This window comes from Aegilops tauschii, chromosome 7 (genome assembly GCF_002575655.3).
Source record: "Aegilops tauschii subsp. strangulata cultivar AL8/78 chromosome 7, Aet v6.0, whole genome shotgun sequence".
Lineage (NCBI taxonomy): Eukaryota > Viridiplantae > Streptophyta > Magnoliopsida > Poales > Poaceae > Aegilops > Aegilops tauschii.
The window spans coordinates 556,472,089-556,544,177 of record NC_053041.3 but is presented as its reverse complement, the minus strand read 5'-3'; the positions used below and the strand labels follow the sequence as shown (position 1 = coordinate 556,544,177).

General features: G+C 44.3%; 3 protein-coding genes across 3 annotated transcripts; 2 read left to right on the top strand and 1 right to left on the bottom strand.

Annotated features, from left to right (window-relative positions):
* Window positions 1-33,402: 33,402 nt before the first annotated feature.
* On the bottom strand, window positions 33,403-34,481 carry LOC109773109 (germin-like protein 5-1). Its single transcript, XM_020331803.4, has 2 exons — window positions 34,181-34,481; window positions 33,403-34,095 (listed from the first exon to the last, which is right to left on the bottom strand). The coding sequence occupies exons 1-2, from the start codon at window positions 34,296-34,298 to the stop codon at window positions 33,563-33,565; spliced, it is 651 nt and encodes a 216-aa protein (XP_020187392.1). The 5' UTR covers window positions 34,299-34,481; the 3' UTR covers window positions 33,403-33,562.
* Window positions 34,482-40,684: 6,203 nt separating this feature from the next.
* LOC109773102 (uncharacterized) lies at window positions 40,685-42,333 on the top strand. The gene is made up of 3 exons (XM_073504389.1): window positions 40,685-40,717; window positions 40,803-41,578; window positions 42,330-42,333. The coding sequence occupies exons 1-3, from the start codon at window positions 40,685-40,687 to the stop codon at window positions 42,331-42,333; spliced, it is 813 nt and encodes a 270-aa protein (XP_073360490.1).
* Window positions 42,334-45,568: 3,235 nt separating this feature from the next.
* On the top strand, window positions 45,569-47,012 carry LOC109773106 (copper transport protein ATX1). Its single transcript, XM_020331800.3, has 3 exons — window positions 45,569-45,873; window positions 46,170-46,245; window positions 46,437-47,012. Exons 1-3 carry the CDS (start codon window positions 45,862-45,864, stop codon window positions 46,676-46,678), a joined length of 330 nt encoding a protein of 109 aa, XP_020187389.1. The 5' UTR covers window positions 45,569-45,861; the 3' UTR covers window positions 46,679-47,012.
* Window positions 47,013-72,089: the final 25,077 nt, after the last annotated feature.

The window sequence follows — 72,089 nt, the reverse complement described above, 5'->3', positions numbered from 1 at the left end:
CAAGGTTTTTCTAGCCCACCCAAGCTAGCTGGCCCACAAAAGCTAACATATTTTAACAGTTCCAAACGCCTAACCTTGCCCGGCTATGCTATAAGCTGTTCTTGCTAAGGATCCAAACGCTCCCTAAGTAACAACGCTTGCTAGCAACGAGGCCAGGAGGGGATTGAGATGCGAAGTTAATGGACGACGCCTAAACATTTTGGGAATATCTGATTTCCGTAGGATGACTTAACACCTAGACGGAGGGAGTACTACTCCTCAGTCCAGGTTTGATGGAATATTCGTCACCTCTTCTCTTCTTGTACATACTCCATTTGTATCTCACTTCCTGTGGCTTCGCACTCGCACGATTTTCCTATTCTATGAACCTGTGTGTGCATGTGCGTGTGCGTGTGTGTGTTTAACAGCATGTGTCTGTTAGAGAGAGCGACAAATCGACCTACTCCTACAGAGAGATGGTGTGTAGTGTATGATTTTAGCCGCGAGAGTCGGTGCATCCTCTAGTTTCCGGGCGTCCGGTAGGGACAGGCGGACAGCTGCCACGCCCGCTCCTGACCAGCCTGGCCCACCCAAAGCCCCTCCATCGCCCGCGTGCGCTTCCCGCCCGAAACGGTCAGCGCCGCTCCAAAGAATCGGCGCCGCATTCATGCCCGGGCAGAGCGGACGCGACCTCTCACTGGCGCCTGCGTTGAAGGGAGAAGCGGATTCTGTTGGAAATATGCCCTAGAGGCAATAATAAAAAGGTTATTATTATATTTCCTTGTTCATGATAATTGTCTATTGTTCATGCTATAATTGTGTTATCCGGAAATCGTAATACATGTGTGAACACATAGACCATAACATGTCCCTAGTGAGCCTCTAGTTGACTGGCTCGTTGATCAATAGATGGTTACGGTTTCCTGACCATGGACATTGGATGTCATTGATAACGGGATCACATTATTAGGAGAATGATGTGATGGACAAGACCCAATCCTAAACATAGCACTAGATCGTGTAGTTCGTTTGCTAAAGCTTTTCTAATGTCAAGTATCATTTCCTTAGACCATGAGATCGTGCAACTCCCGGACACCGTAGGAATGCTTTGGGTGTACCAAACGTCACAACATAACTGGGCGGCTATGAAGGTGCACTACAGGTATCTCCGAAAGTGTCTGTTGGGTTGGCACGGATCGAGACTGGAATTTGTCACTCCGTATGACGGAGAGGTATCTCTAGGCCCACTCGGTATTGCATCATCATAATGAGCTCAATGTGACTAAGTAGTTAGTCACGGGATCATGCATTACGGAACGAGTAAAGTTACTTGCCGATAACAAGATTGAACGAGGTATTGGGATACCGACGATCGAATCTCGGGCAAGTATCGTACCGATAGACAAAGGGAATTGTATACGGGATTGATTGAATCCTCGACATCGTGGTTCATCCGATGAGATTATCGTGGAGCATGTGGGAGCCAACATGGGTATCCAGATCCCGCTATTGGTTATTGACCGGAGAGTTGTCTCGGTCATGTCTACGTGTCTCCCGAACCCGTAGGGTCTACACACTTAAGGTTCGGTGACGCTAGAGTTGTAGAGATATTAGTATGCGGTTAACCGAAAGTTGTTCGGAGTCCCGGATGAGATCCCGGACGTCACGAGGAGTTCCAGAATGGTCCGGAGGTTAAGATTTATATATAGGAAGTCTAGTTTCGGCCACCGGGAGAGTTTCGGGGGTCGCCGGTATTGTACCGGGACCACCAGAAGGGTCCCGGGGGTCCACCGGGTGGGGCCACCTATCCTGGAGGGCCCCATGGGCTGAAGTGGCGTGGGAACCAGCCCCTGGTGGGCTGGTGCGCCCCACCCAAGGGCCCAAGGCGCCTAGGGTTGGAAACCCTAGGGGGTCGTTGCCCCCCGAGGGGGCATGCGCCCCCTGGTTGGAAACCCTAAGGGGGCCGTTGCCCCCCGAGGGGCCGCCGCCCCCCCTCTAGATGGGATCTCCAAGGGGGGCATGCGCCCCCCTAGCCCCTATATATAGTGGAGGGGAGGGAGGGCAGCCGACCCCTAAGCCCTGGCGCCTCCCTCTCCCTCCCGTGACACCTCTTCCTCCTGCAGTAGCGCTTGGCGAAGCTGGAATCCCGCTGCTTCCACCACCACGCCGTCGTGCTGCTGGATCTGCATCAACTTCTCCTTCCCCCTTGCTGGATCAAGAAGGAGGAGACGTCTCCGCTCCGTACGTGTGTTGAACGAGGAGGTGCCGTCCGTTCGGTGCTAGGATCACCGGTGATTTGGATCATGATGAGTACGACTCCATCAACCCAGTTCTCTTGAACGCTTCCACTCGCGATCTTGAACGGTATGAAGATGCACTCTCCTCTCTCTCGTTGCTGGTTACTCCATAGATTGATCTTGGTGATGCGTAGAAAATTTTAATTTATGCTACGATCCCCAACAATGGTATCAGAGCTAGGTCTATGCGTAGTTTCTATGCACGAGTAGAACACAAGTTGTTGTGGGCGTCGATTTTGTCAATTTACTTGCCGTTAATAGTCTTATCTTGATTCGGCGGCATCGTGGGATGTAGCGGCCCGGACCGACCTTACACGTACGCTTACGTGAGACAGGTTCCACCGGCTGACATGCACTAGTTGCATAAGGTGGCTAGCGGGTGTCTGTCTCTCCCACTTTAGTCGGATCGGATTCGATGAAAAGGGTCCTTATGAAGGGTAAATAGAAATTGGCATATCACGTTGTGGTTTTGGCGTAGGTAAGAAACGTTCTTGCTAGAAACCTATAGCAGCCACGTAAAAAATTTGCAACAACAATTAGAGGACGTCTAACTTGTTTTTGCAGCATGTGTCATGTGATGTGATATGGCCAGAAGAATGTGATGAATGATATATGTGATGTATGAGATTGATCATGTTCTTGTAATAGGAATCACGACTTGCATGTCAATGAGTATGACAACCGGCAGGAGCCATAGGAGTTGTCTTAATTTATTTATGACCTGCGTGTCAACTGAAACGTCATGTAATTACTTTACTTTATTGCTAACCGTTAGCCATAGTAGTAGAAGTAATAGTTGGCAAGACAACTTCATGAAGACACGATGATGGAGATCATGGTGTCATGCCGGTGACGATGATGATCATGGCGCCCCGAAGATGGAGATCAAAAGGAGCAAAATGATATTGGCCATATCATGTCACTATTTGATTGCATGTGATGTTTATCATGTTTTACATCTTATTTGCTTAGAATGATGGTAGCATAAATAAGATGATCCCTCACTAAAATTTCAAGAAAGTGTTCCCCCTAACTGTGCACCGTTGCGAAGGTTCGTTGTTCCGAAGCACCACGTGATGATCGGGTGTGATAGGTTCTAACGTTCGCATACAACGGGTGTAAGCCAGATTTACACATGCAATACACTTAGGTTGACTTGACGAGCCTAGCATGTACAGACATGGCCTCGGAGCACAAGAGACCGAAAGGTCGAACATGAGTCGTATAGCAGATACGATCAACATGAAGATGTTCACCGATGATGACTAGTCCATCTCACGTGATGATCGGACACGGCCTAGTTGACTCGGATCATGTATCACTTAGATGACTAGAGGGATGTCTGTCTGAGTGGGAGTTCATTAATAATTTGATTAGATGAACTTAATTATCATGAACTTAGTCTAAAAATCTTTACAATATGTCTTATAGATCAAATGGCCCACGCTAATGTCAACCTAACTTCAACGCGTTCCTAGAGAAAACCAAGCTGAAAGATGATGGTAGAAACTATACGGACTGGGTCTGGAACTTGAGGATCATCCTCATAGCTGCCAAGAAAGCATATGTCCTTGAAGCACCGCTAGGTGAAGCACCCGTCCCAGCAAACCAAGACGTTATGAACACCTGGCAAACACGTGTTAATGATTACTCCCTGGTTCAGTGCGGCATGCTTTACAGCTTAGAACCGGGGCTCCAAAAGCGTTTCGAGCAGCATGGAGCATATGAGATGTTCCAAGAGCTGAAAATGGTTTTCCAAGCTCATGCCCGGGTCGAGAGATATGAAGTCTCCGACAAGTTCTACAGTTGTAAGATGGAGGAGAATAGTTCTGTCAGCGAGCACATACTCAAAATGTCTGGGTTGCACAACCGCTTATCTCAGCTGGGAGTTAATCTCCTGGATGATGCGGTCGTTGACAGAATCCTTCAGTCGCTCCCACCTAGCTACAAGAGCTTTGTGATGAACTTCAATATGCAGGGGATGGAAAAGACCATTCCTGAGGTATATTCAATGCTGAAATCAGCGGAGGTGGAGATCAAAAAGGAACATCAAGTGTTGATGGTGAATAAAACCAGTAAGTTCAAGAAAGGCAAGGGTAAGAAGAACTTCAAGAAAGACGGCAAGGGAGTTGCCGCACCGGGTAAGCAAGCTGCCGGGAAGAAGACAAAGAATGGACCCAAGCCTGAGACTGAGTGCCTTTATTGCAAGGGAAACGGTCACTAGAAGCGGAACTGCCCCAAGTACTTAGCGGATAAGAAGGCCGGCAATACCAAAGGTATATGTGATATACATGTTATTGATATGTACCTAACCAGCGCTCGTAGTAGCTCCTGGGTATTTGATACCGGTGCGGTTGCTCATATTTGTAACTCAAAGCAGGAGCTGCGGAATAAGCGGAGACTGGCGAAGGACGAGGTGACGATGCGCGTCGGGAATGGTTCCAAGGTCGATGTGATCGCCGTCGGCACGCTACCTCTACATTTACCTACGGGATTAGTTTTAAACCTCAATAATTGTTATTTAGTGCCAGCTTTGAGCATGAACATTGTATCTTGATCTTATTTGATGCGAGATGGCTACTCATTTAAATCCGAGAATAATGGTTGTTCTATTTATATGAGAGATGTGTTTTATGGTCATGCCCCGCTGGTCAATGGTTTATTCTTAATGAATCTCGAATGTGATGTTACACATATTCATAGTGTGAATGCCAAGAAATGTAAGGTTGATAATGATAGTCCCACATACTTGTGGCACTGCCGCCTTGGTCACATTGGTGTCAAACGCATGAAGAAACTCCATGCAGATGGACTTTTGGAGTCTCTTGATTATGAATCATTTGACACGTGCGAACCATGCCTCATGGGCAAAATGACCAAGACTCCGTTCTCCGGAACAATGGAGCGAGCAACCAACTTATTGGAAATCATACATACTAATGTGTGCGGTCCAATGAGCGTTGAGTCTCGCGGTGGCTATCGTTATGTTCTCACCCTCACTGATGACTTGAGTAGATATGGGTATGTCTACTTAATGAAACACAAGTCTGAGACCTTTGAAAAGTTCAAGGAATTTCAGAGTGAGGTTGAGAATCAACGTGACAGGAAAATAAAGTTCTTACGATCAGATCATGGAGGGGAATATTTGAGTCATGAATGTGGCACACACTTAAGGAAATGTGGAATTGTTTCACAACTCACGCCGCCTGGAACACCTCAGCGTAATGGTGTGTCCGAACGTCCTAATCGCACTCTATTGGATATGGTGCGATCTATGATGTCTCTTACCGATCTACCGCTATCATTTTGGGGTTATGCTTTAGAGACTGCCGCATTCACTTTAAATAGGGCTCCGTTGAAATCCGTTGAGACGACACCGTATGAATTATGGTTTGGAAAGAAACCTAAGCTGTCGTTTCTTAAAGTTTGGGGATGCGATGCTTATGTCAAGAAACTTCAACCTGAAAAGCTCGAACCCAAGTCGGAAAAATGCGTCTTCATAGGATACCCTAAGGAAACCTTTGGGTATACCTTCTACCTCAGATCCGAAGGCAAGATCTTCGTTGCCAAGAATGGGTCATTTCTAGAGAAAGAGTTTCTCTCGAAAGAAGTAAGTGGGAGGAAAGTGGAACTTGATGAGATGACCCCTCTCGAACCAGAAAGTAGCGCAGCACAAGAAAATGTTTCTGTGGTGCCTGCACCGACTAGAGAGGAAGTTAATGATGACGATCATGATCAAGTTACCACTGAACTTCGTAGGTCCACAAGGACACGTTCCACACCAGAGTGGTACGGCAACCCTGTCCTGGAAATCATGTTGTTGGACAACGGTGAACCTTCAAACTATGAAGAAGCAATGGCGGGCCCAGATCCCAACAAATGGCTTGAAGCCATGCAATCCGAGATAGGATCCATGTATGAAAACAAAGTATGGACTTTGACAGACTTGCCCGATGATCGGCAAGCGATAAAAAATAAATGGATCTTTAAGAAGAAGACGGGCGCGGATGGAAATGCTACCATCTATAAAGCCCGACTTGTCGCTAAGGGTTATCGACAAGTTCAAGGAGTTGACTACGATGAGACATTCTCACCCGTAGCGAAGCTGAAGTCCGTCCGAATCATGTTAGCAATTGCCGCATTCTACGATTATGAGATATGGCAAATGGACGTCAAAACGGCATTCCTTAACGGCTTCCTTAAGGAAGAATTGTATATGATGCAACCAGAAGGTTTTGTCGATCCTAAGAATGCTGACAAGGTATGCATGCTCCAGCGCTCAATCTATGGGCTGGTGCAGGCATCTCGGAGTTGGAACATTCGCTTTGATGAGATGATCAAAGCGTTTGGGTTTACACAGACTTATGGAGAAGCCTGTGTTTACAAGAAAGTGAGTGGGAGCTCCGTAGCATTTCTCATATTATATGTGGATGACATACTATTGATGGGAAATGATATAGAATTCTTGGAAAGCATTAAGGCCTACTTGAATAAGTGTTTTTCAATGAAGGGCCTTGGAGAAGCTGCTTACATATTAGGCATCAAGATCTATAGAGATAGATCGAGACACCTCATAGGTCTTTCACAAAGCACATGCCTTGACAAGATATTGAAGAAGTTCAATATGGATCAGTCCAAGAAGGGGTTCTTGCCTGTATTGCAAGGTGTGAGATTGAGCACAGCTCAATGCCCGACCACGGCAGAAGATAGAGAAAAGATGAGTGTCATCCCCTATGCCTCGGCCAAAGGGTCTATTATGTATGCCATGCTGTGTACCAGACCTGATGTAAACCTTGCCGTAAGTTTGGTAGGAAGGTACCAAAGTAATCACTGCATGGAACACTGGACAGCGGTCAAGAATATCCTGAAGCACCTTAAAAGGACTAAGGATATGTTTCTCGTTTATGGAGGTGACGAAGAGCTCGTCGTAAAGGGTTACGTTGATGCTAGCTTCGACACAGATCTGGATGACTCCAAGTCACAAACCGGATACGTGTATATTTTGAATGTGGGGTAGTCAGCTGGTGCAGTTGCAAGCAAAGCATCGTGGCGGGATCTACATGTGAAGCGGAGTACATGGCAGCCTCGGAGGCAGCACATGAAGCAATCTGGATGAAGGAGTTCATTACCGACCTAGGAGTTATTCCCAATGCGTCGGGCCCGATGACTCTCTTCTGTGACAACACTGGAGCTATTGCCCTTGCCAAGGAGCCCAGGTTTCACAAGAAGACCAGGCATATCAAGCGTCGCTTCAACTCCATTCGTGAAAATATTCAAGATGGAGACATAGAGATTTGTAAAGTGCATACAGACCTGAATGTCGCAGATCCGTTGACTAAACCTCTTCCACGTGCAAAGCATGATCAACACCAGAACTCTATGGGTGTTCGATTCATCACAATGTAACTAGGTTATTGACTCTAGTGCAAGTGGGAGACTGTTGGAAATATGCCCTAGAGGCAATAATAAAAAGGTTATTATTATATTTCCTTGTTCATGATAATTGTCTATTGTTTATGCTATAATTGTGTTATCCGGGAATCGTAATACATGTGTGAACACATAGACCATAACATGTCCCTAGTGAGCCTCTAGTTGACTGGCTCGTTGATAATAGATGGTTACGGTTTCCTGACCATGGACATTGGATGTCATTGATAACGAGATCACATCATTAGGAGAATGATGTGATGGACAAGACCCAATCCTAAGCATAGCACTAGATCGTGTAGTTCGTTTGCTAAAGCTTTTCTAATGTCAAGTATCATTTCCTTAGACCATGAGATCGTGCAACTCCCGGACACTGTAGGAATGCTTTGGGTGTACCAAACGTCACAACGTAACTGGGTGGCTATGAAGGTGCACTACAGGTATCTCCGAAAGTGTCTGTTGGGTTGGCACGGATCGAGACTGGGATTTGTCACTCCGTATAACGGAGAGGTATCTCTGGGCCCACCCAGTATTGCATCATCATAATGAGCTCAATGTGACTAAGTAGTTAGTCACAGGATCATGCATTACGGAATGAGTAAAGTGACTTGCCGGTAACAAGATTGAACGAGGTATTGGGATACCGACGATCGAATCTCTGGCAAGTATCGTACCGATAGACAAAGGGAGTTGTATACGGGATTGATTGAATCCTTGACATCGTGGTTCATCCGATGAGATTATCGTGGAGCATGTGGGAGCCAACATGGGTATCCAGATCCCGCTGTTGGTTATTGACCGGAGAGTTGTCTCGGTCATGTCTACGTGTCTCCCGAACCCGTAGGGTCTACACACTTAAGGTTCGGTGACGCTAGAGTTGTAGAGATATTAGTATGCGGTTAACCGAAAGTTGTTCGGAGTCCCGGATGAGATCCCGGACGTCACGAGGAGTTCCAGAATGGTCCGGAGGTTAAGATTTATATATAGGAAGTCTAGTTTCGGCCACCGGGAGAGTTTCGGGGGTCGCCGGTATTGTACCGGGACCACCAGAAGGGTCCCGGGGGTCCACCGGGTGGGGCCACCTATCCTGGAGGGCCCCATGGGCTGAAGTGGCGTGGGAACCAGCCCCTGGTGGGCTGGTGCGCCCCACCCAAGGGCCCAAGGCGCCTAGGGTTGGAAACCCTAGGGGGTCGTTGCCCCCCGAGGGGGCATGCGCCTCCTGGTTGGAAACCCTAAGGGGGCCGTTGCCCCCCGAGGGGCCGCCGCCCCCCCTCTAGATGGGATCTCCAAGGGGGGAATGCGCCCCCTAGCCCCTATATATAGTGGAGGGGAGGGAGGGCAGCCGACCCCTAAGCCCTGGCGCCTCCCTCTCCCTCCCGTGACACCTCTTCCTCCTCCAGTAGCGCTTGGGGAAGCTGGAATCCCGCTGCTTCCACCACCACGCCGTCGTGCTGCTGGATCTCCATCAACTTCTCCTTCCCCCTTGCTGGATCAATAAGGAGGAGACGTCTCCGCTCCGTACGTGTGTTGAACGCGGAGGTGCCGTCCGTTTGGCGCTAGGATCATCGGTGATTTGGATCACGACGAGTACGACTCCATCAACCCCGTTCTCTTGAACGCTTCTGCTCGCGATCTTCAACGGTATGAAGATGCACTCTCCTCTCTCTCGTTGCTGGTTACTCCATAGATTGATCTTGGTGATGCGTAGAAAATTTTAATTTATGCTACGATCCCCAACAGGTTCAAGAGTGATGGTTGCTTCGTCCGTCCAACTTACTGCTGGGTCTATGTGATTTGACGGCTCGTTGGTCCTTATTACTGAGGTGGTAGGACTGCTGGATGTCCCACGCTTTCGGCGAAAGGAGGTACTACTAGATTACAATTTTCTCCATTCTTACGGCGGAGGAGTGCAAGAGCAGTGAAAACACGCAGGCTCACTGATTACATGGCCCACCTCACACTATCACCATATTTTCTGGACACCGTGCGACACCTAACTCTTTACATAGTACTCCCTCCGTTCCTAAATATAAGTCTTTGTAGAGATTCCACTAGGTGGACTACATACAGAACAAAATGAATGAATCTACACTTAAAATGCATCTATATACATCCGTATGTGGTTCATGGTGAAATCTCTACAAAGACTTATATTTAGGAACGGAGGAAGTACTTGTATAGTACGCACTGTAATTTATCAGCGAGATAGTACAATGCTATGAAGCTTCCAGCTTCTGTTACATGTATCTTGCGTCCAAGGTTGCCCGTTGCAACATTTCATCAAATACAAAGGAGACTAACATGCATGCTATTGCATCTCAATGATTGACAGATCATAGCAAATATGTACTCCCTCCGTTCCAAAATAAGTGTCTCAACTTTATGCTACATACAGAGCAAAATGAGTGAATCTACACTCTAAAATACATCTATATACATCAGTGTTTGCAGTATGTACTAGTAGTTCATATTGAAATCTACTAAAGGACATATATATTCCAAACAATATGATAATCTCTCTAACCAAGGTAGTAGGGACGAGGAGTAAATGGAGGGAGTAGTAAAATTTTCTCCTCGTCCTGTGAGCCACCGCGCGCGTGGGCGAGGGAGCGGGCGTAAGGCGTACAGTACTACTACTACTCATGCAGTCCCTAGCCATTGAAACAGAGATAGCTAAAGAAAAAACGATCCATGCATGCCCTAGCCCTTGAACCGTAAACCCTAACCAGGCTTTAATTTGCTGGCAACGTTGGCGCTTCCTAAGAAATGAAGTTTGCAACCCTTTGACCATCGGATCATTTTGTGCAGTTTCACCAAAATCGAGATGAGCATCCCTGTGGCAAAGAAATTGAAGAAGCGTGATTAAGATTACTAGGACTAGTTGATGAGACACAAACTCATCACAAATACAGTACGTAGAAGCCAGTAGAGGTATGTGCGGGGCAAAGAAGTAGAGAAATATCCACATGGAGTGATGTGGGCAGCTGGAGCAGTGGTGCAAGCCGGCTGTAAAGGGAGTTGTACCTGAGGGATGTGGGGACGTAGCTCAACCTAGAGGAGGGCGGTGGGAGGAGGCAACTACCCACGTCGCGGCAGTGAGCAATGGACGAAGGCAACCTCACCGGCTTTGTGAGAGAGAATGGCGGGGACCCCTGATCGGGACATGCCGACAGTGGGTTTTCGCCGTTGGCGACGGCGACCGCATGTACACTAAGCATCCACCCCTTCCCCAGGCGGAAGTGATCCGCCGGAATGTTAGAGATGTGGCCACAGTGGTTTTGTGCGAGAGAGTGTGAAAACTGAAGAGAGCAACCCCAGCAAGCAACTGTGTAGGCTCGTCCTGCCTATGTATATAGTGGAGCGGTTTCCTTTTCTCTCCATATGAACCTATTTATATTGCGTACATGCCACTGAAGAAAAAAACTTTATTTATAAATTACGCGGCACCTACTACTCGTTCTCCTATAAGAGCAAGTACAATAGAGCTGAGTCAGCGGGCTATAAGGAATAAACTAGTATATTTCTGCCTAGTTGGACAAAAGAGAAGTGGAGAGAGAAGGTAAGCGGGCTCTTCGTGAAGAGCCAGCTCTAGCACGTGCTCCTAGGCACTTTGTGAGAATGAAAGGTGGGCCACATAATAATAAAATAGTACACTCTTTTGATCTACTATTGTACATGTTGGCTATAAGATGGGCTGTAGATGACATGGCACTGGCTTATAGCCAGCAGCTGGCTATACTATTAACCATGCTCTAAACCTTGCGCTTGGCATCTCCAAACTATTAACCTTGCGATTGGCTCTTTGCCTCTTCGGGAAGTCGAGCAATAATGGTACTACAGTATATATCGTTCTGGCTATATGAGACCGAATGAATTGATGCACGTCCACCACGTGGCGAGGGTCGAGGGGCGAGGGAGTGCGTACTATTACGTCCGTTTCAATATGGACTACATGCGGAGCAAAATGAGTGAATCTACACTCTAAAATACGTCTATATACATCAGTGTTTGGAGTATGTACTAGTAGTTCATATTTGAAATCTACTAAAGGACATATATTCCAAGCGATATGATAATCCTCTAACCAAGGTAGGGATGAGGAGTAAACGGAGGGAGTACTAGTAAAATTGTCTCCTCGTCCTACAAGCCACCGCGCGCGTGGGCTAGGGAGCGGGCATAAGGCGTAGTAAGCAAGCTTCACCTCTCCTGCGAGCCACCGCGCCCGTGGGCGGGGGAGACGGCATACTAAGCAAGCTTGTCCTCGTTCTGCGAGTTGACGGGACACATCAAAAGTACTTCAGTGTATAGAGCCTTGCCTCTAAGGTAGGCCCCACATGGTTTGCCTCTTTTGTAACATAACGCGTCAAGTCGCAATTTGTTTGTTCACCCGTGGTAGACGATCCTCCCTCCATCTAGTGGACAACTAGTACACGTGTCAAATTACCACGTGGGCTGCCTTTTCATACAGAAATGAGCTCCACCGTGTACCCGCGCGGGTGTGGTTGGGAAAGAGACGGGAGTACATGCGCCGTGCGTGCACCTCTTCTCTTCGTGCACGTCCCCCACCTACGTGGGTGTGTGTGAGAGATACAAACCTAGACAAATGGCTTGTGCGTTCGTGAGTGTTTTTTGTTTTGGGGGGAGGGGGAGGTTGATTTCGTGAATGTATTTGTGGAAATATGTGTTGATGACATCTCAAAAAAAATGCATGCAATGTGTGTGAAATGGAGGCCTATCCATATCATATATAGAGGGTCGGGCGATCCACGAGAAGAGAGGGAGGGGTCATAGATATCGATAGAGTCGAAGAGAGGATCAAGTGGGTGGGTGCGAGATCGATGAAGAGAGCCATCGAAAAAGTGTGTGTGTGCAAGTCAAAGATATAGGGCGACTGACCTAGCTACCGGAACGTTAGAGGGCACATGTCAAGTTTGTGTGTGGCAGGGAGACATGACTAGAGCGCTCGGTGTGTGTGTGTGTGCGAGGGGGTGGGGTAGGCAGAGGCCTAACTATAGAGGTAGAACGGCCCGTATATGTGTTGAGAAGCAGAGACCCAGCTATGTCTTGAGGGAGATCGGTCGACATCCATACATAACTGAAGGACGGGAAATAGGATGGGATAGAGAGAGAGAGGAGAGAGAGAGGGAGGGAGAGGGGTAGAGTGCTGGATGGGTGATGGAGTTGCTTCTCGAAGATGGTGGGAGAGGCCTACTAGACAAACTGAGGGTGGAACTGCAATATTATCAGTAAGAGTGGGGATGTGTTTCTGTGTGTGCCTGTGCATGATAGATCTGTCGGGACACATCCATGGATGATGAAGGGGAACCATGTGTTTGGTAGGCAAACCTAACTTGATCGGTAGATCAATTGTTGTTTGTCGGAGGAAGGGAGAGACATAACTAATGAGGTAGATCGATCGACGCGTGGGGAAAACGAGTTATAAGGACCTAGCTAGCTATATGTATAGCGGGAGATCGGTCGGTGTACGTCCATTTGTTAGAGGCAAATAAGGCCCGGCGAGACGGATAGACAGAGAGAATGGATCTAGGAGGTGGTGCGAGAGGCCCAGCTACTAGCTAGATAGGGGGAGGAGTGTGCGGTTGTGAGATCGATGAAAAGAGGGGCGAGAGTTTACACGTGTGTGGGACCGTATGAGAGACACGAGGCAAGGACACATAAACGAGGAGATTGAAGGTGCGTGTGTATGTTGTAGGCAGACATCGCTGGAGAGGTTTATCGATCGGTGTGTGTCGGAAAGTAGTTGTGGAGACTGTGGGAGAACGACCTAAAGAAAAAAATGAATGTGCGCGACGGATAGAATGCTGAGGGAGGGGGAGGGCGAGGAGGGCGTGTGCAAGCACGAGAGAAAGTTAGTGGTAGCTACAAAGGTTAGAGGATTGTGTGGGTGTAAGAGACTAACAAAGATCATAATTTGATAAGAAAGTGGATTCATATATTTGAATAGGAGATCATAGTGTTTTAAACATATGCATGCATGAATATAGCGGTGATACGCGTGTTGTGGTTTTGCACATGTTATACCATAATGTGATAATGCATGGCGTTTGCAACTCACAGCTAAATGTCGAACAATCTAAACCATACTATACATTGAACAATCTCACATTTTATTTGAATTTGTGATAATGTGTGGCGTTTGCAGCTTACAACTAAATATCGAACAATCTAAACAATACTATATATCGAACATTCTCACATTTTATTTGAATTTGTGGTAATGTCTGGTGTTTGCAACTCACATCTAAATACTTGTAGGCGTAGGGGGCGGGGCACCATACATAATGTGATAAATACATTATACATATGAGACATGGTTTAGTTTGTGAAGATCTAGCTAGAGCTTGAAATGTACTATGATTTGAAATCAACATAAAGTGGATTCAAAAAATCGAGTTCGAGTTCATATAGTACACATAGTTCATATGTAACTTCAGACTAATCATGTGGTGTGCTGTGAAGATAATACACAAACGATGGTTTAACTTGACAATAATGACGATTGTAGATCTGATTAAAACAGAGAAACGGATTCAAACGCTGTGACTTCACAACAATCATTATTGTAGATCTTATTCAAATAGAGAAACGAATTCAAATTTAGTTCATATTGAAGTGCTAGTATATACGTTTGGAATGCACTAAAACGTTCATTTGAGTACTAGGTTGCATGCATTATACACGTAGCAAAATATTTTAATTGAACATAACATGAATTCAAAGTTTTGAATGACATTTGTAGTGCGAATTGATTTGGTACAGTACACATTAGGCTTGTCCAGAAATTTCAACCCGCGCCTTGTTAGCCCGAAATATTTAAGATATATCTTTGTCTCGTTGTGCTCCGACAACTCCCTCCATCTCAACCCGTGCCTTGCTATTCCAAAATTACAACGCGCGCGAAAACTCCCACCTCCTGTGAAATCCCGACACGCGAAATGCCCGTGAAACCCCTGAACCGAAAGAACCGCCTCAAATCGGTGGGGGTACTTTCGTAACTTACCCCACATTTCGGACAAGCGCGTCCCTAAGCCATGGTTCCCCGCTCCCATCCCATCCGCCCACCCATTCGTACACCGAGGCCGGCAAAACCCGCGAAGCCCCACACCCTCCTCCGTACGCCCCCCAGCCGGAGCCTCTTCCCCGACGACGTCGTCCACAGCAACACCTTGACATCCCTCATCCACTGTACCGGATGAAGATCTGTCATCGATCTGGTCGTCCCGCCGGTTCAGCCACCCCGTCCTCCACCTCCAAGGAGCTGCCCCGACGTTCCCCTCGTCTTTCTCGCCACCTCCATTCCCACACCGCCGTCTTCACCTGCACCACCGGAAGAGCATCATCATCACCGTTTCCTCAGATGAAGCTGCGGCCTAATCGGCGCCACCAAAGAGGTTGTACACTAATCGCCGTATTTTCTTCTTGATTCGATCTCACGGTGCTGCCGGCGCTCGGTCCCTAGCCGACACGGCGCGGCTCCATCCACGGCGGCGTCACCGGCCACTTCCTCCATGGCGTTGCTCCCTCGGCGGCGACGTCCACATCAGTAGGAGCTGCTGCTGCTTTAGCTCTCGCTCGCGCTGCTGCTCTGCTCTTGCTCTCGGTCCCCTGCCTGGTCTGCTCTTGGTCTAGCTCTTGCTCGCGCTGCTGCTCTCGCTCTTGCTCTTGCTTGCGATGCTGCTCCGATTTAGCTACACTTCAGTCGACTGAATCGACTTTTGGGTCAGTCGATTTTCAGGGGGTGGGGGGGGGGGCTCGCCGGAGTTAAGGAAGAACCAACCACAGCGGGGAGGGGGCTCGCTGGAGAGGTACCCCACTATCTATCTTAGGGTTCAGGGTGGGGGCGATGGTCGCCGGCGGTGGTGGGGCGGTGGCGTGGGGATCGCCGGAGAAAAATCTCGGCACGGGGGGGCTAGAAGGATGGCCGGGGCGGCGGCGGACCGGCGGTGGGGAGTGTTTTCGGGGCGGGCAGGGCAGCGCACCGCCGGCCGCGGGCGGCGGGGGGCGGCTGTTTGGCCGGTGGTGGCTGGCGGCTCAGGGGGGTGGAGGTTGAAGATGAACTGCGGGCCCATGATTTCGTATCCAACGGCTGCAAAATCGACTGACCAGAGATGAAAAAGGCAGTCGACTAACGTGTAGCCTCACCTCTAGTGCGTTCAGTTTCGACAGTAAAATTCAGTCTCGACAGCAAAATTCAGTTTCGACAGTTAAGTTCAGTTTCGATAGTTAAATTCAGTTTCGACAGTTAAGTTCAGAGATGAGCGGTTGATGTATACATCTAGCACTTTGTGGTTATGTATTTTACGTCATCTATTGGAGATGCTATTAGAATTCCACTCAGGTTAACGTTGTCTCTCTTGTCCTGCTTCAGCCTCGGCGTCGTACAACTCACCGGAGCTGCTCCAACGACGAAACCCTCCATCACAGCGGAGCAGTACCTCGGGCTCCATCTCTAGATGCCTAAGATATTCTTCCCCTCCTCCGACAGCCAAGTCAGCCGGAGCATCCTCACCAGCCAACCCAATCACGCTGAGAGCGACATGGCTTCGCGAAAGAGGTTGTACACTTCTTGTGGTTTGACTTAATCTCACCATGCTTCTTTGCATCCTGTGATCTTCCAATTATTGTGAACCAAACACCCAGATTGGCAGAAATCCTGTGTTTTTAAATTCTCTGTTTTGCACGTGCATTCCTATCCTATTCCTGTCTATTTCCTATCCCTGCATTGTTAGAATCCTCAAATTCAAACAAGCCCTTACACAATTACTTATGTTACAGATATGTGTCAAAGAAAACCTTGTGTGGTTTGTCCTGCTCCTGCGGTGATGTGTTCCACCCCAGCTCAGCTGCTCCAACGACGGAAGGGTTCACCACAGCAGGGATCTGCTCTCCAGACTGTCTTTCGCCGCCTTAGATCTTCTTCCCCGCCGCCGGCAGCCACGACAACTGCATTACCATCATCAACTGAGCAGATGACCTTGAGGACTACACGGGTCCGCAAGAGAGGTTGCACTCTTCCGTGTCTGCTTACGTTATGCATCGCTTAATATGATGACATGCTACTTTATCGTCGTGTTCACCTATTAGACTCCGACTCAGGTCCAAACTTATGCTGAAACATGAGTTTTTAAATGGTTGTGGGGTACATATTGGGGCAGCAATCAGTACTATCTGTCTACTATCTGGTTAATCTCGGGTGTCTACTATGAGTTTCATGTTGGGTGCAAACAAACATTAAAGGAGCCATTATCTGTATTTTTTTAACTAAAGCTATTATCTGCCTGCTATCATTGGTTTTGGGTCTATGCACAGTTTACTACCTTCACTCTGGCTTTGTGCATGCACCCCTTACATAATCTCACTATGTTTTATTCCTATGCATGTCAGTTATTGTACACAATGGAACTGAACATGTAGAGCAAAAGTGACGAGCCTTGCGTGGCAATAAAATTTCATGCAGACGTCGCTCCATGGTGGGCGCAAAGGCAGCCCCCCTCCACCCATTTCGAATCGTAATCAAGAGGAAGATAACTGTTCTGAGGGGGATTCGGAAGTAGAAGACCACTCCTATTTACCCCATGAGGTCTTCGCTCTAACTTGGCATGCTGATGTTGGTAATATCATGCATATGGTGCCTTGCATTGCTTACTATATACATCAAAAATGTCATCTGCTTAGTTTAGACATGATTTGTGTCAATGCCATCTGTTTAGTTTCTTTATTGTATATGTGAATCATGCAATGCCATCTTGTTTAGCCAGGCATCATATATGTGAATTTTGCAATGCCACCCTGGTTAGCCAATCATCTTATATGTGAATTATATCATGACATCATTTTTTTATTACGTGTTAAATTTTTCAACAATTTTAGTACATTCAATTACTCTTCCTGTGCATCAGCCATTCGGCACGGTCATGGAAAAATCTGGAGTGGAAACAAGGTCTTCAGAGCACACAATGCTATCTGACAAAGCGCATGTCTTGCTGGTTACAAATAGCTCCTCAGAGGAGGATTGAGAGACAGATGACCAGTCGTATCCCCCCCGAGGTGCATGCTCTAACTTGGCAGGGTTATGTTGCTCATATCATGCGTATGGTATCTTGCATTGCTATGTCATTTGCTTAGTTTAGACATGATTTGTGTGAATGCCACCTGTTTAGTGTCTAATTACCATATATGTGAATTATGCAATGCCATCTTTTTGCAAGACATTGTATATGTGAATTATGCAATGCTATCTTGTTGCAAGGCATTATATATGTGAATTACGCAATGCCATATGCTGTTTAGCCAAGCGTCATATATGTGAATTATATCATGTCGTCCTTTTTTTTGTATTTCTCATTGCTTTTGTCGACAATGTTTGTATATTCAACTGCTCTTCCTGTGCATCAGCCATTTGAATTGGTGATGGAGAAATCTGGAGTGAAACCAAGGTCTTCAGAGCAGACAATGCTACCTGGTGAAGCAGATATGTTGCTGGTTATAGATACCTCTTCAGAGGAGGATTCAGAGGCAGATGACCAGTCCTATTATCCCCCTGAGGTGTATGCTCAAACTTGGCAGGGTTATATTACTCATATCATGCATATGTTGTATTGCAATGCTTAGTTTTTACATCATATACACGATATTGAATGCCATCTCCTTAGTTGACACATCATATATGTGATTGCCCTCTGCTCACTTCCTTAGTATATAAACCATATATTTGAATTATATCATGCCATGATGTTTACATAGACAACATGTATCTGAATTATGGCATGCCAACCCATTTTCTAAGACATAATATAGTTATATCATGTCATCCTATTCACATAGTCATCATATTTTGAATTATGTCATTCTATCCGTGAATTATATCATGCCATCATGTTTCCATCGATGACATGTTTGTGATTTATGGCATGCCAACCACTTTAATAGACACATCGTATAGTTATATCATGTTATCTTGTTTACATAGTCATCATATTTTGAAGTATGTCATTCTATCCTGTTTAGTTAGCCATCATACATGTGAAATTGTGTCATGCTATCCTATTTAATTAGCCATCATATATTTGAAATTATGTCCTGCTATTCTGTTTGGTTAGACAACATAAATGTGAATTATTTCATGCCCTGTTTTCTTCCCTACTATCCATTGCACCTGTCTATCTTACAATGTCTGTACATTCAATTACTTTTCTTGTTTATCAGCCATTTCAATTGGAGGGGGTGGTGGCAGTATCTGTGGGAGTAAAAACACGGTCTTCAGAAAAGATCGTGCTACCTGTCGATGGAGATAGAACCACGGTTGTACTTGCCCAAGAACCAGCCCCACCACACATAACCCAGACTCACGCAGATTGTACCCCTACCCAGTTGGACAGAGAACCAGCTACACCCCTTCTAACCCCAACCCCAACAATAGTAACCCAGTTCCTATTGACACAGCACTGTCTCCACCACAGAGCACCCAAACACGAGCAGTTAGTAAGCAGAAGAAGAATTGTTCTCAGGTCAGGTTCCGTAGCTATAGTTCATACTACTTTGCTCTTGCATCACTGTATTTACTCATACCAACTAATTTCAAATTTGAAGGATGCAATTGAAACTCCAATGGCGCACCAGGTATGTTTTAAACCTGTTTCTTTAACGTGTTTTCTGTTGTAACTTGCTCTATGTTGATTTCAGTTTCAATTGAATAAACAGTTATGTTCTCATGCCATGCACATTACAAGTGTTGTTATTGCTGTGTAGTTTCCCACACTTATATTCTGTCTATGCTGCTTTGTCTTAAATAGATATGATTCGAACTGTATCTATCTTGATTTGGCAACATAAACTAGAATGATATAGACCATACAATGACCATACTACATAGATATATGTTTGTTTCATGTTGTTACCATTTCCACCTTACTACTGAACTGGTTTACCAAAATGAGTTTCATATACTACATTGTAAACCTGTGATGTGTTTGTTTGTTTCTCCTTTAGAACGCGGATAAAATATTGGAGAAGAGTACCCCATTATGCAATGGTAAAGGAAGTAATGCAGATCAGGTTCAAGATAGTGAGACATCCCTGTTGTTCTCCAAGAAAGCTGATAAAAACTATATTGAAGACACTGAGACAACCCCAAAGTCCTGTCTTGATGTAGTGTTCGAGTTACTGGCTACTACTGCTGGCACCAGCTCTTCGTATTCGCTGCCTGAATCAGTTTGGCTTCTTGAGTCTCAACTTCAAGTTGAAAGACATCGATCAGATGTTATGCGACAGGAAGCCGAAGGACTGAGGAAGTCCCTGCAGAATTCAGATGCATACTTTCTGGTGCAACAGCAAGTGCTGAAGGATTTAAGCGCCAAACAAGAGAAAGTTAATAAGCTTGCTAAGCATCTTGCCAGCATTATGGGTACCCAGGATATTGTTTCTTGACCTCTTCTGAAGTGGTTTCAGTTCTGGACTTGTTTTGCTGCGGTGTTTATATGCTGCTTTGTTCCCTATATTTGCACTTGTGGCGAACTTTGATGCCCAGTGGATGTAATATGTGTAATAGCCGTGATAGCCTAGCGTAAGTTGCTTGCTTATTTATTTCCGTTGTCTTGTTTATTTGTTTTCTTGTAGTCAGCGCAGTTCCTTTTCCGCGGTTTGCTAGTGGCCGGAATAACCTATTTTTTAAAACTAGGCCACATTAACAACGGGCTACATATTTACTGTAGTTAACATGGGCCTCCTACGGGCCGTAGAAACAATGGGCCTTCTAAGGGCCATAGAAACAATGGGCCTTCTATGGGGCGTAGACACAATGGGCCTTCTACGGGCCGTATCATCAATGGGCCTTCTACGGACCGTATGATCGGTTGGCCAAACATGGGCCAATAACAGACCACATTATGGCCGTAAACGGGCTAGAGTTGAAATCGTCTGTTCATGGGCCGACCATAACGGGCCGTCGTTAATAGGTCGCATTTGATGACGCTATGAAAACGACCCAACGTATTAATGGGCCACAAAAGGGCCGACTGTAACCACGGGCTGTATTTGGCCCACAAGCAGAAAATGACAGTAACGGGCCGAAAGTAAACGAATGCTGGAAATAAGCCCAAGAATAAATGGGCCCTGAGAAGGCCGAAAGATAACATGGGCTAGAAACGGCCCAACGGAATAATGGGCCGTTAATGGGTATAAAGTGATACACTGTTCATTACGGGCCAGTTTTACCACGGGCCGTTAATGGGCCGAGGGTTACTAAAGGCCTCATATGGGCCAAAAGACGTTATGGGCCATACATGGGCCGGAAGTTAAAATGGGCTGGAATTATATTGGATGGCCCAGATGACGCTACTGGGCCTAATTCGGATAGGCCGTAAACGGGCCCTGGGTTAGCGGGCTGTAAATGGGCTATATGCGAACAAGCCGTTAACAGGCTTGCCGTGGGCCGGCCCGCCACCTTTTGACCAAGTCAAATGGGCCTCTGTTGGGCCGTGCCATGTGTCGACGTATCATAGGCGATTTGGGTCCAATGAGTGGATGACATATGTCCCAACGGTGAGCCGACACGTGTTTCCTCCAGCCAATGATGATTTTACACGTGGAAAATCCCCATTGGTCGGGGCTGTTAATGGGTTATCGGATCCAAAACCGGACCCGATAGCTTAACGGTGTTCCGTTACGGTGGATGCCACGTGTCGGTCACCCTTGACGAAAGCACTTCTGTGACGCGCGATTTATCGTCATGGAAGTGGACACTTCCGTGATGATAATTTTGGTAATGTCATGGAACACTTCTACGACAGCACACGTATGACTATCTTGATTCTTTCATAAATTTGTCATGGATGTACATGCATGACAGAAAACGTGACCTACTGTGACAAACACGTATCATCACGGAAGTGTATTTTTTTTAGTGGTAACAGTGGAGACAATAGCTTTCATCAAAAATAAACAATGAATGCTCGTTGCTCGTCCTCTATATCGGAAAAGAATACTTTCCATTCGCCAACATGTGGGACGTCGACCATCCTGGTCCACCTGCCATGCACAAAATTATCCTGGTCCACCCCGGTCGTAGCGCAGGCCCAACCTTTCCCGCTGTAAGTTGGTCGGACGAAGGAACCATCATGACTTCATTGAATTCCGCTTCTTCAAGAAAACTTACTGTACTCGCAATACTGCTACCACACGCGAAGACTGGACGGCGCTGTACCACGTCATATCACTGAAACCCACTAGGCCAAACTAGCCCGCCTAGGATTTGTACTCCCTCCGTTTCAAAGTTAGTAGTACAAAGTTGAGTCATCTATTTTGGAACGGAGGGAGTACGTCTCTGTACTGCTATGATTTTGTGTTGTACATCTCTGTACTTTTGCTACGATTTTCCTACCCTATGAACCAAATGAGGCCTGAATGTATCTGTGTCGACTATTGTCTGATCGATCGCTAAGTGTACAATTTTAGGAGCTTCGGCTATTGGCCGATCGACGACGGATAAGTATAAGCGTACCACGAGCTCATCAGCCCCAACGTTTCTCTTCGGTGAGTGTTTTGCAAGTACTATAACTGGCACAGTAGCTAGCCTACTAACACCAAGAATCATCAAACAAGCCCTGCTGATATGATAAACAGTTCGAACTTACATCTAAGCATGCGATATATTACATCAAAAGCTGGTGAGGATACATCTGTTTGTATAACTCGGAGAGGGTTCGCATGATTCACTATCAAACAAAAGTAGCAAGTACCGCTCACACAAGACAGTGCACTAGCCCTAAGATGGTTTGATAACACTCATCGTTCTGGTAATTAAACATAGGGCAATGCAAACTACCCTGAAGGATTAGCGCGACCAACTATTTCTTGTCATCGATCTCTCAGGCAATGACCATAGCACGGACAGCGGCATGGGAATCGATCTCTGGGGCGATGTCCACAGGACTGACCGCGACATCGGAATCGATCTCTGGGGCGATGTCCACATGATGGACAGCGGCATCGGAATCGATCTTCGGGGCGATGTCAACAGGACGGACCGCGACATCAAAAACGATCTCTGGGGCATTTTCCACGGGACAGGCCGCGACATCGGAATCATCAAGGACGTCCACCGGCACCTGCACAACCCTAACATATTAGCAAGCACATTGCAAATAGTCAAAAACCACAACTATGGTAAGCCATTATTTTTTACCTTGTGCAGCTCACCGGGCGATCCCATCCCTCCGGGGGTCATCTCCTCGTCCTCGATGGGGGCCATCACCTTGCCAGGGGAATACTGCTTCTCAACGGTGACTATCTCCTCAAACTTGGCCTAGAGCCTCGCATAGGTGGCCATTAGAGTTTCTGGGGTAGGAATTGTGGGGCCCTTGCTGTTCTTCCAACTTTCTTTGAGGAGTTCATCCGCCAACATCATCAATTCTTTGGCCAGTGCTTGTTTCTTGGAGTTCTTCGTCTCCATGGGTTGGCCTGCCAACATGGTCAACTCGTTGGTCGGTGCTCGCTTCCTAGAGATCGCTATCTCCAGTGGGTTGTCCGCCGGCAAATCTTTGGCTAGTGCTCCAGGATCCATCAATGAACTGACAAACAAAAAACAATCGAAAGGAAACCACAATCGCAATGAAAACGGGAAAAGAATAGGTTGTGAGAATCGGTCGGTGCTTCATGAAAAGAAGATTCTTGGAATGAAAATATAGCAGCATCACTGATTCGCCCACCTTTCCTTCATCGGTACAGAAGAAAAATGGTAGAAGTGAGTAGCCTGGAGTGAGGTTTTCTTCAAGAAAGGGGAGAAAGGGCTTCAACGAGCGTTCCAGTGAAATGATGGTTGCTTCGTCCAGTCCAACTTCGAGGCCACTTTACCACTGCTGGTAAAGGTGGGTTTTGTGATATGACGGGTCATGACGGCCACACCGGGGTGACCGGTGAGTCTCAACTGTAGCACCTCGCTGTGATTTGGTGGATGGCACGCGGGTCTGGATGCTTTGATGTCCCGCATGTAGATAGAGCGGCTAGTCATATAGGAGTGCTCAATATTGTGAACCACGACCAAGGCGGAGAGGAAAACGAGAGATCTACGTAATTAATGCATGAGTTTAATTAGGGTAGTTTTGTAAAGTACGAGATACATTCCTCCAATCACAAAATGCCTTGGTTGATGAGATTTGAGATTTGAGCCAGTACTGCACGCGGTGTAGTCTAGTCACTTGTTGAAATCTCTAGAAAGGCAAATACTCCTTTCCGGTTTACAGGGCTATACTAGCAAGCACGTACAAAATAGTGGGCTCAAATAGCAATTTTGTCTCATGCAAGAGCCTGGCTATATGCGTGCTCCAAGGCTCCGCACCATGCCCCACCCCTACACAAAGAAAGCCACGCGACCGTTCGCAACTGCCATGTTCGGGTTGCGCTTGGCTCTTCGCCTCTTCGAGAAGACGAACAATGATGTTACTACTACTTCTACAGTATCGAATCCACTGCTGCATGTTCGTCCACCGCGTGCGGTAGGGATAGCCACCGCGCGCATGGGCGGGGGAGAAGGCGTGTAGTAGTAAAATCAAGCTTCTCGTTGTACGAGTTAACGCGACACATCATAGCACTGGCCCGACATGGTTGCCTCTAAACTTGGCTGAAAGACCCGCAGTGTACAATAATCCATTTGCTGCAACCTCTAACATTTACCCCACCACAAATTAAAATATATATTCCTGTCTTGACCAGATGAGCGTGCAAACTAGAATCACCAGGATGACAGGTAGGGCCAGAAGATTATTTTAATAAAAAATAAAGCATGGAGCCGACCCCAACGATTTTAAGCTTGCAGGCACGGTACACGCTATCCTAGACTACTCTACACATGAAACTGCCACACGAGCGTCCAGGCTGCGCTTGGCTCTTCGCCTCTTCGGGAAGTCGAAAAATGATGGAGTACTACTGCAGTGGAGGAGTAGTATAGTATGCTTCTAGCCATCTGACACCGATTGAACTGCTGCATGTCCACCGTGTGCGGGAGGGAGAGCGTGTAGCGAACGAAAGCTTCTCCTAGTCCTACCAGCCACCACGCTCATGGGCGAGGGAGGGACGCAGCTTCATTGACTTACTGCTCCTGCCTTTGCATCTATGACAGGTAGGCCCAACAGGTGGGTGGCCCACCTGTCATGCAGCCAAAGGCAGGTGCGGTTAAGGCGAGAGGGCGTTGTAGTAATCAAACTTCTCGGTCTTGTACGAGTTGACGCGACACATCAAAGCACTGCACTCGATATATTTCAATAATTTGCGTTTACCGATGCATTAGTTACTCCCTCCGTTCCTAAATATAAGTATTTTTAGACATTTCAAATGGACTACAACATACGGATGTATGTAGACATATTTTAGAGTGTAGATTCACTCATTTTGCTTCGTATGTAGTCACTTGTTGCAATCTCTAAAAAGACTTATATTTGGAAACGGAGGGAGTACAACACATGCATGCCGTGACTTTCCTTTTGATACTTGCATGTGTTGATTTGATGCACCTTGCCAAATTTTGACTATAAATTTAACTAACCAAATGTTCATGCATGTCACAAAAAATTACGGGGCTGTTTGGATTGTGACTATGTTTGTCTTATGTTGCCACATTATTTTTGCCACACTTGCCTAACTTGAGTTGCTCAAATTGTTAGACCCACTTTGGCTTGCCTAAGGGAATCTTGCCATACTTTTTGTGTCTATGACATGTGGGGTTCACTGCTAATAAAAAAATTCTTGTCTTAGGTGTGGCTAGAACCAAACACCCACCTAACTTGGTCAAATTTGCCTAAGGTGAGGTGTGGCAAAGTGTGGCAATATGTGGTTGGAAACCAAACAGCCCCTACATCATTGAAAACTATGTTCAAATACGAATCAAATGATATAATTTTTGTTGACATGCACTAACATTTTGTCCGTTAAATCTTTGGTCAAAATTTAGCACCAGTTACAAAGGGGCCCAATAAATATTGTACTCTCACATTTTTTTGAGGATACTCCCACATACTCCATCCGTTCCCAAATATAAGTCTTTTTAGATATTCTAACAAGTGACTACATACGGAGCAAAATGAATGAATCCATACTTTAAAATATGTCTACATACATCCGTATGTTGTAGTCCATTTGAAATGTCTAAAAAGACTTATATTTAGGAATAGAGGGAGTAGAAAATATAAATAATAACGCATGTTGGGGCAGCCCACGTTTTCGATAATTTTAGCCGTGGGCTTGTTCACAATTTTACGAGGGGGTGGTTGTTCATTTAATGGAGGGTCTTGTACCAGACTTGAACGATACAAAGTGCGACCTGGCACACCGTAACACCACTTGGAATAAGCGGGTAGCTATCTCAAAAAACAATCAACAACTAAAAAAACGACGACCTGGCACGTACACAATTTTAAACGATTGTTTTGATGGAGTGAAAAAGGAAAACTACCCCACTACGTATATATAGGCCGGAGCCTCCGCGCTTGCTTGCTAGGGTAGTTCTATTCACACACTCTCATCCTCTCCAGATCTAAACAAGATAGCGGTGGTAACACTGTCTTTCTACCTTCAAAAATCACCGTCTTTCTATCCTCACCGCTGGTTACAGATCCGGATGTAGCCCCCTCCGCTGGTGAAGGGGAGGAGGGGCAGCGTTTAGGTCGTCATCGATAGCGAGGGAGGAGACCCACTGCCGGCCGCACCGTTATCTCTGGTCGAGCGCCGGCGCAGGAGGTCCTCTGATCCCTTCGTCGTTGCCCTAGTGTGGGCGGATCCGGCCTCCTGCCGCCCACCTATCCACATCCCGACGACCTTCAGGTATATCTTCCTTCAAAACCGCCTTAGCTCTACTTCCTCAGCTCGCTACGTCACTACATGTGCATCATTTTCTGCCTCTCAGCCCCTCTCGATCGGATGGTCCAACGTCACCTTTTTTTCTATTGTTGGAGGTAAAGCTACTTCATGGAGTCGAATCTTGTACTTGGTTCAAACAAGAAATAAAGTGGGGGTGGGGGAATTTTGTATGTACATCGGACTTGGTACAAACAGGAAGGAAAGGGGGTGAAAGTAGTACAAACTGGTCATCCAATCAGTCTCTTGGTCGAAAAGGGAAATATCGGGGTAACGCTATACATAGTGGTATGACCAGGACTAGATTTGCTATCCACACATAGGAGTAGGTGGCTAGAGTGAACAAAAATGGGACCAACCCAGATATGTTTCTTGGATGTTTGTTTCTCGGGGCAACAAACTCTGAATCACCACTTTATGCCCCTGTTTAGGTACATGGTGCTGGACTGCTAGTGCACCCACTGTCCCATGCCCTTATACCAAATATTTAGCTGTTCTTAATCTAATGCCCCTGGTAAAATGAAGCCATGCCACTGTTATAAGCCATGACAAGTTTAGCCAAATGTTTTTGCCTGTAATTGTTTGAGACTCTGACTGTTTCCATTGTAGCTTTTTGTGCAAACAGGGATATCCATTTCACCAGGTTGCTGTTGTGAACTTTTGGTGCACTACACAAAACACTTCTTAAAATAAGTGACTTTTGTGTTGTTTAACTGGAATGTCAGAATGGAGCAGTGGATTCATTTCGGTGGAACTGCACAAAGGGAGATATGTGTTCCAATCCTCATCATCCATATTGGCGCCATAACCTTCCTTTAGGTAAGAATGATACTTAATGCATGTGTTCATCTCTATTTTGCGACTCCCATGAGAAAATAATGTTATTGTTTACTAGTACACTTGTACTCCCTCACTGACAAAACCAATTCAGAAATAGAAGGTCAATCGTGTACTTGGTTTATATATATCGGGAATAATAATGTTGTCTCCAATTTATGTTTTCCCTTCTAACCACATTATATATATTTATATTATTACTATTATCGTATATTTTATAGAGACTTATATATACATTATAAAACCATCCCACGTGTTATTAACTTATAAAATTAAATGTTTAACAGAAGTTGGGAAGGAAAATCCTGGTTGTTTTTGACTCACGGGCAAGGAAAATCCTTGCATACAAAAGCTTGCGAAGATTTTAAGGACCAATGTAATAATAACGCGCTCATTTTTATTTTGAGCAATAACTCACTAATTTGTTAATTATATATATATAATGTGTCGCTCCGGTTTATTTTTTGATATTAGTTGCTCCTTCTAACCTAACATTATATATAGAACGAGCCCAGCTAATTCGTGTATTTCAAGAAAGTGCAAATGGGCTGGGATTTCTTAAAAAATATAAATGGGCCGCATTGACGCGAAATTATTTATTCACCCAGCCTAGCAAATGGACAAAACATGGGTTAAATATATGCCACATTTTTGCAGGCTGACATGTGGGCCAATAGGTCGAAGCCTACGCAGGGCGTTGTCAACTTGGTCAACAAATGGTTATCACATCCACCGCCATTGGATTTATATCCAACGGCCGGCATGAACCTTCAATATCTCGTCTTCTTCCTCCAGCGTCGCTGGGACCGCCTGGTCCGGCCTCCGGCGGCTAGCGGCTCTGCTTAGCATGCATCGCTGCGAAGCGCTACCCCACCGCCGGCTAGGCTATCCCTCCACCCTGCCACACCTCATGTTATTCTCCACCGACTGCAGCCCCACGCCGCACCAGAACCAGTTATAACCCTTCTCCTCATCTCAATCTGCGACTCCACTGCCGCGTGTTCCCATCTCCGGGTCGTTCCCGTCCGGGGCCTCGCCGTCGTCCACCGCCTCGCTGCGCTCGGTGCGGCGTGGTCAACAAACGAGAGTCATCGGAAGAGGACTGTACGTGGAGAGCCTGACGGCTGGAACCCACGAGGTCCATGGTCGCACGCAAGGAAAGTTCCTCCTTATTAAGCTGAAAAATGTTCCCCCCTGACAGCTGGGACCCACCGGCTATATCTTCGCACGGAAGGAAGTGCCTCCTTGTTATGCGAAAAAAATTATTCCTCCCGTTGACAGCCGGGGCCCGTCAGATTTGGTGGCTAACTTATGGGCCTACTAAGTGGACGTGTACGCAGGGCTTTGTCAACTTAATCAACAAATGATTCTAGCAGCTGGACCATTGGATGTTAATCCAACAGCCGTGCTCCTTCTTCAACCTCTGTTCTTGCTCCTGTCTCCCATGGGCGGCACCGCGACAGTGCTGCCGTGCACCCGAACCAGTCAAGTTTCCCACTCCTCTCCATCTGCGACTCCACTGCCGTGTCTTCCCCATCTCCGAGTCGTTCCAGTCTGGGGCCTCACCGTCGTCCACCGGCCTTGGTGCGCTCGGCACGGTGTGGTCAACGTGGTCAACAACCGAGAGTCATCGGAAGATGACTGTAGGTTAGAGGCTGACAGTGGGGACGCACCACGCCCATGGACGCATGCATGCAACTGCATCCTTTTTACCCCGAAAAATAATGTTTTCTCCCCCTGACTGCTGGGACCCACCAGCTACATCTTCGCTCGCAAGGAAGTGCGTCCATATTACGGGCAAAAAAATGATTCGCCCCTGACTGTTGGGACCCACCAGCTACATCTTCGCACGCAAGGAAGTGCCTGACAGTCGGGACCCACTGGGTCGAAGCGTATGTAGCGTTGTCATTCTGGTCGCGAATGTGTACGTACATACTGGTCGATCGGTCTGTCTGCAGGCTGCAGTGATGAACCGTGGCCGTGCAAGGAAGGGCACGTGTCGTAATAGAGGCGCGCACATGTCGTAGTAGAGGCGCGCACGTAGCATGTACACGTACGTACAGCAGCCAGGGTGCAAGAAAGAAAATACGTCCACGTACGTACATACGGGCGGGATCTCGAACGCCTACTCGTGCATACGTACGGCCAGGGCTCATGTACATGGCTGTGGCTGGGTCGGAACAGAGAAACTGCATAGTCGTCGTGTTCATGGGGAGGCAACGGAATGCGTCGTGTTCATCGGGAGGCAACAGAACGAGTGCTGTTCATCGGGAGCCAACCAGCTTGGACGGAACAAGCGATGGAAACGAGGCCTGGCGTACCGCAGAACAGAGAAAACGGCCTTGTGTTCGACCGGCCACGGTGGAAACGTGATCCTGTTCATCGGGAGGGGTCTGGCGTACCGCAAAACGGAGGAAACGGACCTCCTACGATCGAAACGGGGTCCTGTTGATCGGGAGGGGTGTGGCGTACCGCAAAACGGAGGAAACGGACTTGTGTTGGAGCGCTACGGTCGAAACGGGGGTCCTGTTCACCGGGAGGGGTGTGGCGTACCGCAAAACGGGACTCCGCGGGATACTGTTCATCTCCATCGTCGACCTCCTCCAGCCTCCACGGGCTACTGTTCATCCACCGTCGACCTCCTCCAGCCTCCATCTGCAACTGTTCATCCACGGGCTCATGTTCATCCAGCCTCCACCGCGCGCTCCTCCACCGGCTACTGTTCAACCAGCCCTCTCCACGGGGGTCCTGTTCAACCGCCCCTCCACCGGCTACTGTTCAACCAGCCCTCCACCGGCTACTGTTCAACCAGCCCTCCACGGGGTCCTGTTCATCCAGCCCTCCACGGGGTCCTGTTCATCCACCGGCTCGATCGATCAGGGTACTGTTCATCCAGCGGCAACGGCCTCTACTACCACGGGTTCCTGTTCATCCAACCCCCACCGGAAACTTTTCATCCAAACCCCCCAACAACGCTCACTGTTCATCCAGAGGCAGCATCGATCGGGTTCAGTTAGCAGTAGTAGCGAAGGAATCACTCGGCTTCATTTAACAGCAAGGGATCGATAGATCGCTCGGGTTTAGTGTAACGCGTAGCCTGCAGTGCAATCCGCTCGGGTTCAGTTAGAGCCCAACGCCTCGCACCCACGCGCGTACGTGTATGAGAGAAACGCGCATCGCTCGGCCCCCGACCACCCACCGTAACCGGGAACTCCCCGATATTTCCGCGCCCTCGCTTCTACCATGGCTTTTTCCGTCATGGACGACCCAAAGAATGTCATGCAGCTGCGTCTCCGGCCCGTCCAGGACGAAAAGCCCATTTTCTATCATGATTTTTTGTCACACAAGTAGGACCCCACCACATCTATGATGATACCGGGTTTTGTCACAATTATCGTCATAGAAGTGTCATAAGTATGACAGATTTTTTTTCGTTCGGCCCAAAATATCACGGATGTGTCTTTTTTTTTGTAGTGGAGGGTAGAAGCATTGTGTATTTGCTGCTTTAATTAGGGTAGTGTATAGAGCTGCCTGTAGTTAATGCTACATTGTTCTTGTACTATACTATACTTGTTTTCCAACCACTGTATTATGGCAATATGGGCTGTAGTAAATATCTAAAGCTTGTTAGGTTGGCAGAAGTGCTATCATAGCGAAGCTAGCAAGAGGTACAATGTGTAGATGATCTTTAAAAACTTGTAAACACAAGGAGGTTATTATTAGGACATGACCATGGTTTCCTATTTGCTGCTTGCTTTAAGTTGTGTCTAGGGTTGCTGTAGCCTACATTGTTGTTGTGCTCTTATATATACTCATTCCAGCCACCTGACCCTGTTGTGTTTTGCTGCAGTGATGAGCAACATGGCGAAGCAGCAGGCCAACTCCAAGGTGAGATGTGCCCCATGATAGTGAAGATGATGGCAAAGGTGAATGGATCCGGATGAACATCCCATGATTGACACTGCTTTTGGGAACACGGTGTCATCTGGCACAAGTTTGTTCGGCGAAGCAGCTCTGCCAGCTTCAGCGATGACTCTGACGCTTCCCGCCCCTCCGGTGGCTGCTTCCTCTTTGGTTCAGGCATAGGTAAGCCGATGGTTCCTTTCCTTTGCTCTTCCTCATGCTCTGGTCGAACAAATACCATGTCGCCATCGAGCATCACTGGTAACCTCTGTATCCTATTTACCTCCCGTTCTTCTAAATGCTATAGCGTGCTATAGAGTGTTATTTAAAATGTTTGCTCATATGCTTTGACCAAAGACCCTTAGTGCAGGACCTCTTCCAAACGCTATAGCAGAGCTATATTGCGCTATTTAAAATCATGGTTGTTCCCCGCATATCATGAACAGGGACAGGTTGGGCCGGAATATGGAAGGGGCATAGGCCCAATTAACCACAGGCTTCGGATTTTTCTTCCGGAGAAGCAACCCTTTACGATATGTGGCCCAGTTCGCGAGATGAAATCGATCAGACGGCCGAAAAAGTTCGAACATCAAGATCTAACGACTGAAATCGCTAATTACATGAGAGGCCTGAATGTGGTTCAGTTTTACTGTCTTAAAAAATGAATGTCACAATCATCATCAAGAAAGGCAGTGGAACGGACGTTTGCCTAGATGACAACACACAACAATAGCTCAGGCGGCATGACAAAGGGCGCACCCCTAGTATTTTTTATGCTTGACTTTTTTTACGAGAAAACTTTTGATCTATTCATCAACTGTTAAGGTAGTACAAAGAACACCAGAAATAAGAAATACATCTAGGTCCATAGACCACCTATCAGCGACAATAGACACAGGAGCGAGCCGAAGGCGTGCCGCTATCTTCGCCCCCCTCCTTATCGGAGCCTAGCAAACAAGTTGTAGTAGATAGTTAGGAAGTCGTCGTGCTAAGGCCCCATAGGACCAGTGACGCACACCATAACAGTAACCGCCGATGAAGATAAGCGTAGATCGAAAGGATCCAACAAGTAGACACACGGACACAAAAAAGATTCACATGTATCCGCCGAAGACAAACACCACTGAATCCCGCGAGATCCGCTGGAGACAAAACTCCACACGCCCTCCGACGATGCTAGAAACATCATCGGGACTGGGACTAGGTAGGGAGAACCTTATTCCATCTTTAAAGAGCCATCGCCGCCTCGTCTCTCTGAGCAGGACACAAACCCTAACCAAACTCAAAAAAATATGAAATAACGAAGCCCTCCCGACGGTAAGGGCAGACATCTATCACGTTTCCATGGCCCTAAAACCACATGAGACGAGGTCCCTAGTCAAAGGGTCCCCTTTCTTCCATGGGAAGAAAGAAAACGACTCGTGGAATCGACCAGCGTTTGTTTACTTGATTGACTACGATGATGTATCCATCATGTTGGCTCAGTCGACAGAGCAATGCAATCTTTTAAATCAGTCAAACCATTATATGACTATATGCATAATAATTAATTCTAGCACAACATAATAATCTTTCTCCGTTTAAAATCTTGATGATAACTTTGCTGCATGAATTAGTAACAGTATGTTCAACGAGATTAGTTATATGGAACTTGAACATGAGAATATTTAGTGAACATACATATGCTTTATTATGTAGTTATAAAATATAATTAGTATAATAGAATGATAATGGATTTCCCCGCAGAAAAAGAGAGAGTGAATATGGATTTCACCAGGAAAAAAGAATGAAAATAGATTTTACCGCGAAAAAGGAATGAAAATGGATTGTAACATGTTGAGATATATATATTTTCTATACATGGTTTGCATGTTTAAAGAAATACAAGATAAGTACTCCTTAATTGGTTTTAATAATCTTTTAGAAATATACACAAAGTTTTTCTTACATCAGTATGTAATTCTACAGATTTTCACATCAAGCATACGGATACTTCTTTTTCAGTGATAATATAATTACTTTCCTTTTTAGAATCAAAATGAACGTGAAATTTGTTCAAATCAAATCGTAACGGTGTTCCAAAAATAAATCAAATCATAACGCCTTGTCTACGCGATCGAGCACGATCGAATTGATATTGCTCCAAGTATTTCATGTTTATTGCAAAGAAACGGTTGCCGTGCAAATTACTGTGCCCGCCCCCATAAAATACAAAGAATACAGATCTGGAACAAGCATGGCGTGGCCATGCATCAAGACCGCCGGAAGTTTGCCTTGATGGTCTGCACAGTGTGCGCGTCCGTGAGGAGTGTCTTGGCGACGAGATCGTCGGGGAGCGCCCCGGCGAAGAGCGAGTTGCCGAGGAGCACCAGCCCCGGGTTCTGGCTGCTGAGGGAGGCGTAGAGCGTGGCCGGCGCGGTGCCGTTGTTGTAGAGGAAGTGCACGAGCCCCTGCGGCACGGCGAAGACGTCGCCCTTGCGGAGCACCTTGGCGTAGAGCTTGTTGTCCGGGTAGGAGGAGACGAAGCCGAAGTAGACGGAGCCCTCCAGCACCAGCGCCGTCTCCGCCGCCCTCGGGTGGTAGTGCACCGGGAAGACGCCCCCCGGCACGACGTCGAGGTGGACGTGGGACTCGCCCAGCGTGTTCAGGCCCGGGATCTGCACCTGGTTCGCCGTGAACCCGAAGCGCTTGCTCGTCTTGCCGCCAGGCTTGTCCAGGCCGCCGAAGAGGAAGTCCTCCGCCACCACCGCCGCCGGGTCCTTGCACGCCACCCCGTTCTCGTGCACTGCGGGTACGTACGCGCATATCACCATGGATGATCACATGGAAACTGAAGAGCTGCCACAAGCACGGCGTTTATTTTTCCGTACCTTTGGACGTGGGGTCGGCGACGCAGAAGTCCTGGAGAGGGTTAGGGTCGAAAGCCTCGACATGGCCGGAGCCGAGAGCGACGACGGCGAGCGCCAAGAGCAATGTCGCAGCAGCCATGGCGAGCCTTCTGGATCAGCGAAATGTGCAAGGAGCGACGAGTGCAGGGTCTAGACTGTAGACTAGAGAGGCCTCCACTTATATACTAGTAGTATGATGCAGGGACGTTAATGGGCTTCCATGCATGCGCAGGCAATATTTTGTTAGTATCTTATATCATACCAATGCGATATTCGCACACTTATGGCCTTCAATTTATAGGAGGGAAAATTATATGAAGAAGGATTTAAATCCCTAATTTTTTGGAGAATATTTAACTCCTTAATTAGCTTTTACGGTTGCAAGTCGAATTTTAGGTTCTCAGGGACGTTTTGCGCAATAGTCCGCTAGGACGACGTTTCACCAACTTTATGGGCCCAACGTGTGCTTACAAGAATAAACCAAGTGGGGCATGGGCTTGTGTGGTGTGATATCATTTGTTTTTCGGTTGCTGTTGAGGAAAGTGGAGGCGCAGTTCCTTGTAGCACGGTTGTTCTATTCCAAAGGGTATCAAATATGTTGTGTAATCTTAAAAAATGAAGTATGGCATTATACTCCACTCAGTGTGTTTATTTTTCGCTTCTACTCCAATGCTTACTTCACTTATGAATTAATCCAGGCAATGTGCCGTGTAGAGATAGGGATGGACAAGGTGACTTTTTGCATATGAACTTTTCATTTACGAAATGAGTCAGCAAAGTTTGCATCAGTCCTGTTAATTAAAGTGAAAGAGTAGATCATGATAGAAGTAATCGAGAAAACAAAATCAAGATCATAATACACAAACAACCATAGTAAAACAATCAATCGGAGGAATAAGAAGACTAGTGCAATTTTCATTGTAATCTTAATTTTTACTAGTCATTCCACGTTCAGTTATCTTTTCATTAAACTGGTCATTTTCCTAGACAATCGTCTGGTCCACGATGCCCTCCGGGTGTGTTCCTTAAGAAAAAAGGCCCATTGGTTATTATCCATCAGCGGTGAGTACGCCACTATTGGTGAAAAAGTATATACTGTAGAAAAGGGAAAAAGTCATGTATGCCAATATATATCTTCATATATGTCAAACAAAATACAATGTTCATCTTCTGTTTAAAAACATGATCATGTAAAAAAATCTTATATTCATATATAAAATGTTCATACATTTGTATAAAAAATGTTCACAAACTGAAAGAAAAAAAATCCTTCACACCTGATTTTATGTTCATATAACTAAATAATGTTTACGTGCAAAAAGAGAAGTGAAACACAAACACATAAATTGAAACAGTATAAAAGTAAAAAAAGAAAATTTTAAAAACAAAGGAAAAGTAAAAAGTAAAAAAAGACAGAAGAGAAAATTAAAATAAAACGAACACAAAACAAAAGGAAAGAAAGAAAGACATAGAAAAGAAAAACAAAAATGGGCTGGGCCAAGAGCAATTGAGGGTGCGCGTATGCCATAAAACCAAGCGTAGTAGGACAACAAAGTACGTACTCCCTCCGTTTCTTTTTAGTCTGCATATAAGGTTTGGTCAAAGTCATGCTTTGTAAAGTTTGACTTACTTTATATTAAAAAATATAAACATTGACGATATGAAATCAGCATTATCAGATGCACCACGAAATGTATTTTCATACCATAGTTTTAATATTGTAGATGTTCATATTTTTATATAAATTAGGTCAAACTTTGTGTAGCTTGACTTTGACCAAATCTTATATGCGGAGTAAAAACAAACGGAGGGAGTACATTGAGTAATCAAGTAGGGGGTGCTCCCACCCAACACCTATTTAGCGCTCTAGGCGACGTTTAAAGTCCATTTGTTACAACGCGCAGACACAGACATCCATAAGGAGCTTCTTTTTGCGAGAGTTATGTCCTGCACTAAGGGCATGAAGATCTCATCTGGCTTCTCAAAAGTCCACATATCCAGCTTCTCCTCCTCGCTTTTTTTTTTGAGACAGTCCTCCTCGCTTCTAACTTCACGTAGCGATCGCAGGAATGTGGGGGCAACTAGTTAACGAGCGCTCCTTCGGGAGCCTCGCAACGATCAGCGCCACTTGGCGTGCTCTCAGCCATTCGCCACCTATCGCGCTCTGGACGCTCCCTTCGGATTTTTTTATTTTTTTGCACGCGTTTTCGGCTTTTTAAACGGTTTTTTTGACGTTTTGGTTTTCCCCCGGTCTTTCTTAGATTTTCGATCAAAAAAAAATTTCACGAAAAAACGCATTTTCTTTTTTTTTGCTTTCGCGAAAGTCACGGTTTTTCTTCCGCAAGAGGCACGGTTGTGCTTTAGCGAGAGCCACGGCCGTGCCTTTCGGAAACGAAAAAAAAAGTGTTTTCTATTTTTTTTTCTTTCACGAGAGTCACGGTTCCGCTTCCGCGAGAGGCACGGTTGTGCTTTCGCGAGAGTCACGGCCGTGCCTCTCGGAAAGGGAAAAACAAAACGCGTTTTTTGTTTTTCTTTTCTTTCGTGAGAGTCACGGTTTTGCTTCCGCGAGAGGCACGGTTGTGCTTACGCGAAAGTCACGGCCGTGCCTTTCGGAAAAGAAAAAACGCGTTTTCTATTTTTTTTTTCTTTCGCGAGAGTCACGGTTATGCTTTTGCGGAAGTCACGGCCGTGCCTCTCGGAAACAGAAAAAATGCGTTTTCTGTTTTTTTTTTCTTCCACGAGAGTCACGGTTTTGCTTACACTAGAGGCACGGTTGTCATTTCGCGAGAGGCACGGGCGTGCCTCTTCCGGAAAGGGAAAAAAACCGTGCTCCCGGTTCGGTTTTTTCACCCGGTTTTTTTCATCCATTTTTTTCGTGAAAAAAAAAGTTCGTCAAAACCTATCAACATGGGATCTAGTTTTGAAGATCTCGACGTGAGGAATGTTTAAGAGATAAAACGTTTTGAATAAACGGATCTACGAAAAAAGGGAAAACTCCCAGGTTGCGACAAGTGGCGCGCTGCATGTGCGCCACTTGTCGCGACCTGGAAAAGTGGAGTGTTCTTTGCAACGAGTACTCCTTAATTAGTGATTTCGCAGGAAAGTTTGGCTGCATCGGGCAGCTTCTCGTAGAGCTGCAGCCCATCTGGGAGGGCTCTGGCCCGTTTGGCACTTTATTGGGCCGGCTGATGCAGCCTTGTTCGGGCCCTGTGCATCGATACTTGGGAGGGAGAGGGGTATCGATTGGTTGGGGATCGCTGGATTCTTTCTATCGAGCGGGAGGCAGTGAACCGTTATCTTTGGCGGTGGCAACTCCCTGTAAATTGGGCAAACTTCTGATTCTTCGAACGGTGGACCTGGGCCGATCGAGCTTCACGTTTTTGCACTGCGAGTTGGGTCAGCTTTCAGAAGTTAGCTTCTTGGAGCCCAAACGTTCGGGACAAAATTATTTGTGAATCTGGTGAATTTAGAAGCTGGAGGAGATCATAACAGGCCCTAAGCGAGAAGGAAGCTGCTCTCGCTGAAGGGAATCGCTCCTCGCGCAAGAAAATAGGCCGGCCCATCAGCTCACTTTTAAAGAAAAAGGAGGAGAAAACGGATCATGCGCAGGGGATCGATCCCAATACCTCCGAGGAGAAGCCCGGCGCTGCTAGTGACTCCGCCCGCTTGGCGTTCATGTCTAGTAGGGAGGGGGGGGGTGTTCTTCTTGAGGCAATTCAAGCCGGTCTTCTTAGTTTTTTTCTACCTTTTTTTGTTTCTTCTGTTTGTTTTCTTTTTCATTCTTTGGTTTTTTATTCCTTTTCCATTCTCTTTTGCGTTTGTCTCTTCGAATGTGTTTTTCCTTTCCTTTTATCTTTGGTTCATTTTGTTTCTTTTTGATTTCATTTTTGTGGTTTTCTTTGTTTCTTTTGGTTTTCATTCTACATTTTTTTTGTATCAGTCAAAAAATTGTTCTAATACATGTTTAAAATTTTTACAATACAAATTTAACAATTTTTTGGTATATAGACAACAATTTTTCTATAAACATTTTTATATTCTTGATTAACACTTTTCATATACAAGATTATCAATTTTTTAATACATGGTCAACATTTTATCTATACATGTTTTCTAAATGCTTAATTAACAGTTTTCAAATAAAAAGATTAACATTTTTTGAATACATGGTCAACATATTTCCATACATATTTAACATTTTTTAAATGCTTGATTAACATTATTCGAACACTTGTTCAACATTTTTTCAAATGCTTGATTAACATTTTGATAAATGTGATTAACTTTTTTCATCATTTCCAAAATACATGGTTAACATTTTTATACACATTTAACATTTCTCAAATGCTGTATTAATATTTTTCAAATACATGTTCAATATTTTTCAAATGCTTGATTATATAAATGATGAAAAAAATTCATCATTTTTTAATACATGATCAATATTTTTTTATACATGTTCAACATTTTTCCCAACGCTTGATTAATATTTTTAATAAACTTGTTTAACCTTTCTTAATACATGACCTATAATTTTTCTATACACGTTTAATGTTTTCTGAATGTTTGATTAAAAAATTACAAATAATTATTCAACATTTTTCAAATAATTGCTCTACATTTTTTCAAATATATTTTATAGAGTTGTTTTATAATTATATATATTTAGAATGTTTTAAATTATAAGAAAAGCACAATAATAAAGCAAAAAAGGAAACAAAAAAATTAAAAATCCTAGAAAAAGAGGTTGTGGCCTCCCGCGCGCGTGGGCTGGCTTATATTTGTCACACCTTCAGCGAGTCCGAAGCTGGACTCGCTGAAGGCAAGATATATGGACGCCCGCTTCCTATTTCCGGATTTGAGAAGCTTCCAGAACTTCCTGGCCTAGTTTTGGGAAACTTCTGGAAGCATCCATTCATTTTTTTGCCTTTTTGTTTTTGGAATTTCTTTGTTCGTTTTTATTCTGTTTAACTTTTTTGTATTTTCCCAAATGCATTTCAAATTCATGAACTTTCTAAAAAATTGTGAACATTTTCTAACTCATGACCTTTTAAAAAATTGGAAAACTTTTTTTAAATTCATGACCTTTTTTCATAATCGATGAACACTTTTTCAAATTCCCGAACTTTTTTGAACTCGTGAGATTTTTGAATCCATGAACTTTCTATGGCCAGTGTTTTTTTTTCAAATTCATGACCTTTTTCAAATTTTGCGAAGATTCTCTTCTAGTTCCATTTTTTGAATTTTCCACATTTCTCAAAAAGTCAACGGTGGAACGGTCAACCATGATTGGTCAACTGTCGAATGACTGACTAAGGAATTGGGAGAAGTGGCGCGTGTTGCGGTGCTGGGGATGAGGTGTCGTGCTCCTAACCGTCGCTTCAGGCGCCGACTCAAGTGCCAAGCGCTCACGCCCGGCTTAGCACTCTTCGTTCCTCGCAGGAGCTGCTAGGTCTCCCTCACTCAAGGCGCTTGGTTGAACTTTTGAAAAAACTAAAATGATTTGATTTTTTCATGAATTTGAACAAAACACGAATATCAAAGCGACACAAATTTGGCAAAAAACGATATATTTTTTAGATCATGGATTTGAAAAAAATTTGTGGAATTGAAAAGGAGTTCGGGAATTTGAAAATTTTCGCAATTTTACATTTGAGAAAATTTCTTAAATTTGAAAAAATATGTCATAAATTTTAAAAATATTCACGAAATTAAACATCTTTGTGAATTTGAAATTTTTCATGTTTTAAAAAACATCACAATTTAAGAAAAGTCCATGAAAATTAAAATGGAAAGGGAAAAAAATCAAACTAACCCAACTGGACAAAAATCTTTGAAACCAAAAAGCAGAAGAACCCAGCCAAAAAACCCCAAGGAGACCTTGTAGAAAGTTCGCAAAACCAGTGCTCTGAGTTACATGTTTTGGGGCAGCCCAGTTCGCTAGTGAAGGATCGAGTGCGCGCGCCAGTTACAGATAAGGATGGAAGTGATGGGTAAAGTAGAAGTCCTAATCTAAACTCGAGCTCAAATGCTCTCGGCATGAACAACAAAATTGAAAATAATAATTCAGAAAGCATTCAAAATATTCCGATTTTTTGTGTGGCAAACATTAAGAAATGTTTTGAGTGCTTGGAAATTTTCATCAGCATATCACATTTGTGGAAGTCGTGACAAAAAGATAAAATCAGCGCTCTTAAATACTTTCAAAATTAGCATCAATTTCTTTTGCCACGACTTCCACGAATGTGATTCCAAGATAAAAGTTTGCAAACTCAAAACATTTCTTAATGTTTTCCACACCAACAAAAACACAGATTTTGTTTTTCATATTTTCCTGATTTTACTGTTCATCCGTGCTGCCTGAGATAAGAAACTCCATGTGTTCTTAAGCTTAAAAATAGGAATGGGCATCGGTAGGATCGTCGGTCGTAATCTCATCTGTGGAAAAGCAAGAAGTTTGCTGCAATCGGAAATGCAATTCCCAGGATGTCTGATGGGGACTCCCGGTGTCGCATTGCAGTTACTTCGTCAATCAAAAAGATTACCCAGCTTTGCCATCGCAAACTCACCACACTCGTCTGTTTTTTCCGTATAAACAATCAAGGAATCATCACCTGACCTCGTTCACCTCGTAGGTATAGCCATATCGTCAAATATCTCTCCCCTACACAGAGTAGTCGACGCCCGCCGGTGGGACGCGGAGCCCCTCCTTGGCCGTCTGGTAATCGTGGTCCACGCCGCCTTCCTCGAGGCGGGCTTCATCGTGCGCCGCCGCGGGGACCCGTTGCCTTGCCGGCTTCCGACGGAGGCAGGCGCGATGGCCTCGACCCTGTCCTTGGAGTACACGGCGCCGCAACTGCTGCCCCGGCACGACATGGACGGTGCCGCGTTGAGGATATGCACTGACGGGCAGTGTTTCCTCTTCTACGTGCAAGTAAGCTCTGTCCGGAGGACCGGCGGCACGTACTGGGCGTGCCTAGACGCGCTCTCCACCGCGCCGCTCCTATCTGGCGGTCTGGACGACACGGGGCGCCAGCTGCTCGGGACGGCCTCCACGCTCTGGAGGACGGTCATCAACGGGCTCTGCCGGCGCCTCCTCTTAGACCTATGCCGCGAGCACGGCGTGGTGCCGGGGCGAGCCCCCACCCTCATGGCCCTCCCGAGCGACGCCATGCTGGCGATCCTGGCGAGGCTCCCCGACGGGAAGGACCTCCTCAGGGTGGAGAGCACCTGCACCGAGCTGAGGCGCCTCGTGGGCGGCCGAGAGCGAGACCGCGAGCTCTGGCTGCCCAGGTACAAGGCGCTGCCGGGGAACACGCTGTGGTGGTCGCTCCGCGGCGGCTCCGACGACGACTTGCTGGGGACGAGTTGGAAGGAGATGTATGTGTGGGTCACGCGACAGAGGGAACATAGGTTTCAGATCCCCCGGTGGCTCCCGTCGGTTCAACGTATCTTCCCATCCTCATGGCTTTCTATCCATCATCTTCCACGGGATCTTCCTTCGGAGCGGCCGGATGATGTCGTTACCTGCTTGACTCGCTTTGGAAAGATCACAAGGGAGGGCGACAGGGTGCTTGCCGTCCACCTCCACCATGTCTGTCGACTGTGCGTGGTGCACACACCTTGTCGGAGAGGAGGATGGGCGATCTGGTCGGCGGCCCGACGCCCGTCGACAGTGACGGGCAACACTACCCCTCCCTCACCACCGTTTGATGGGAGCTCGTGGCGTACGATGGTGGTCTTTTTCTGCAACATCCTCCCTGTTGCAAGAAAGATTTCTGCAACATTTGTGATGTTGCAAAACTTCTTCAGTAGATAGTACCATATAAGGAGATTTTTTGCAACGTTAGCTCTGTTCCAGGAAAATTCCTGCAGCAGTACCTCTGTTGCAAAAGTTCCGCAACATGAACTTTGTTACAAATGTTCGAGCGCAACATCATCCTTGCTGCACAAATCGTAGCTGAATTTAACGGCTCCCCGCGTAGCATTGCCCATACAATTTTGACATTTTTTAATACATGGTCAACATTTTTCTATATATAATTTTAAATTTTTTGAATAAAAGATTAACATTTTTTGATGCATGGTCAACATTTTTTGATACACATTCTAAACCATTTTCAAATTCTAGATAGACATTTTTTCAAATAAAAGATTAACATTGCTTTAATACATGCTCAAATGTTTTTCTATACTCATTTAACATTTTTCAAATTCTTGATTAACATTTCTTCAAATGCAAGATTAACATATTTTAATAGACGGCCTACATTTTTTCTACATACATTTAACTTTTTCAAATAGAAGATTACAATTTTTTAAATACATGGTAAAAAAATTCTATACACAATTAGTATTTTTTCTAAATGGTTGATTAACATTTTTTCATGCAAGATTAACATTTTTCGAATGCATGGTCAACATTTTCTCTGTATACACTGTCAACATTTTTTCTATGTACATTTAACATTTTTCAAATGCTTTATTAACATTTTTAAAATACAAGATTAACATTTTTAATACATGGTCAATATTTTTTATACACATTTATCATTTTTAAGTGCTTGATGAACAGTTTTTGAATGCATGGTCAATATTTTCTCTATATAAATTTAACATTTGTCAAATGCTTTATCAACTTTTTCAACCACAAGTTTAACATTTTTTGAATACAATACAAGATTAAATATAATTTAATACAAGGTCAACATTTATTCTATGGAATTTTAACATTTTTGAATGCTTGATTAACATTTTTCAAATGCTTGATTAATATTTATGAAATACATGTTAAACTTTTTTAATACATGATCAACATTTTTTATATACACATTTAACAATTTTCAAATACTTGCTTAACCATTTTTTCAAGTGCCTAATTAACATTTTTAAAATAAGTGATCAACTTTTTTCACACACATCAAATATTTTTATATATTTTTTGTATACATGAGAAAAATTTTCTCTACACACATTTAACATTTTCAAATGCTTGGTTAACATTTTTTAATATGCTTTATGTAAAGTGTTTTGTGTACTATATTTAGAATATTTGAAAGAATAAACAAAAGAAAGACATGAAAAAGAGGATGTGGCTCCCGCGCGCCTGGGCCGGCCCAACTCGCGACTCCCTTCTTCAGGAGAGGGTTCCCTCTGTCTCGCGTGAAGCGAGACATAGGGCCGCCCGTCTCATGCGGGCGAGACGAAGAGAGCATTGCCCCTCTGATGGTGGTGGGCCGAGGGTATGGTGGGCTGGAGGCACGGGTGGAACTTGAAACTCACTCATCACTCTTGGCCCTTGGAAAAAAACTTAAATTTGAAAAACTTCACGCATCCTAGAAAAGAAAAAAGAAAATCCGTACAGAAAAGCCAAACAAAGAAAAACCAGCTAAAACCTTCCAAAACTTAACAAAACTAGCCCAGGAAGCTTTTGGAAACTTCCCAAACCCAAGAGCGTCCCACTCGTACCTAAGATGGTGAAACGATCCATTCTAACCGTATCGAACAAAGGGGGAGGGGGGGGTGCGTCTTTTACCAAAAGCGTTGTAACCAGTGCAGCTAGCGCCAAATAAGAATTGGGGTTTTGTCTCTGGCTGAGGGCGAGACAAAGCCGACGCCGAAATCACTAGTTCAGGGGTACCCCTTGCAAAGGTTACTCCCACCTTCTCAACTTTGACAAGTGGCGTACTGCATGTTCGCCACTTGCCGTAATCTGAGAGTTTTCTCATTTTTCTTCATAGATTTGTTTTTTTCAAAACGTTTTATCGTTCGCACCATGTGTCCAAATTTTGAATCGTTTTCACCATTGGACTTCTCGCGTCGAGATCTACGAAAATAGATCCCATTTTAATGCCAGTTTCAACTTCTTTTCCTTTTCAAGAAACAAAGATTTGTGCCTCCGTGAGATGCAAGTATGTGCTTCTAGTGGAAGCACAAAAAAGTACGGAAAAAAATCACAATTTTTTCTTTCCGAAGAATCATAGTTGTGCAGAAAAAAGTTCACGCAAACAAATCATGATTTTTTTCCTTTTCTCGCAGAAGCAAATATGTGCTTTGAGAAAGCCAGAAAAAAATATGCAAAAAATATAATTTTTCCCTTCCCTAGAAGCACAACTATGTGCTTCTCACGGGAGCAAATCTATGTCTTCATAAAAACAAATATGTTCTTCTCGTGGAAGCAAAAACATCGCGCAAAAGAATAATTATGTGATTTTTTCTTTTGCTTTTCGAGAAACACAGCTATGCTTCTCGCATAAGTAAATTTGTGCCCCCACGAAAAGCAAATTTGTGCTTATCCCGGAAACACACAAAAAAAAAATCTTTGCACCAAAAAGAACATTCACAATTTTTTACTCCAAAACCTAGGAAAACCTAAATAAAAAAACTGAAAAAGAACATCTAAAACTCGGAAACATGTAAAAAGAATAAAAAACAAAATTCAGAGGGAGCGCCTAGCACACGACACGTGGCAACGGCCGAACGAACCACTTGACGTGCTCTTAGCCCATACAAAGTGACCCTTGCGGCCCTTCCTCTAGGGATACTCCTTTATCTTTTTTGATAAACTTCTTCTCCTTTATTCATTCATAAGTAAAGTAGCATCGTTTATAAGTAAAGGGATAACCTCATCAGGGGCGTTATCCATCCAAACACTCGGAGAAAAAAACCTAGCTAACCTTGCTAGTTCATGAGCTACTCGATTACGTTCCCTATTACAATGATCATAAGTGACATGGGAAAAACCCAATGACATGAAATAACAGTCATCTATAATGGATGAAGCGACTGAAGAAGAGTAGCCTTGGCTCAACGCATTCACCACCTCTATGCTATCCGAATTCACTTCAATCTTACTGCATCCAACGGTATTAGCAAGATTCAAACCAAACCTCACTGCAATTGCTTCTGCTGTGAACGAGTCGAAGCAAAGGTCCATCTTTTCATTAGCAGCCGCTATAAATTCCCCCCTATGGTCCCGGTTAACTGCTCCAAATGTTGCTGCGAGTGTGTCATTATCAAATCTCGCGCCAACGTTTAATTTCACGTAACCATACTTTGATTTCAGCCAATCATCTGATCGGACGTGAGCCTCAGTTGCTCTCAGACACCCCAAAACAAAGTTGCTCTCAAACAAAGCGCGCTTCCCTTCTCATAGTTGTGGGCCTAGAGTATGGTGGGCTGTGGGCTGGTGGCGCGGTGGAACTTGAGACTCACTCTTCGCTGCTGGCCTTGGAAACAAGAATCTATGTACAGCGACCCCTCGAAAAGAAAAGGCAAATGTACAGCATGTGTACTGCACAAGGGAAGGGTGTACTACTTCCGGCACTTGTACTACCCCTCCCAAGCCAACGCAGGCCGGCTGGCTGGCCGGCATGAACAATGCCCATCCCTACCGATCGATCGGTCGAGGGGGATGCTTTGCTAGCTTTATGCGTGTTTGGTGCACGTCCACCCACCGCTCACCGCCCCTTCCTTGTGCTTCCCTTCCGTGCTACGCATCTTCTTCTTCTTCTTCCTCCTCCTGGCAGGCGTCTATTTAAGTCGCCCCACAGCCCCAATCATTGAAGCCAGAACAGGTGCAGGCATCATCAAACTCTCCCTCCGACGACATCGATCCCCGTCTCCCGATCTTCTCCTCCTGACTCCTGCTGTAGCTGCCAGCCATGGCCTCCGAGGTACCATCTCCTTCCCTGCCTTCTTATTTACCCAACATCTCTTTTTATGATTTTCCATAGCATGGTTCCTCTCTTCTCAGTTATTGGTTGATGAACAGATCAAGAAAACCAATAGGAAGTAGCTTAGCCTAGCTAGGAGAGACTTCTAGTTTGTCGTCTATTATTATATACCCCGTGTTGGATTAGTTGATCATTCGTCAAAAAGTAAGATTGCTTCGTCGAAATAAGCTAAGATAATGTTTGATCTGTTAGAATCTAACAGAAACAAAATGTTCTCATCTTATTATGGTCGGCAGACTGTTGTCCTCAAGGTGGCAATGTCCTGCGGAGGTTGCTCGGGGGCGGTTAAAAGGGTGCTCACCAAAATGGAAGGTTATTTCCTCTCTGCGTCTACCTGCTTCCTTTCAAAGCTACCAACGCATTTATATCTACCTGCTTGTGAAAATCAGTTTCAACCGCAAAAGGAATGACTAAAACAAACTTCACAGCGAATACATTGGAACTGAACTAGAATTCTATGGTGGTCTCACCTGCTAATGCTTTGCTTCTTCTCCCGGAGGCAGGCGTCGAGAGCTTCGACATAGACATGGAGCAGCAGAAGGTGACCGTGAAGGGCAACGTCAAGCCAGAAGACGTTTTCCAGACGGTCTCCAAGACCGGGAAGAAGACCGCCTTCTGGGAGGCCGAAGCCACTCCTGTACCGGAGGCTACCCCGGCAGCCGACGCCGTGCCTGCACCTGAGGCAACCCCGGCAGCAGACGCCGCGCCTGCACCGGAGGTGACCCCGGCCAACACCGTCGCTTGATGACCACGCACAGATGATGCCGCCGTGACCTTTGAAAACTCCAAGATATTGTTGTTGAGAGAGTCATGGCGGTTTGCACGATGTTACTTACGAGTTGACTACAACGTAATGGAATAAACAAAGTGTGTATGATCTAGACAAATGAACACGTCGACCACATGATTTACAATAGATTTCAGTTCTATTAATGTTCTACAGCTCTTCCGTTGACGAAAGTGTTCAGTACAGCCGTCCATGTTAAATTTACACAAAAATGAAATTTGTAGCACAAAGATACAATGTTGTATTAAGGCCTGCTTACTGCAAAAAATTGTGGGACATGTTATGTTTGGCACTTGCTTGAGACTGCTCGGGTTTGGAGAAATCGCACAAAGTCGTCAACAACTATCCCTGCTACCGTGTATCTGCCGCCTTCTTCTATGGGGTATGTATACGCAGCTCTATCGCACATGACAATTTACAATTTGTACCGATTGAGTTATTTATACTCAATATTCTGTCTTTTTTGTGGAACAAATAGCTTGTATTTGCAGTCGAACTTCGACGCTAGCGTGGAGCCCGTGGAGTTGTGTCCGGAGAAACGGGGGGCACTACCAAGTACAAGGTGGTGGTGTGTGCTGTGCGGGGAGCACCACTACTCACAGTCATGGACTGTCAGCAGGATCAAGGCAAAATATCAACTCGGCAAAAAGGTATAGTGCAAATGTCTCCTTCCATAGTACTCCCTCCGTCTCATAATATAAGAGCGTTTTTGACACTACACTAATGTAATGTCAAAAACGCTCTTATATTATGAGAGGGAGGGAGTACTACATAATTTGCATCAGCATAATCAATAGCTTGATGCACACCACTATTAAAAATATATAAAATTAGCAGCTTAAGTTGTTGAATTTTGTTCATGTTCATGCACACCATGATGTTCACTATGGAGAATCTGGTTATCATGTTTTGTTGGCAAAAATCCGATTATCATGGTGAACTACAAATGTGTATAAAAAAATATCTATGAAAATAGCAATGCTGCATCTAGAAACTAAAAAATACAAATGTAAAAAAAGTAACTGAAAAATAATGGAGAATACAAGACAAGGTCTATACGGTTGTACTATGCAAGTCTTATTATGATAATATACTAAAAACAACCCAATTCCTTTCTTGAATCTCAAGGGTCATGCTCATACTAAAACATAATAAATGTTAAAAAATTCAAAATGGATAGAACCAAAAAAGCTTAGCATTTGTAGAAACTCCCCTAACTTTGCATAAGAATATTTTTTAATAACCGATATTAACTAGCACCCACTGTCACTCGGCAAAAAAAGTTCATGATCACTGAGAGCTATGAATTTCAAAGAGCATCCAAGTGTGTACATAGTTATTAGTAAGCTCAGAACATGTTTGAACCCCGAATAAATACATGTTTGTTATAGTCAATGTTTCACATTATTATCTAACTTAACATGTACTCACTCCGTCCGGAATTAAAGAGTGATGCTTGGCGTACGATAGAAAGTGTTTGATCTCTGTACGACACAAAATAAGGACCGTTAATTGCAACTTGACATAGAACTTCACAGTCCATTATACTAGTATTGTACAAGTATTAGATGGGTTTCCATCGTATGTATAATCAGGAATTAAAAAGCCGGTGGACACTTCTCTCGGACCAAGGAATGGTGGGACTTGTGCCAGAGTTGATGGCTAGCTACACTATAGTCCACTCATTATCCCACATGCAGCAGGAAGACATATATACTCAAGGCATATAGCTCATACCCAGAATGGGCGCTCTCTCCCTTTACATACAGCCAACGAAATAGCAGTATTAATGCTTGCATGCAAAGATAAGACTGACAGTCTTTTTTAAAAAAGGACGATTCATCGTGGCCAACCGCCCTTTAAACCCGAATGGAGGCAGAGACATTTCAATTAGTAATTCAGTCTCGAACATGCATAGACATACCACAAACTATTAAAGATTAGTAATAAAAGACATCCAAACAATATGAAATTAAAGGTTCAGGTTTGTACTCCATGTCCGTAAGGCCGGAAATATAGATGAACCTAATGATATATCATAGCTCCAAAAGTTGATGCACTTTATTAAGACATACCAGAAGATATTAATATAAACTTACTAGTAAGTTATTGGATGTATGCGATCGAGATGTGTATTGAAATGATATAAATATTTTTTTATTCCAAACATTTTTGTAATGTTAGTGCAAGATAAAATCAATCATTTTTTCCTATTTATACTGAACGATTTTACTTCACCATAGCCCATCTGTCCATTAATGTATATCGCTGGTGCGAAGAACCAAGCATGTGACCCAACATGGCTACATTGTTTCTGAATATATAAATAGACATTGTAATTACGGCACGTTATTATTTCTAAGTTTTGTAGTGGTAATCTCGTGTGGACCACGACATTTGTGATCAACGGTATGCATAGTAACTACTTGCAGTATATATATGCGATGAACGACCAACCATGACTAAATACAATTGATCCCGCATAGCTTCATCTCCGAAACCCTGCAACCAAAGCAAACCCTAAAACAACCACCACAAATTCCTGAAACCAACCACAGGAACGATCATGATGAGGAGTGCCATGCCACCTCTAATGTGCCTTGCGGCAGCCACACTGCCGAGGTCATATGTGCTGGCCGGCGGGGGTGGGCTCCTGCATGTCCCTTCTGCTACAGCACTGGCCCACTAACCCTCGAGCTGCGGCAGAGTAAGCATCATCTAACCCTTCGGGGTAGGACGTGGTTGTGTTCGGGAAGGCTTTGAGCTCACATGCAGTGTAGCATGCCAGTCTTATGCCAACCGTTAAAACTCCGACGTTAACGTGGACCGAGCCACGTTACCGTCCGTTCCCTTTTTGTGCTGCCACATGTTTTCTGAAAGGAATACAGCTTAGTAAGTTGCAAACCTCTTTCCTTGTACACACCAAACAGAGGGGCCGGGATGAGGGTTCCATGGCCCTGGATTAAAGCCAGTCATCCGGTCAGGGGGCATGGGTGTTTCCGGTTGGGACCGAGAGGGGGGCACCCCTTAGAGCGCGCGATATAAATTTGATCCCATGCTACGCGAGGTTGTAGCCTCCCCGTCTCAAGGTTTTTCTTGAACGTTGCCTAGGGTGATTCCTGGCAACGGAATGTGGAATGGGTGTGTACTGGTTAGATGTGTTTCTCCTAAAATACCGTAAACGAAACTAGTCCTTTTGTGGCTACCGAAATCCGTTGGCTGTGGTTAAAAGTACAAACTCTGCAGAGTCAAAACCTTCCGAGAAATTGTGTCCATGGTCAAGGACCTTGGTCAACATATCCATATCCATATCTACATCAGTCCCTGTGTCACTCTCAGTGAGAATGCCCGGTGAACAAGCTTGAGTGGTAACCCAGATTGAATGTTATTCCTGTGGATGGACTAACCATTTTATTATTTCGTACCTGAGTATTTCCTTGAGATGATTTAAATTCATGAGCTATTGGAATATCGAGGTATGAAATATAAGTCCTTTATGTGATGTCGCTCAGACGTCCGACTGTGGCACTCTTGTTATTTATTTTTGATATAAGTCCTTTATGTGATGTCGCTCAGACGTCCGACTGTGGCACTCTTGTTATTTATTTTTGATATAAGCCCTTTATGTGATGTCGCTCAGACGTCCGACTGTGGCACTCGTGTTATTTACTTTTGATATAAGCCCTTTATGTGATGTCGCTCAGACGTCCGACTGTGGCACTCTCGTTATTTGCTTTTGATATAAGCCCTTTATGTGATGTCGCTCAGACGTCCGACTGTGGCACTCTCGTTATTTACTTTTGATATAAGCCCTTTATGTGATGTCGCTCAGACGTCCGACTGTGGCACGCACTGTCATTTATATTCCATTATAAGCCCTTTATGTGGTGTCGCCCTGACGCCCGACTGCGGCATTGTTAATTATTTGCACCCTTTCGAGGCGTCATTTCAGACACTCGATTGGCCTTCAGTATTACATTGGGATTGCGGGAGGACTACCGCCCGACTTCCTTTTTATTTCCCATGCAGTGCAAAGTTTATTATCAGAGTGCGCATTATTAATCTGCTCATGTGCATCATGTTTGCATTTGTTATATCTTATGTCCAAACTGTCTTGCGAGTACTTTCATAGCACTCACCTGGCTTGTTGATTTGGCCAGATGTTGACGAAGGCGATCTTATGGATGAAGAGTTCGATAGCGAGTCCGACGCCTAGAGGAGTCCCAGTCAGTCCCGTGCGATCCTGGATTTGGTCTCTTGTATTATATACGCTTCCGCCACCCAAAATAAAAGTCCTCGAGCCTCACTCCGACGCTCGATGAGCTGTAAGATTTAGGAGTCCTGTCACCCACTTCACTGTGACATATCCACCACCACTTTTATTACGAGTCAATAGTTATGCCACCATACCCCTTGTGTCATATCCGCCTTTATGTATAATATCGGCGTGCTTGTAATAAATTGTTGAGCAGCCTCCGCTCAACCTTGTATTATATTTAGTACTCCTGGATATTTCTGTAATCAAGAATTTGTCTACCAGTAAGAAGGATTCTTTTCTACTGGTCCGTTAAAGGGATCGGTTTCTCAATAAATGTTTTATTGGAAAACCGGTCGTGACATGCAGCAACACCACTCACCATACTACTCACAACACCATCCATCTTACTCACAAGCTCTTCTTCAGAGACCTACTTATTCGAATATAACACCACGAATCTCGTTGGTTTGTACTCAAGTATGTGTGTGCATAATCAGAATGCAAAACAAAAAATCAACATGGAAGGGGGCATATGCCCCCCCCTCCTCGGCAGACTTCACCATGCTATACTTATTCAACAATTACTTATATTTGCATACATTATAATCATTATTAGCATCATATAATAACATATAGATGATTGTATTGAGACTTTATTTGCCAACTAAAATCATGTTTTTATGTTAATGCCTTTATATTTTTTTACGATATACGATATATATTGTTGAAAGTATATATGTTAATACGTTAATGTTCATTATGTCTCAATCGCACTAGGGCCTCCATAATGATAAGGCCGGCCCTGTCCCTTCCTCACTATGTACTCCTTGCTTTAATGTAATTCATCAAAGAAGCTGAATCTGTGTAAATTATGAGAATTTGTTACATGGCCATAACACCCATCCACGCCGTCACCTTTTCAAAAATAACTTAGAAAGAGATTATCTTAGGTAACTTGATTAAAAATAGTAATAGCATGACATACATCAATTAGGTTTCGTTTTCAATTATATGACTGTTAACATGGAACTGGGGGTTGGGAGGGGGGAGGGGGCTTTTGCCCTAATAGTCTAAAATAAATACATCAATTAGGTGCAACGGGGTATATCATATAGTATAAATATTTCTTTGTGGAATAACGCTATGTTTTCTTTCTTATGCAAGCAAAATACATTTAGAACATTTGATTACAGATTCGATTGCCGCAATATGTTTTCAGACTTTTCTCCCACTTCAAGAATATTAAATTCAACATAGCAACAACTTTAAGATCTCCCCTGCGAAAAACAACAACTTTAATATCTACACTTTCTGCAATAAAACACACGTGATAACTGATAGATAACTCTGACACATTGCTTGATCCATCACTTGATCATTTAGATAACGACAGAATGAAAGGCCTTGTCTGAGCTGAAAAAGAAAATAGGAAACTCATTCATCATTAATTCACTACATATGGTGTCATGTATGTATGCCCGCGTAATCATGATCACCACATCGGGATGATAAACACAAGTGACCCGTCAACTGAAGCACTGGACATCTGAAAATTATCTTCAGATGTAAGGCATGAAGAATCAAACAAATGTGAAATATAGTTCTTTCCTTATATTCATTAAAACAAGTAGGACTACCAGGAGCATTAAACGTTCATACCCACTATTCCCAATTTGACCAAATACACCCATTAGTATGAACCAGTCAGATAACAGTTGGAATCATCATCCCGCAGTTCCAACATTGTACTCCAAAAATGATCATTGAAGGTAATTGTGGCACACAGTTCTAGCAACACAATATATTATAGAAATTCTGAAATGACATAAAAATTTCTTATTTCCCACAAAAAATACATTTAGAATATTTTATTTTAGAATTAGCTAGCACTATTTATTTGGAGATTTCTCTCCTGTTGATTTACAAATTAATGTCACAAATGTTTTTTAGCTTGTCGTTCTGGACATTAACACTTTTCAACACAAATGTTTCTGGCCCTTTTTTATATGTTAGCACTGTTTACTATATAAAATCTAATGTTGTAAAGACTTGGAGAGTCTTCAGATACAACTTAATAAACTATAGTAAAAAACCTGAATCCTTAATAAACAAGACACTTGAAACAAGATGATTTTTGAAACAGATCTATGCTCTAGATTAAAACTTACATCTCACTTTTAATTATAATTAAAACAAATAAACACCAGTCACATGTCTATTTCGCCGCCCTCCCCGTCGGCACCATACCAGAAATCCGGCGGCTTTGTGTGCAGTAATAATTATAATTAGCTTTTCAAACTATCTTATCGATGCTTCCGGGCATCATGATGCATCTCTCTGTAAATTAATATCAAGGTAATAAGCTCAAGTAATTTATCCAAAAAAGATCAGTCAATATGAGGACAACTTTAAAGGTCACATGGATTTAGGAATACGTCCTTCTGATTTTAATTTTCCAAATAATTCAATTGAACATGTTCCTTCTAATTGTACATTTTTTCGGTCTCTTTTGGTGTGATTTGTCAAAAAAAATACTTGATTTAATTATGATTTGCTTATTTCTAGGAAGTTACTCAATGCGTCTCAACCTTTATGTCTTTTGGATTGTGAACTCTCTGAACAGAATGTACTGATTTTTCGCCCTTGTGTTTCTTCCCTTCATTGAATAACTGCATGCTGATGATGTTGGACGAGTGATGCAGCTGTGATGGGCACTTTTCCTTGAATTGCTGTGGCGAGAGTTGTCTTTGGACTTCGTCACATGGTCGTAACCATAAATCATTCATATTACGTTTAAAAGCTGATATGATTGAACATACTTTTTGCTGAGCAACTGAATTCATCTATGTTGCTTCATATTTTTGACTCTTCCTGGGCACCTTGGTCCCCGAAACTCCCTCGCGGGCTCGCTACCAAAATGGCTTCATGGTCATGTAAGTCGAGGGGCTCTGATTCTTCGGGTTTCTGATTGTGGTTTTCAACTGAAGGAAATATGCCCTAGAGGCAATAATAAAGTTGTTATTTATATTTCCTTATTCATGTAAATGTTTATTATTCATGTTAGAATTGTATTAACCGGAAACTTGGTACATGTGTGAATACATAGACAAAACAGAGTGTCCCTAGTATGCCTCTACTAGACTAGCTCGTTGATCAAAGATGGTTATGTTTCCTGACCATAGACATGTGTTGTCATTTGATGAACGAGATCACATCATTAGAGAATTATGTGATGGACAAGACCCATCCGTTAGCTTAGCATAATGATCGTTTAGTTTTATTTCTATTGCTTTCTTCATGACTTATACATTTCCTCTGAATATGAGATTATGCAACTCCCGAATACTGGAGGAACACCTTGTGTGCTATCAAACGTCACAACGTAACTGGGTGATTATAAAGATGCTCTACAGGTGTCTCCGAAGGTGTTTGTTGGGTTGGCATAGATCAAGATTAGGATTTGTCACTCCATGTATCGGAGAGGTATCTCTGGGCCCTCTCGGTAATGCACATTACTATAAGCCTTGCAAGCAATGTGACTAATGAGTTAGTTGCAGGATGATGCATTACGAAACGAGTAAAGAGACTTGCCGGTAACGAGATTGAACTAGGTATGATGATACCGACGATCGAATCTCGCGTAAGTAACATACCGATGACAAAGGTAATAACGTATGTTGTTATGTGATTTGACCGATAAAGATCTTCGTAGAGTATGTAGGAGCCAATATGAGCATCCAGGTTCCGCTATTGGTTATTGACCGGAGATGTGTCTTGGTCATGTCTACATAGTTCTCGAACCCGTAGGGTCCACACGCTTAACGTTCGATGACGATTTGTATTATGAGTTATGTGTTTTGGTGACCGAAGTTTGTTCGGAGTCCCGGATGAGATCACGAACATGACGAGGAGTCTCGAAATGGCCGAGAAGTAAAGATTGATATATTGGAAGATTATATACGGACACCGGAATGGTTCCTATATGGTTCGGGGATTTTTTGGAGTACCGGGAGGCTACCGGAACCCCCCGGGAAAGTTAATGGGCCTAATGGGCCATAGTGGAGGAGAGGAGGCAGGCCACGGGAGGTGGCGCGCGCCCCCCCTTGCCCAATCCGAATTGGACAAGGGGAAGGGGCGCGGCCCCCCTCTTTCCTTCTCCCTCTCCCTCCTTTCCCCTTTTCCCCTCTCCGTTGGAAGGAAAGGGGGACGAATCCTACTAGGAAGGGAGTCCTAGTAGGAATCCCCCCTCTTGGTGCGCCCCCCTTGGGCCGGCCTCCTCCTCCCCCTCCTTTATATACGTGGGCAGGGGGGCGCCCCAAAGACGCAACAGTTGTTTCTTAGCCGTGTGCGGTGCCCCCCCTCCATAGTTTACTCCTCCGATCATAGCATCGTAGTGCTTAGGAGAAGCCCTGCACGGATCACATCACCAACACCGTCGCCACACCATTATGCTGATGGAACTCTCCTTTGACCCTCTACTGGATCAAGAGTTCGAGGGACGTCATCGAGCTGAACGTGTGCTGAACACGGAGGTGTCATACGTTCGGTACTTGGATCGGTTGGATCGTGAAGACGTTCGACTACATCAACCGCGTTAACATAACGGTTCCGCTTTCGGTCTACGAGGGTACGTGGACACACTCTCCCCCTCTCGTTGCTATGCATCTCCTAGATAGATCTTGCGTGATCGTAGGAATTTTTTTGAAATTGCATGCTACGTTCCCCTACAGTGGCATCCGAGCCAGGTCTATGCATAGATGATATGCACGAGTAAAACACAAAGAGTTGTGGGCAACAATAGTCATACTGCTTACCACCAACCTCTTATTTTGATTCGACGGTATTGTTGGAAGAAGCCTCCTGGACCGACATTACATGACCATGTTCATGAGACTGGTTCTACCGACGTCCTTTGCACACAGGTGGCTGGCGGGTGTCTGTTTCTCCAACTTTAGTTGAATCGAGTTTGACTACGGCCGGTCCTCGTTGAAGGTTAAAACAACACATTTGACAAAAAATCGTTGTGGTTTTGATGCGTAGGTAAGAATGGTTCTTGCTAGAAGCCCGTAGCAGCCACTTAAAACTTGCAACAACAAAGTAGAGGACGTCTAACTTGTTTTTGCAGGGCATGTTGTGATGTGATATGGTCAAGACATGATGTGATATAAGTTTTTGTATGAGATAATCATGTTTTGTAAAAGTTATCGGCAACTGGCAGGAGCCTTATGATTGTCGCTTTATTGTATGAAATGCAATCGCCATGTAATTGCTTTACTTTATTACTAAGCGGTAGCGATAGTCGTAGAAGCAATAGTTGGCGAGACGACAACGATGCTACGATGGAGATCAAGGTGTCAAGCTGGTGACAATGGAGATCATGACGGTGCTTTCGAGATGGAGATCAAAGGCACAAGATGATGATGACCATATCATGTCACATATTTTGATTGCATGTGATGTTTATCTTTTATGCATCTTATTTTGCTTAGTACGGCGGTAGCATTATAAGATGACCCCTCACTAAATTTCACGGTATAAGTGTTCTCCCTGAGTATGCACCATTGCTACAGTTTGTCGTGCCGAGACACCACGTGATGATCGGGTGTGATAAGCTCTACGTTCACATACAACGGGTGCAAGCCAGTTTTGCACGCGCAAAATACTCGGGTTAAACTTGACGAGCCTAGCATATGCAGATATGGCCTCGGAACACTGAGACCGAAAGGTCGAATGTGAATCCTATAGTAGATATGATCAACATAGAGATGTTCACCATTGAAAACTACTCCATCTCACGTGATGATCGGACATGGTTTAGTTGATATGGATCACATGATCATTTAGATGACTAGAGGGATGTCTATCTAAGTGGGAGTTCTTTAGTAATATGATTAATTGAACTTTAATTTATCATGAACTTAGTACCTGATAGTTTTTTGCATATCTATGTTGTTGTAGATCAATGGCCCGTGCTACCGTTCCCTTGAATTTTAATGTGTTCCTACAGAAAGCTAAGTTGAAAGATGATGGTAGCAATTACATGGACTGGGTCCGTAACTTGAAGATTATCCTCATTGCTGCACAGAAGAATTATGTCATGGAAGCACCGTTAGGTGCAAGACCCGCTGCAGGAGCAACTCCGAACGTTATGAACGTCTGGCAGAGCAAACCTGATGACTACTCGATAGTTTAGTGTGCCATGATTTACGTATTAGAATTGGGACTTCAAAGACATTTTGAACGTCATGGAGCATATGAGATGTTCTAGGAGTTGAAGTTAATATTTCAAGAAAATGCCTGAGTTGAGAGATATGAAGTCTCCAACATGTTCTATAGCTGCAAGATGGAGGAGAATAGTTTTGTCAGTGAACACATACTCAGAATGTCTGGGTACCATAACCACTTAACTCAGCTGGGAGTTAATCTTCCTGATGATAGTGTCATTGACAGAGTTCTTCAATCACTGCCACCAAGCTATAAAGGCTTTGTGATGAACTATAATATGCAAGGGATGGAAAAGACAATTCCCGAGCTCTTCGCAATGCTAAAGGCTGCGGAGGTGGAAATCAAGAAGGAGCATCAAGTGTTCATGGTTAACAAGAACACTAGTTTCAAGAAAAAGGGAAAAGGGAAGAAGGGGAACTTCAAGAAGAATATCAAGCAAGTTGCCACTCTCGGAAAGAAGCCCAAGTCTGGACCTAAGCCTGAAACTGAGTGCTTCTACTTCAAAGGGACTGGTCACTGGAAGCGGAACTGCCCCAAGTATTTGGCGGATAAGAAGGATGGCAAAGTGAAAGGTATATTTGATATACATGTTATTGATGTGTACCATACTAATGCTCGTAGTAGCGCTGGGTATTTGATACTGGTTCTGTTGCTCATATTTGCAACTCGAAACAGGGGCTACAGATTAAACAAAGATTGGCTAAGGACGAGGTGACGATGCACGTGGGAAATGATTCCAAAGTCGATGTGATCGCCGTCGGCACGCTACCTCTACATCTACCTTCGGGATTAGTTTTAGACATGAATAATTGTTATTTGGTGCCAGCGTTGAGCATGAACATTATATCTGGATCTTGTTTGATGCGAGATGATTATTCATTTAAATCAGAGAATAATGGTTGTTCTATTTATATGAGTAATATCTTTTATGGTCATGCACCCTTGATGAGTGGTCTATTTTTGTTAAATCTCGATTGTAGTGATACACATATTCATAATATTGAAGCCAAAAGATGCAAAGTTAATAATGATAGTGCAACTTATTTGTGGCACTGCCGTTTAGGTCATATTGGTGTAAAGCGCATGAAGAAACTCCATGCTGATGGGCTTTTGGAATCACTTGATTATGAATCACTTGGTGCTTGCAAACCATGCCTCATGGGAAAGATGACTAAGACTCCATTCTCCGGAACAATGGAGCGAGCAACTGACTTATTGGAAATAATACATGCTGATGTATGCGGTCCGATGAGTGTTGAGGCTCGCGGTGGGTATCGTTATTTTCTGACCTTCACAGATGATTTGAGCAGATATGGGTATATCTACTTGATGACACATAAGTCTGAGACATTTGAAAAGTTCAAAGAGTTTCAGAGTGAAGTGGAAAATCATCGTAACAAGAAAAATAAAGTTTCTACGATGTGATCGTGGAGGTGAATATTTGAGTTATGAGTTTGGTCTTCATTTGAAACAATGTGGAATAGTTTCGCAACTCACGCCACCTGGAACACCACAACGTAATGATGTGTCCGAACGTCATAACCGTACTTTATTAGATATGGTGCGATCTGTGATGTCTCTTACCGATTTATCACTGTCGTTTTGGGGTTATGCTTTAGAGACGGCTGCATTCACGTTAAATAGGGCACCATCTAAATCCGTTGAGACGACACCATATGAACCGTGGTTTAGCAAGAAACCCAAGCTGTCATTTCTTAAAGTTTGGGGCTGCGATGCTTATGTCAAAAAGCTTCAACCTGATAAGCTCGAACCCAAATCGGAGAAATGTGTCTTCATAGGATACCCAAAGGAGACTGTTGGGTACACCTTCTATCACAGATCCGAAGGCAAGATTTTCGTTGCTAAGAATAGATCCTTTCTAGAGAAGGAGTTTCTCTCAAAAGAAGTGAGTGGGAGAAAAGTAGAACTTGATGAGGTAGTAGTACCTTCTCCCGAATTGGAAAATAGTCCATCACAGAAATCAGTTCCTGTGATGCCTACACCAATTAGTGAGGAAGTTAATGATGATGATCATGAAACTTCGGATCAAGTTGCTACTGAACCTCGTAGGTCAATCAGAGTACGTTCCGCACCAGAGTGGTACGGTAATCCTGTTCTGGAAGTCATGTTACTAAACCATGGCGAACCTATGAACTATGAGGAAGCGATGATGAGCCCAGATTCCGTGAAATGGCTTGAGGCCATGAAATCTGAGATGGGATCCATGTATGAGAACAAAGTATGGACTTTGGTTGACTTGCCCGATGATCGGCAAGCCATAGAGAATAAATGGATCTTCAAGAAGAAGACTGACGACGACGGTAATGTTACTGTCTACAAAGCTCGACTTGTTGCGAAAGGTTTTCAACAAGTTCAAGGAGTTGACGACGATCAGACCTTCTCACCCGTAGTGATGCTTAAGTCTGTCCGAATCATGTTAGCAATTACCGCATTTTATGATTATGAAATCTGGCAAATGGATGTCAAAACTGCGTTCCTTAATGGATATCTTAAAGAAGAGTTGTATATGATGCAACCAGAAGGTTTTGTCGATCCTAAAGGTGCTAACAAAGTGTGCAAGCTCCAGCGATCCATTTGTGGACTGGTGCAAGCCTCTCGGATTTGGAATATATGCTTTGATAGTGTGATCAAAGCATATGGTTTTATACAGACTTTTCGAGAAGCCTGTATTTACAAGAAAGTGAATGGGAGCTCTGTAGCATTTCTAATATTATATGTGGATGAGATATTGTAGATTGGAAATGATATAGAATTTCTGGATAGCATAAAAGGATACTTGAATAAGAATTTTTCAATGAAAGACCTCGGTGAAGCTGCTTATATATATTGGGCATCAAGATCTATAGAGATAGATCAAGACGCTTAATTGGACTTTCACAAAGCACATACCTTGATAAAGTTTTGAAGAAGTTCAAAATGGATCAGTCAAAGAAAGGTTCTTGCCTGTGTTACAAGGTGTGAAGTTGAGTCAGACTCAATGCCCGACCACTGCAGAAGATAGAGAGAAAATGAAAGTCATTCCCTATGCCACAGCTATAGGTTCTATCATGTATGCAATGCTGTGTACCAGACCTGATGTGTGCCTTGCTATAAGTATGGCAGGGAGGTACCAAAGTAATCCAGGAGTGGATCACTTGACAGTGGTCAAGAACATCCTGAAATATCTGAAAAGGACTAAGGATATGTTTCTCGTTTACGGAGGTGACAAAGAGCTCATCGTAAATGGTTACACTACTAGGAAAAGGGCTATAGATGGAATGGCCACTAATGGCGCACCAGACATGTGGTGCGCCATTGCTATATAGCAGTGGCGCACCATGTGCTGGTGCGCCATTAGTGTGAAACACTAATGGCGCACCAGACACAAGGTGCGCCATTAGTAACAATTTTTATTTTTATTTTTCCAAACATACTAATGGCGCACCAGGGCATAGTGCGCCATTACTAGTTCTAACTAGTAATGGCGCACTAGCCACATAGTGCGCCACTACTATATTTTTTTATTTTTTATTTTTTGTAAAACTACTAATGGTGCACCAGGGAACAGTGCGCCATTACTAGCGATCCCCCTCCATCTCGATCGCTATCCCACCTCGCCAGATCCGGTTCCCCTCGCCGCCGAGCACCCCCCGCACCCTCTACCCTGCTCCACCGGGCGCCGCCGCCGACCCCCCGCACCCTCCCCCGCTCCGCCGCCGCCGACGACCCACCACACCCTTCCCTGCTCCACCGCCGCCGACGACCCAACGCACCCTCCCCCGCTCCACCGCCGCCGACGACCCACCGCACCCTAGCTCCCCTGCTCCACCGCCGCCGATGACCCACCGCACCCTCCCCGGCCCGCTCCACCGCCGCCTCCGACCCCCTGCACCCTTCTCGGCCTACTCCACCGTCACAAATGAATGCTATAGCTAATTCCTCCCTCTCCCTCGCCAGTTCCCCCCTATAGCTAATTCCTCCCTCTCCCTCGCCAGTTCCCCTTCGTCCCTCTCCCTCGCGCCAGTTCCTCTCCGTCCGCTCCCAATCCGCGCCCCCACCGCCTCCCTCTCCCCATCCTCCCCTCCGACCCCACCCCACTCTCGCCGGAGCAGCGCCGCAGGACCGACACCAACCTCGCCCTCGCCCGCACGCGCCGCAACCTCTGCCTCTCCGAGTCCGGAGCTGCTCGTGGAGGAAACGTGGCTGGAGGCACTCTCCGGGGAGCTGCTCAAGCCCTACGCGTTCTGACAACTCATATTCGCCTTGTCACAGGGCGCCGAGCACAACCTGATGACGTATGAGGCGTACGATATCAACGGCTACACATTCTACACCGAGGACAAGGACATGAGGAGCGATGGTTATCAAAACTCCGGGGTAACGATGGAATCCTACACCGGTAACGACAAGGACAGAGCACCCCCTGCACCCCCGACGACCCACCGCACCCTCCCCCGCTCCACCGCCGCCGAGCACCCCCCGCACCCTCCCCGGCCCGCTCCACCGTCACAAATGAATGCAACTAAAATTGCAAAAAAAACAAACTTGATTATATTTTCAAATAACAAATTTGATGATATTTTCAAATAATAAATTTGATGATATTTTCAAATAATAAATTTGATGATATTTTTAAAAAAATTATTACTGTTTTTATAAAAAATATTACTGTTATGATTTAAACAAGTTTGAACATATTTAAACACAAATAAATATCAAACAGCTATCAACGGCTACACATTCTACACCGAGGACAAGGACATGAAGAGCGATGGTTATCAAAACTCCGGGGTAACGATGGAATCCTACACCGGTAACGACAAGGACAGAGCACCCCCCGCACCCCCGACGACCCACCGCACCCTCCCCCGCTCCACCGCCGCCGAGCACCCCCCGCACCCTCCCCGGCCCGCTCCACCGTCACAAATGAATGCAACTAAAATTGCAAAAAAAACAAACTTGATTATATTTTCAAATAACAAATTTGATGATATTTTCAAATAATAAATTTGATGATATTTTCAAATAATAAATTTGATGATATTTTTAAAAAAATTATTACTGTTTTTATAAAAAATATTACTGTTATGATTTAAACAAGTTTGAACATATTTAAACACAAATAAATATCAAACAGCATTTTAAATGCATAAAAACAAAAATTGGGGAGCCTGGGAATCGAACCCAGGACCTCCTAGTGTGTGTGCTGCATGCTGACCAGTCAGGCTAGTGGGCGTGTTCTGATGGAGATAGGGTTAGGTGGAATATAACCTGACCAGTCGGGCTAGTAATTTCTAATGGCGCACCAGGGTGAGGTGCGCCATTGCTATCGTCGTACTTATGGCGCACTTGGGGGAGGTGCGCCATTAGATAGACATCCCGCACTCACCTATTCCCTCGCACTGTGGCATCCATCCCTCCCTCGCCAGATCCCCCACTCGACCCCAACCGTACGTCGCCGCCCCCTTGCTCCGCCCCCTCCGTCCGCCGCGCCTGCACGCCGTCGGCGCCGCCGCCGCCGCTGTGGTCTTGCGCTGCCCCGACGCCGCCGCCCCGACCCCGCGGGACTCCACCCCCGCCGCCCCCGCGCCCCTCGAACGAGATCGGCCGAGCGCTCCTCTCCTCTCCTCCTCCCTCCGACGAGCGAGGGCCTCCTCCGGCCCCTGCAGCAGCCGGCGAGCGAGGGCCTCCTCCTCCTCCGATGTGCCCACACCCCGCCTGCCCCTGCCGTCCTCCGCCACCCGGCGACCAGCCGCGCCCGCCCAGGTACCCCTCCTCCTTCCTCCTTCCTCCCTCTCCACCCTTCCTCCGCATTCCCTCCCTCCCTCCCCTCGACCGTGGTACACAATCTGTGCGTGCAAGTGCAATCTCTGGAGCCCTTTTTTTAATTCAGTTTCGTCAGAGTATGGCCTAGGAGTACAAAATCCTGTACAGAGTAAACATCCTAGAAGTACAAAATATTCTACTCCTACGAGTACTGTAATTTTATTATTCCTGTTTGAACATGCATATTACTCTTCAACTGGTCATAGAATAGTTCCATTATAAGAGTGCCATTATAAGAGTGCTATTATAAGAGTACAATATGCTAATGATACCCTTTTATTGTTGGAAAATGATGCTGGAATTGCTCTGAATCTGAAATGGATTCTAACCTGTTTTGAACAAATTGCTGGGATGACAATTAACTATCATAAGTGTACTCTTATCCCTATTAACTTGACAGTTAATGATCTCACTCCATTTGTGGACATTTTCCAATGCATAGTTGGGGATTTCCCTATTAAGTATTTTAGGAATTCCTTTGCATTTTGACAAGATTGGCAGAGAAGATCTGCTAGCTTTTATTGATAAAATTTTAGCCAAAATAGCTAGATGGAGAGGCAGACTTCTTTCTTATTTGGAAAAAATTACCCCAATTAGGTCCTGCCTAGCTAGCATGAATCTAATGGGACCTGCTCTTATAAATCTCTATATGTTCTAGTGAATTTTAGGGGGGGTGCAACCTTTGTATCTTCCTGTAGTATGGAGTATTAAATTGCTCCCTAGGGTATAAGGTTTCATTTGGATGTTCTCCCAGAACAAAATCATGACTTGTGACAATCTAAGGAAAAGGGGGATGGCAAAACCCCTAGAGTGTGTTCATTGCAAAGAGATACAAACTGTATATCATTTATTTTTTGAATGTATTGTAGCTAGTAAAATCTGTGAAGATGTTGAAATGCTTTTCTAGGTGCCAATCGTGAACTTTGAATCTATTGCTAAGTTGTGGCTTTGCAATAAAAGATACATTCACTTGAATGTAGTTACACAACTAAACACAAGCAGGACAGTGCTGTGGCTTATAATAGTAAATATCCCAACTAAACACAAGCAGGACAGTGCTGTGGGAATACCAGTTCCATTGAGGATTTCTGACATCAGATTAGTTTAGCAGCCCCATTTTGATACCATTACTTTTCTTGGGGGGCAAATCTCCAGTGTGATTTTTTCTTTTCCAAAGGAAAAGAAAATGTGGTGTATAACAAATGTATTATTTGGTGGAAATTGAGATATCATATTAATCATTGACAAATTGGCTTTGAACAAATAATCTTAAATCCATGCATACCTACATAATTCATCTATTTGCAATGTGATGTTATAAGGGTACTAATTGGTCTCTTCTGCTGCTTATCAGAGATGGGGGGAAGCAGCCACCGCCGCTCTGCCTCACCGGAGTACGAGTTGGATGCTTTCGAGTTCTTCAGTGTCATACTTGGGACTTCAGTATCAGCCACGAGGCAGGTATATAAAACGAGAGATCTCCCCTTCACCCATCTCATTATGATAACTCTGTTGTTTGCTACATCACTCCTTGTCCCAAATTGTAGAGGCTGCCTGACACTTTTATGAACATGCTGGGTGAAGATCCGCTAGATAATGTGAAGCTCCGACAGGCCGGCAGCGGGGTTCGCAGGCTGTGGGACGTGGAGTTGGTGATCGAGGAGGGCAACATGTACCTGTGCCGTGGCTGGGAGAAGTTCTACAGTGCCTACGACCTGCGGACCGAGTACTTTCTTCTCTTCAGGTACGACGATGACGCCACAATGCTCATCGTGAAGGTTTTCAACACGACTATGTGTCGCATGCGCTACGCTGACGACGAAGATGCCAGTGCGTTCTGCCTCTTCTTATTCCTCTACATTTGGCTTTGTCTCACATCGATTGTTAACGGCCATTGTTGCATTTGGACAGGCAATGGGAGCAGCAGCAGCGACACTGGCTACAGCCAAAGCAGCAGCGATTATGGATGTAGCAAAAGCAACAGCGATTCTGGCTTTAGCAAAAGCAGCAGCGATTCTGGCAGCAGCAAAGATAGCTAGAAGGATGATCCGGACTGGAATGGGGGAGAAGAGGAGCAGAGTGGGGATGAGGAGCTGCAGGATGACGATGGGCATCAGGCTGAGGATGACCTAGCGCTGGTGGTGGCTGACCAAGGGCAAGAGATGGTGGTGGCTGACCATGGGCAAGAGATGGTGGTGGCTGACCATGGGCAAGAGATGGTGGTGGCTGAGGATGACCTAGCGATGGTCGTGCCCGTCCTGCCTGAAGGTGGCCTCGCGATGGTGGTGGTGCCTGACAATGACCACGCACCGGTGGTGGCGCCGGCGATCCCACAGCTGGGCGACATGACCACGCCAATTGTGGTAGAAGACTACATCCCATAGCTGCCTCCACCGCCTCGCCGCTCTTGGCGCATCAGGCTGAGGAAGGAGAAGGAGAAGAACAATGAGAACTGAACTATGTGAAACTTTTGTAATATGGTGTTGGATGGATAACGGTGTTGGATGAACAATGTGAAACTTTTGTAATATGTAACGATGGAACTATGTGTTGGCTATGTATGTATATATGATGAAACTTGTGTGTTGGATATGATTGTTATATGGATGCTTGTTGTATATATATGTGTTGGATATCTCATATGTGAAATAGTGACCTAAGATTAAGAAAAAAAGATTTTTTTATAAAAAATTGTTACTAATGGCGCACTTCCATCTGGTGCGCCATTAGTATACCAGTTACTAATGGCGCACCTGTGGGATACTAATGGCGCACCCATGGTGCGCCATTAGTATACCAGATACTAATGGCGCACCTGTGGTGCGCCATTACTAAAATATTCTAGTGGCGTGGTGCTAGTGGCGCACTAGTAGTGCGCCATTAGTAGGGAAAACTGGTGCGCCACTAGTAAGCCTTTTTCTAGTAGTGTTACGCCGATGCAAGCTTTGACACTAATCCGGATGACTGTAAGTCGCAAACCGGATACGTATTTATATTGAATGGTGGAGATGTTAGTTGGTGCGGTTCCAAGCAGAGCATCATGGCGGGATCTACGTGTGAAGCGGAGTACATAGCTGCTTCGGAAGCAGCAAATGAAGGAGTCTGGATGAAGGAGTTCATATCCGATCTAGGTGTAATACCTAGTGCATCGGGTCCAAGGAAAATCTTTTGTGACAATACTGGAGCAATAGCCTTGGCGAAGGAATCCAGATTTCACAAGAGAACCAAACACATCATGAGACGCTTCAATTCCATCCGCGATCTAGTCTAGGAGGGAGACATAGAGATTTAAAAAATACATACGGATCTGAATGTTGCAGACCCGTTGACTAAGCCTCTTCCACGAGCAAAACATGATCAGCACCAAAACTCCATGGGTGTTAGAATCATTACTATGTAATCTAGATTAGTGACTCTAGTGCAAGTGGGAGACTGAAGGAAATATGCCCTAGAGGCAATAATAAAGTTGTTATTTATATTTCCTTATTCATGATAAATGTTTATTATTCATGCTAGAATTGTATTAACCGGAAACTTGGTACATGTGTGAATACATAGACAAAACAGAGTGTCCCTAGTATGCCTCTACTAGACTAGCTCGTTGATCAAAGATGGTTATGTTTCCTGACCATAGACATGTGTTGTCATTTGATGAACGGTAATTTATGCAAAAAAGATCAGTCAACATGAGGACAACTTTAAAGGTTACATAGATTTAGGAATACGTCCTTCTGATTTTAATTTTCCAAATAATTCAATTGAACCTGTTCCTTCTAATTGTACGTTCTTTTTAGTCTCTTTTTGTGTGATTTGTCAAAAAAATACTTGATTTAATTATGATTTGCTTATTTCTAGGAAGTTACTCAATGCGTCTCAACCTTTATGTGTTTTGGATTGTGAATTCTCTGAACAGAATGTACTGATTTTTCACCCTTGTGTTTCTTCCCTTCATTGAATAACTGCATGCTGATGATGTTGGACAGAGTGATGCAGCTGTGATGGTTACTTTTCCTTGAATTGCTGTGGCGAGAATTGTCTTTGGACTTCGTCACATGGTCGTAACCATAAATGATTCATATTACGTTTAAAAGCCGATATGATTGAACATACTTTTCGCTGAGCAACTGAATTCATCTATGTTGCTTCATATTTTTGACTCTTCCTGGGCACCTTGGTCCCCGAAACTCCCTCGCATGCTCGCTACCAAAATGGCTTCATGGTCATGTAAGTCGAGGGGCTCTGATTCTTCGGGTTTCTGATTGTGGTTTTCAACTGAAGGAAATATGCCCTATAGGCAATAATAAAGTTGTTATTTATATTTCCTTATTCATGATAAATGTTTAATATTAATGCTAGAATTGTATTAACCGGAAACTTGGTACATGTGTGAATACATAGACAAAACAGAGTGTCCCTAGTATGCCTCTACTAGACTAGCTCGTTGATAAAAGAGGGTTTTGTTTCCTGACCATAGACATGTGTTGTCATTTGATGAACGGGATCACATCATTAGAGAATGATGTGATGGACAAGACCCACCCGTTAGCTTAGCATAATGCTCGTTTAGTTTTATTGCTATTGCTTTCTTCATGACTTATACATGTTCCTCTGACTATGAGATTATGCAACTCCCGAATACCGGAGGAACACCTTGTGTGCTATCAAACGTCACAACGTAACTGGGTGACTATAAAGGTGCTCTACAGGTGTCTCCGAAGGTGTTTGTTGGGTTGGCATATATCAAGATTAGGATTTCTCACTCCGTGTATTGGAGAGGTATCTCTAGGCCCACTCGGTAATGCACATCACTATAAGCCTTGCAAGCAATGTGACTAATGAGTTAGTTGCGGGATGATGCATTACAAAACGAGTAAAGAGACTTGCCGGTAATGAGATTGAACTAGGTGAGGGTGATGCAGTAAACTAGAGTAAGTATTTCCCTCAGTTTTTGAGAACCAAGGTATCAATCCAGTAGGAGACTACGCTCGAGTCCCACGCACCTACACAAACAAATAAGAACCTCGCAACCAACGCGATAAAGGGGTTGTCAATCCCTTCACGGTCACTTACGAGAGTGAGATCTGATAGAGATGATAAGATAATATTTTTGGTATTTTTATGATACAGAGTAAAAGTAAATAAAGCAAGGTAAATAGTAATGGAAATAACGAGAGATTAATATGATGGAAAATAGACCCGGGGGCCATAGGTTTCACTAGTGGCTTCTCTCAAGATAGCATAAGTATTACGGTGGGTAAACGTATTACTGTCGAGCAATTGATAGAATTGAGCATAGATATGAGAATATCTAGGTATGATCATGTATATAGGCATCACGTCCGTGACAAGTAGACCGAAACGATTCTGCATCTACTACTATTACTCCACACATCGACCGCTATCCAGCATGCATCTAGAGTATTAAGTTCATAAGAACGGAGTAACTCTTTAAGCAAGATGACATGATGTAGAGGGATAAACTCATGCAATATGATATAAACCCCATCTTTTTATCCTCGATGGCAACAATACAATACGTGCCTTGCTGCCCCTGCTGTCACTGCGAAAGGACACCGCAAGATTGAACCCAAAGCTAAGCACTTCTCCCATTGCAAGAAAGATCAATCTAGTAGGTCAAACCAAACTAATAATTCAAAGAGACTTGCAAAGATAACCAATCATACATAAAAGAATTCAGAGAAGATTCAAATATTGTTCATAGATAATCTTGATCATAAACCCACAATTCATCGGATCTCGACAAACACACCGCAAAAGAAGAGTTACATCAAATAGATCTCCAAGAGAATCGAGGAGAACTTTGTATTGAGATCCAAAGAGAGAGAAGAAGCCATCTAGCTAATAACTATGGACCCGAAGGTCTGAGGTAAACTACTCACACATCTTCGGAGAGGCTATGGTGTTGATGTAGAAGCCCTCCGTGATCAATGCCCCCTCTGGCAGGACGCTGGAAAAGGCCCCAAGATGGGATCTCATGGGTACAGAAGGTTGCGGTGGTGGAATTAGGTTTTCATGGTCGCTTCTGATGGTTTGGGGGTACGTAGGTATATATAGGAGGAAGAAGTAGGCCGGTGGAGCCACGAGGGGCCCACGAGGGTGGAGGGCGCGCCCTGGGGGGTAGGCGCGCCCCCCTACCTCGTGGCTTCCTCGTCGGTTGCTTGACGTCCACTCCAAGTCCTCTGGATCACGTTTGTTCCAAAAATCACGTTCCCGAAGGTTTCATTCCGTTTGGACTCCGTTTGATATTCTTTTTCTGCGAAACACTGAAATAGGCAAAAAACAACAATTTGGGCTGGGCCTCCGGTAATAGGTTAGTCCAAAAAATAATATAAAAGTGTATAAATAAGCCCATTAAACATCCAAAATAGAATATATAATAGCATGGAACAATCAAAAATTATAGATACGTTGGAGACGTATCAAGCATCCCCAAGCTTAATTCCTGCTCGTCCTCAAGTAGGTAAATGATAAAAACAGAATTTTTGATGTGGAATGCTACCTAGCATATTCCTTAATGTAATTCTCTTATTTGTGGTATGAATATTCAGATCCGAAAGATTCAAGATAAAAGTTTAGTATTGACATAAAATAATAATACTTCAAGCATACTGACTAAGCAATCATGTCTTCTCAAAATAACATGGCCAAAGAAAGTTATCCCTACAAAATCATATAGTCTGGCTATGCTCTATCTTCATCACACAAAGTATTTAATCATGCACAACCCCGATGACAAGCCAAGCAATTGTTTCATACTTTTGATGTTCTCAAACTTTTTCAATGTTCACGCAATACATGAGCGTGAGCCATGGACATAGCACTATATGTGGAATAGAATGGTGGTTGTGGAGAAGACAAAAAGGAGAAGATAGTCTCACATCAACTAGGTGTATCAACGGGCTATGGAGATGCCCATTAATAGATATCAATGTGAGTGAGTAGGGATTGCCATGCAACGGATGCACTAGAGCTATAAGTGTATGAAAGCTCAACAAAAGAAACTAAGTGGGTGTGCATCCAACTTGCTTGCTCATGAAGACCTAGGGCAATTTGAGGAAGCCCATCATTGGAATATACAAGCCAAGTTCTATAATGAAAAATTCCCACTAGTATATGAAAGTGACAAATCAAGAGACTCTCTATCATAAAGATCATGGTGCTACTTTGAAGCACAAGTGTGGAAAAAGGATAGTAGCATTGTCCCTTCTCTCTTTTTCTCTCATAATTTTTTTGGGCCTTCCCTTTTTTTTCTTTTGGCCTTATCTTTTTTTATTTAGTCCGGAGTCTCATCCCGACTTGTGGGGGAATCATAGTCTCCATCATCCTTTCCTCACATGGGACAATGCTCTAATAATGATGATCATCACACCCTTTTTTTTACTTACAACTCAAGTATTACAACTCAATACTTAGAACAAAATATGACTCTATGTGAATGCCTCCGGCGGTGTACCGGGATATGCAATGAATCAAGAGTGACATGTATAAAAATTATGAACGGTGGCTTTGCCACAAATACGATGTCAACTACATGATCATGCAAAGCAATATGACAATGATGAAGCGTGTCATAGCAAACGGAACGGTGGTAAGTTGCATGGCAATATATCTCGGAATGGCTATGGAAATGCCATAATAGGTAGGTATGGTGGCTGTTTTGAGGAAGGTATATGGTGGGTGTATGATACCGGCAAAAAGTGTGTGGTATTAGAGAGGCTAGCAATGGTGGAAGGGTGAGAGTGCGTATGATCCATGGACTCAACATTAGTCATAAAGAACTCATATACTTGTTGCAAAAATCTATTAGTTATTGAAACAAAGTATTACGTGCATGCTCCTAGGAGGATAGATTGGTAGGAAAAGACCATCGCTCGTCCCCGACCACCACTCATAAGGAAGACAATCAATAAATAAATCATGCCCCGACTTCATCACATAACGGTTCACCATGCGTGCATGCTACGGGAATCACAAACTTTAACACAAGTATTTCTCAAATTCATAACCACTCAACTAGCATGACTCTAATATCACCATCTTCATATCTCAAAATAATTATCAAGCATCAAACTTTTCTTAGTATTCAACGCACTTATAAGAAAGTTTTTACTAATCTTGGATGCCTATCACTTTAGGACTAATTTCTCAAATTAAGCAAATTACCACACTGTTTTGTAGGAATCTCAAAATAATATAAGTGAAGCATGAGAGAACAATAGTTTCTATAAAACAAAACCACCGCCGTGCTCTAAAATATATAAGTGAAGCACTAGAGCAAAAACTATATAGCTCAAAAGATATAAGTGAAGCACATAGAGTATCTTAATAAATTCTGAATTATGTGTGTCTCTCTGAAAAGGTGTGTACAGAAAGGATGATTGTGGAAAACTAGAAGCAAATACTCAAATCATACAAGACGCTCCAAGCAAAACACTTATCATGTGGTGAATAAAAATATAGCTCCAAGTAAAGTTACCGATGGGTGAGGACGAAAGAGGGGATGCCTTCCAGGGCATCCCGAAGCTTTGGCTTTTTGGTGTCCTTGGATTTACCTTGGGGTGCCATGGTCATCCTCAAGCTTAGGCTCTTGCCACTCCTTGTTCCATAATCCATCAAATCTTTTACCCAAAACTTGAAAACTTCACAACACAAAACTTAACAGAAAATCTCACGAGCTCCGTTAGCGAAAGAAAACAAAACACCACTTCAAGGTACTGTAATGAACTCATTCTTTATTTATATTGGTGTTAAACCTACTGTATTCCAACTTCTCTATGGTTTATAAACTATTTTACTAGCCATAGATCCATCAAAATAAGCAAACAACACACGAAAAACAGAATCTGTCAAAAACAGAACAGTCTGTAGTAATCTGTAACTAACGCAAACTTATGGAACTCATAAAAATCCACCAAAATAGGAAGACCTAGATAATTTGTTTATTGATCTGCTGCAATTGGAATCAATATTTTATCACGTTCTGGTGATTTTTAACAATTGTTTTCGTGAACAGAAAGTTTCTGAAATTTTCAGGAAGAT

What these genes read in the sequence shown, in the direction of transcription:
- LOC109773109 (XM_020331803.4), bottom strand. Translation starts at nt 34,298, where the DNA reads ATGGCTGCTGCGACATTGCTCTTGGCGCTCGCCGTCGTCGCTCTCGGC. An exon ending in CGCCGACCCCACGTCCAAAG is followed by an intron (nt 34,096 to 34,180) that starts GTACGGAAAAAT and finishes ACGTACCCGCAG; the next exon opens with TGCACGAGAACGGGGTGGCG.
- LOC109773102 (XM_073504389.1), top strand. Translation starts at nt 40,685, where the DNA reads ATGTCTGATGGGGACTCCCGGTGTCGCATTGCA. An exon ending in ACTCCCGGTGTCGCATTGCA is followed by an intron (nt 40,718 to 40,802) that starts GTTACTTCGTCA and finishes TAAACAATCAAG; the next exon opens with GAATCATCACCTGACCTCGT.
- LOC109773106 (XM_020331800.3), top strand. An exon ending in GGTGCTCACCAAAATGGAAG is followed by an intron (nt 46,246 to 46,436) that starts GTTATTTCCTCT and finishes TCCCGGAGGCAG; the next exon opens with GCGTCGAGAGCTTCGACATA.